Genomic DNA, 71,317 nt, shown 5'->3' with positions numbered 1-71,317 from the left:
GAGACCTGAAGGAATTTCTTGCCTTCGTGGAGGAGGTGCAAGAACTCAGCCGGCTTGAACTCAAGCTGCTGGAAGAAAAAGAAAGTTTGGAAGAGGAGCTCAATACTGCAGAAGAGATTCTGGAGAGGGATGAGCTAAAGGACAGGCTCAACAACATCCAGCATGTACTGGAGCGTCTGGAGAAAAATAGGTCAGAGCAGCGCCAGGAGTGCAGAAGAATGAGGAGGGATCCTCCATTCTAGATTTTATGATGTAAATAAATATGATGTAAACATAGAAATATGATGAATAAAAAAGGCTTTTGCAAACATATGTGACACAAATATATATATAGATATGCATATAGAATCACAAACGAATAAAATAGAATAAGTAAATAAAAAGAAACAGAGTTTAAATAAAACAACGTTAGATAAAAAGAAAGAAAAATGAAGAGATCCTAAAACTAAGGTTTGTCAGATCGTCGCAGAAGTTCCATCATCATTTGCTTCATCTCAATCAACATGGATTCATGAATATCAAGACGCTGTTCCATGATGTCGAGTCTGGATGAGCTTGTCTGAGTAGAACTGGAAGGAACGTTCTGAGCAGCTTGAGGATCTGGAATGGAAGCAGAAGCAGCAGGAGTAAACACAACTGGTGCAAGTGCTTGGCATCTAAGAGCTTCAGCCTCAGCTTCAAGTCGCTCTGCCTCAAGTCTGGCTTGTTCAGCTTGAGCTGCTGCTAGACGTGCAGCTTCTTCTGCTTGAGCCTTCTTTCTCTTGGCTTCTTCAATGGCTTCAAGAAGCTTATTTCTCTGTTCCTGTTCATGAAGAGCCACCCTTCGAGCAAACCTTTGCTTTGCAGCCTCAATGCTCTGACTTCCCTCTGCATGCAGGAGCTGCATCATAGTTGGAACTTGAGCCACTAGCCAAGTGCCCAGATTGTTCCACTCATCAGCCACACATTCAGCATTCTCACTGAGGTCAGTCTGACCGTGCACATTGCGGAGCCTCAAAGAGGCTTCATGATAGAAAATATTTATGCACTCAGAGAGAGATGTCGGTTGGAGGTGAGTATAGGGAATTATGGAGAGGTTGGGTTCAGGAGAGGCTGGGTGATTGCTGCTATGAGCTTCAGAGGCACCTTGTGGAGAACCAATGTTAATCAGTTGAGCATTGGGTTCAGAGGTTCCAAGGTGAGGGTCTGAAGTTTCAACCAGAGGATGGGGTGATCTAACCGAGGATTGGTTAGACACTGAATGTTCGGGTTCAGGTTCTGGTTGAATAGGCTCTTGTTGGTCAGGGACAGGGTGAGCTTGTTGAGCCAAAGGGTCTGCCTCTTGTAAAGGATTAGCCAAGATAGGTTCATCTGGGTCAACTAGACGTTCAGGTCTAGGGCCAGGATATCTCCTAGGGCTTGGACAAGTAAGGTAATATTCCTCTAAGGTAGACACCTTTTCTTTTCTAACCTCCATGAATTTTCTAATGGATTCAGAGTTATTGGAGGGAGAGGAGTCAGCAACATTGGTTGGGAAGGATACAGGTGTAAAGGCTGTTGAAGAGTCTGTATCCGTGGTTCTGGCAGCAGGACGTTCTGATGCTCTGGGAACAGAGTGATCAGACGTTCTGGGTTGTGGTTCTGTTTGGTTTGGCTCTGGTTGTTCATGGATGATTGGTTCAGAAAGTAATAGGTCGTACGGAATGGTGAGGAGAGAGGTTGGTTCATCTGACCTAGAGGGTTGATTCTGAAGCAAATTCCAGAGAGGTGCTTCAGTAGGGGAAGGTTGAAAGAAGGAAGATCTTGGGGAATGTGGTGGAGTGGTGGTTTGTGCGGCTGGTTGGGATTCAGGAATAGGAGTGAGGGGATTTGAGGAGTGTTGGAGCAAGACAGAAATAGGGAGTGCATCAAATAAATTCAAATCATCATCAGAAGCAAGTGCAGGCTTACTTGAATGTGCTGATGATCGAGTCACTCTGGCAGGAGGTTCAGTCCTTCTGACCTCTTCAGCAGCTGGTTCCACCCGAGTAGGCTTCACCACGATTCTGACCTTCTTCTTCTTCTTCTTTGGAGGACCATCCTCATTGTCACTATCATCACCATCATCAGGCTTTCTCTTTGTCTTCTTGACCAGAGGGACATCGGATTCCTCAGAAGATTCGTCCAGTATCATCTTCCTCTGAGCTTTCTTCTTGGGAGGAGAAGGAAACTCTGGAGCTGGCGGTAGTCTGCTGACGAAATCATCAAGGTCAATTTCGAATCCTTGAGCCCTGAGGTCTTCAACATAGCATCTGATGGCGTCAGGATTGTCTGCCTGGGTCCACAGAGGGTAGTCATTCAGAGGCATCCTTCTACCTCTGATCTCAGAAGATGTGTCTTCATGAGCAGGAGCAATCTTCTTCTGGACCAAACCCATCTTCTTCAGAGAGTTTGCAGTGAAGACATCACTGACAATTGTGCTCAGATCCTCTACACATCCAGCATTAACCAGATCTTGCACCAGATTGCTTTCCATGAGAAAGTCTGAGAGCAGCCTCCCAAAAGGGATATATTTGATTGCAGACTTGATGGAGGCGGTGGTGCGAGACTTCCGAATGCATTCCTTCAAGTAGGAGAACAGGAAGTAGGGAAGGCAGATCTTCTTCTGATCTTGGATGAAGAACAACATCACCTTCTGGTTGAAGTTGATGTAGTCTGGAGAACTGCCCTTCGGTCTCTGGTTTATGCAGTGGAGCGGGATCTTGTGCCAGATCCTGAGTTTGGGGTGAAGATCCATCACCTTGTAACTCGTCTTGCCCGGTTTGAAGGTGGTGTACAGGGCCTGGTTGATTTTGTCCTTGGTGCTGGGTTTCAGCTTCGATTCCGTCAGTTGGAAACGATACCCATAAGCAGTATCTGCACCCAGCAAGTTCACGAAGGACTTCTCCGTGATGATGATCTTTCTGCCAAGAATATGAGATACCACTTGAGTATCATCGCAGTCGGCGTGCTTCCAGAATTCCTTGACCAATTTATCATATACCGGTCCTTGAAGTCTGTTGAAGTAATTTCCCCAACCTTGAGCTTGGACTTCAGGACGAAGATCATACCCATTTGTAGCCAAGTTGTCGAGGTTGAATCTCCATTCTGCCAGGACTTGGAGTTCCTCAGGAGGATATACACAGTGAACGGCACAGCCCCGTTCTGCAATTGGAACACTCTGTTCTTGAACTTGAACTTGATCTTGAGTTGGATTCTCAGGGCCCCTTTGACCCGTTGCCATACCAACTACCATGTGAGGGAACTGAGGTGCATCTGCAGTAGATCTTCTGGTTTGTCTCACCATTTTTGAAGAGGTTGAAGGTTTGAGGTAGAAGATGAAGGTTGGAAGATGAAGAAAGATCGAGAGAGAAATCGAGAAGAGCGGTTTTGAAAAGCAGAGAGAGCGAGAGCAAAAACCGGAAGTGAAAGAGAACGTGTGTGTATAGTGGGTTTTATCAAATAACCGTTGTTGATTCAAAAAGCACTTTAAGATCAACGGTTGAAAATTAAAGATAGATAGTAACAGTAAAATACACAATCACACACAGGAGAGAAGCACATCTACACGCAATCATAACAGACTGTCACACGGGCACAAGGAACTATGCATCAGAAAAACTGACACACGCGTTGTTGTCTCAGCTTCAGAGTCAGTACCAGTGGGCACACACACTCTGATTGAGTTACCTTCTGGACTAGACATCTTCTGATCAAGAAGTATCATAGTCAGAGGTTCTGATCCATCTTCACTCTGGACAAAAGTCCATGTTTAGATTTTTCAGAATAAAATTAAATCTATCCTCTGCTAAGGGCTTTGTAAAGATATCTGCCCATTGATGGTCAGAATCAACAAACTTCAGAAGAAGTACGCCCTTCTGTACATAATCTCTAATAAAGTGATACTTTACCTCAATGTGCTTTGCCCTTGAATGCAAGATAGGATTCTTACTCAATGAGATTGCAGCAGTGTTATCACAATAGATTGGGATATTGCTCTCAAGGATCTGATAATCCTCCAGCTGATGTTTCATCCAGAGCATCTGAGTGCTGCATATTGCTGCTGAGATATATTCTGCTTCTGCAGTTGATAGTGCAATGGTTGATTGCCTCTTGCTTGCCCATGAGACTAGATTGCTTCCCAGAAATTGACAATTTCCAGAAGTACTTTTTCTCTCTGTTCTATCTCCAGCATAATCAGCATCACAATAACCTGAAAGCTTATACTCTGATGTTTTCTTATACATCAAGCCAAGGTTAGTGGTGCCTTTCAGATACCTTAGGATCCTCTTAACAGCAGTTAAGTGGGTTTCCCTTGGATCTGATTGGAAACGAGCACATAAGTGAACACTAAATAATATGTCTGGCCTAGATGCAGTTAAGTATAGAAGTGAACCTATCATGCCACGATAGAGCTTCTGACATACTTTACCACTTTTATCTTCTTTCTCCAAAATGCATGTAGGATGCATTGGAGTCTTGGCCACTGTAGATTCCAGCATATTGAACTTCTTCAGAAGTTCTTTAGTGTACTTGCTCTGATGGATATATGTTCCTTCTGGTGTTTGATCAACTTGTATTCCCAGAAAGTACTTTAATTCTCCCATCATACTCATCTCAAATTCAGCCTGCATCATCTCAGAAAATTCTTTGCATAGAGATTGATTAGCAGAACCAAATATAATATCATCAACATAGATTTGCACAATTAAGTTATCATCTTTATAAGTCTTGCAAAAAAGAGTTGTATCTACTTTACCCCTTACAAACTCATTCTCCAGAAGGAATGAGCTAAGTCTCTCATACCATGCTCTGGGAGCTTGCTTCAGACCGTAGAGTGATTTCTTCAATTTGAACACATGGTCTGGTTTCTTCTCATCTTCAAAACCTGGGGGTTGATGAACATAGACTTCCTCTGAGATATAACCATTTAGGAAGGCACTCTTTACGTCCATCTGATGTAGGACTATGTTGTGATTTACTGAGAAAGAGATCAACAGTCTGATTGCCTCCAGTCTTGCTACTGGAGCAAATGTTTCAGTGTAGTCTATTCCTTCCTGCTGGCTGTAGCCTTGAGCAACTAGCCTTGCCTTATTTTTGACTACATCTCCTTTCTCATTCAGCTTGTTTCTGAATACCCATTTCGTTCCAATAACATGGACATTCTCAGGCTTCTTCACTAAGCTCCAAACATCGTTCTTGGAAAATTGATTCAGTTCTTCTTCCATGGCCAGAATCCAATCCTTGTCCTGAAGAGCTTCATCTATGGACTTGGGTTCAATTAAGGACACCAATCCTTTCAGACTGAGCAAGGTCTCTTCAGAAGGTCTGAAGGCAGATCTGGTTCTGACTGGTTCGTCTTTGTTGCCAAAAATCAATTCCTTAGGGTGAGCTGCAGTGATTCTGCTCTTCTTCAGAGTTTGTGAGTTAGAGGGACCAGCTTCTTCCTCTGGTTCATCTTCCTCTGGCTCATCTTCCTCTGGAGCTTTGCCTTTGTCAGAAACATTAATGCTTAAATCTGCAAACTTTTCAACTAGCTTTGACTGGTCAGAGTCAAGCTTATCGTCAAATCTAACATGAATAGATTCTTCAATAGTCTTAGCATCAGTATTATAAAATCTAAAACCTTTAGATCTCTCAGAGTAACCGAGTAATAGACACTTAGAAGACTTAGCATCAAATTTATGCAATCTATCCTTCGTATTGAGAACATAACAAACACAGCCAAAAGGATGAAAATAAGAAATGTTGGGTTTTATGTTCTTCCACAATTCATAAGGAGTCTTATTCAGAATTGGTCTCACAGAGATTCTGTTCTGAATGTAACATGCTGTATTTACTGCCTCTGCCCAAAAGTGCTTAGCCATGCCAGTTTCTTGGAGCATGGTTCTAGCCATCTCCTGAAGAGTTCTGTTCTTCCTCTCAACAACACCATTTTGTTGAGGAGTTCTGGGACAAGAGAAATCATGAGCAATTCCATAGGAATCAAACAGACTCTCAAACTTATCATTCTCAAACTCTCCACCATGGTCACTTCTGACACGCACAATCCTGCAAGCCTTCTCGTTTTGCACTTGAGCAATAAAGGTAGAGAACACAGCATGAGACTCATCCTTGCGGGTTAGAAACTTTACCCATGTCCAGCGGCTATAGTCATCAACGATAACCATCCCATATCTCTTGCCACCTATAGACTCAGTTTTCACTGGTCCAAAAAGGTCGATATGCAGAAGTTCCAACGGCCTTGAGGTTGAGACAACATTCTTTGCCTTGAAAGGGACTTTTGTGAATTTGCCTTTCTGACATGCTTCACAAAGAGCGTCTGAAGCGAACTTCAGATTGGGTAAGCCCCTGACAAGGTTTAGCTTGCTCAGCTGAGAAATCTTTCTCATACTGGCATGCCCTAACCGTCTATGCCATACCCACTGCTCTTCATTAACAGACAGAAGGCACTTCACATTCTGAGCCTCCAACTCAGATAATCTGATCTTATAAATGTTGTTCTTCCTCTTGCTGTTAAACAGAACAGAGCCATCGATCTGACTTACAGCCCGGCAGGACTTTTGATTGAATATAACATCATAACCCTTGTCAGCTAATTGACTTATAGACAATAAGTTATGTGTTAAGCCGTCTACCAATAACACATTATCAATGCATGGACTACTATCTACACAAATAGTACCAGTACCAACAATTTTACCCTTTTCATTTCCTCCAAAGCCAACTTCGCCTCCAGGCTTAAGTTTCAGCTCTCGGAACATACGCCTTTCTCCCGTCATGTGACGCGAGCATCCACTGTCCAGATACCATGATTGGTGTTTCAGTGGAGCTATCAAGGATATCTGCAACATAGATAATCTTGTCCTTAGGTACCCACTTTCTGGGTCCTCTCTTGTTAGTTACCCCAGAGGTTCTGATCACCTTGGGTGTCTCAACATGATATTTTAAAGGAATATTTGCATGATATTTAGTCATAGAGAAAGATCCCTTTTTAAGAGGGTTTTTATCAACTTTAGCAGGTACAGGATCAGGCAATATGGTACCAGAGGGAACAAAGCATTCATACAAGGATTTAGCTTTAGACACAGAGGGCTCATTTCTAATTGGTTTAGAATAGCCAATGCCATGCATTCCATTTCTGCTTACGCCATAGATCATTGAAGCCATTAAGCTTCTATCCACGCTTTTAGCTAGGAATCTTTGAAAAGATTTTTCATACTTAGATTCATTTCTACAATCAGAGGTATCACAGGCAACAATTTCTTCTAACTTAGCAATCTGGTTCTTAAGCACAGAGTTAGAATTGATCAAAGCATGATTATCATTTTTCAGATCAGAAATAATTTTCTCATGTTCAGAAGGAGTCTTGGAAACAGCAGATAAGTTCTTTTTCAGCTTCTTATGCTTAAACAATAAGGAGTTATACTTATCCATAATATCAGACAATGCATGTTTCAGTTCAGAGGTAGAGAAAGAAGCGAATACCTCGTTTTCATCGTCTGAGTTAGGATCTCCTTCTGATTCTGAGTCAGAGTCAACAGCTTCCTTTGACTCTGCTTCCTTGTCTTTGACAATTGCCATGAGTCCTTGGACTTCACCATCAGAGTCAACATCCTCTGACTCTGATTCATCAAATGTCACCATCAGACTCTTCTTCGTCTTGAAGTGCTTCTTTGGCTTCTTGTCTTTCTTCAACTTTGGACAATCACTTTTGTAGTGCCCAGATTCTTTGCACTCAAAACATGTGACTTCCTTGATTGAAGACTTCTTCTGGCCTGAGGACTCATACTTTCCTTTTGCCTTTCCAGAGCCTTTGAACTTGCTCTGCCTGTGCTTCCAGATGCGGTTGAGTCTCTTGGAGATCAGAGTCAGCTCATCTTCATCAGAATCTTCTGATGCTTCTTCAAATTCCTCTTCTTCAGCTTGAAGAGCTTTTGACTTCTCAACCTTAGCCTTTTCAGATTTGGATTTCAAGGCTATGGACTTTTTCCTCAAATCTTGCATCTCTGAGCGCTTCAGCTCATGGCATTTCAAAATGCTGATGAGTTCTTCTAAACTCATATTCTCAACGTCTCTCGTGAGCTCTATTGAAGTCACCAAAGGCATCCAACTTTCAGGAAGACACCTGATGACCCTTATGACATGATCTTTTGTTGTGTAGCTCTTGTTGAGAGGTCGTATGCCAGCTACAAGCAACTGAAATCTGGAGAACATTTCTTCAATGGACTCATTTGGCTCCATGATGAAGGATTCATACTTTTGGATCAAAGACAATGCCTTTGATTCTTTGACTTTCTTGTTTCCTTCATGAGACATCTTCAGAGATTCGAAAATGCCTTTTGCAAACTCACGATCTGTAATCTTCTGGTACTCTTCATAGGAAATAACACTTAGAAGAATTGCTCTTGCTTTGTGATGTTGTGAGTACAGCTTCTTTTGATCTGCAGTCATCTCTGACCTTGGGATCTTCTTGCCATCTGCATCAACTGGACGCTCGTAGCCATCCACAATAATATCCCAGAGATCTACATCGAAACCCAGAAAGAAACTTTCCAGTCTATCTTTCCAATATTCGAACCTTTGACCGTCGAACATAGGAGGCTTTGCATTGTAACCATCTCTTTGAGTTTCACTGGTGGTGGCAGCCATTGTTTTTCACACCGGCCCGGATCACTGAACACTGTTAGGTGTGGTAATCAGAACTTGCGCTCTGATACCAATTGAAGGTATGAAAAACGGTAGAAAGGGGGGGTTTGAATAACGTTTTCAGTATAAAACTTCCACCTTAAAGATTTTGACAAATCTTTCGAGAACTTAAGTGCAAAAGATAAGAGATAGAAAAGCACACAAGGATTTTATCCTGGTTCACTTGATAAATCACTCAAGCTACTCCAGTCCACCCGTTAAGGTGATTTCTTCCTTCTTAGAATGAAGGCAATCCACTAATCAGGTAAGAGTTACAACTGCACTTGAAACCTACAAGTGACTAACAATTACACTGACTTAGCTCACACTAAGATTCACTCTCTTAGTCTTCTCTAGGATCCGATCAACCTTGATCTCCTAAAGGAACTAAACAAACTGTTTATCAAAGAATCGTTTACAAGAGATTTGCTTCTAAAAAGCTAATAGTAAACTCAATGAATTTCAGATGAAAGAAAACTTAGAAGATTTTCGAATATGTCTTGTGTATATAAATGCTTCTTGCTTCTAGCTTCTTGTCGTTTCTTTCAGTCTTCAGCCTCTTTATATACTCCAAGGATTAGGGTTGAGCGATGCATGGGAAATGCTACCGTTGGAGGGCAGTTCTGGAAAATCCAGCTTCTGCTGTGGCTGAGAACGTTAGGTAGGTCGTCAGGAAGGTACAGTTGCTTTTGTACTTGGATAGCGACGCGACCTTTAAACCTAGGAGACTTCTGATCAGGGGAATGCTTCATGTTGGAACTTGTGAAGCCGGTTGATCAGAGTCAGAGGGAAAGCACAGATCCTCTGACCATTGTATCTTCTGATTCTGAACTCAGAGGGAAGAACATGGCCTTCAGAGTTTCTTGCTTCTGGACTTCAGAGTTTCCACTATTCAGCTTCTGGATCTTCAGAGTCTTCTACACCATCAGAACATCTGAACCTTCAGTGTTTCTTGGTTATCAGAACTTCTGGATCTTCAGAGCTTCTAGCGACTGAGTCCACATCAGAGTTTGTATAGCTTCAGAACTTCTGAAGCTTTTCCATTGTTCATGCTGAACATGGTGAATGCGAAAGCGTTGCTTGGGTCACTCTTTATACACAGTGCTTCTGATTTGTGTGAGATTGAGTTGAGGACAGAACCTGCAAATAGCACACTCAGAAAAACACGTTAGAGTACCACAATTGTTCATATCAAAAGGTTAACTTGTAATCATCAAAACATAGAGTTGTACTACTAGATCAAAACTTGATCTTACATACTGTACCTGAAGGTATAAACTGTACCCGAAGGTAAATGTCGATTCTGCGACCAAAGACAGATAACTATAAAAAAAATGTATTATCTCATGATGACTTCTCGAATCATCCGACTGATCTCCATCCGACGGTCAAAAACTGCTCAGCGAGCAAAGAGTATCGACATACTCGGAAACTATCCGTTTCCCGGCTTATCTTTTAGATAGCCAAACAACAAAACTGCTCCTCGAGCAAAAGAGTATTAACATACTCAGAAACTTATTAATTTCCCTAAAACATGGATTCGACGACACTTCTCTTTTTCCAAAACTAATATTCAACCCTAAGCTTTCATCCGAGATTGTTATCATTATTTAAAGGTTCAGAGGTTGTTTAGTGTCTTAGAATTTTCCTTGCAAAATAGTTTCCATTTAGTTTTGTCTCTAATCTTATGAGTTTAAAAGATCCCATAATCTCAAGTAACTCCTAGAGAAGGTCTCGATCCATTAAAACAATAACAAGGCCCAAATCTCTGTTCGTCCCGTCAAACTTTCCCAAAATCTCATGATAAATTTGGCATAACTGCCCGTTATCCTCACTCTGGCGTACAACAGATATATGTGTAATTGCCTAGTCAAGTTAGCACAATCCAACAGTCATGGCACATATATCAGCCCATCCTAGATTAACCATTTAGCACATAGCATGTAGATCAATATCAACACATCCTAGATTAACCACTTAGCACATAGCATGTGAATCAATCTCAGAAACAATCCAGCGATGGATAATCATCATTGTCAGCCGAAGCCTCAGAAAACATTTCCCAGTCAATCACAATCAAGTGCATAAACAATAAATCAAGTCGAATTCGTCGACACCTAAAGCATTAGCTAGTATTCAGTGAGTAGCCCTCACCTGTAGCTCCTCCAGTGTTATCCTACAACGTTCCTTCACAATCTCCTCCTTCCTCTCCTTGGAATTCCTCAAACGAACCTTAGAGCAAAAACCACAGAATTCCATCACAATCAGTCAGAAACTCGGCAACCAATACTTACTAAGGTTACACGAAGCAGCATATACTCCGAAGTACGATAATCTAACGCGATAGGACAAGTTTTTGAAAAGAGAATTTTCCTCCCCCCCCCTTGGAGGTGCTCTCGGCCACACACACTAATTGTGTGCACCGATTTTTCTTCGATCAAACTTGGTTCCTAGGTTATCATTAGTCGTAACTAAGACGGATTAAAGCTCAGAAAAATTTTCGGATCGAAAACTGTCGCAGGGGTATTTTGGTCAATATTTTTAGCTCAGAATTTCAAAATTGGAATTTCGAAAAACAAATTTGATGGGGACGTCACCAACGACGTTTATGAAACCTAACCCTCTTGGTACTAAGCTCAGTCGAGAGTTTTAAGTCTAAAGGGCGAAGCTTTGGCCAAAAATGGGTTTTTCAAGCAGAATTGAAACTCGGCGGCAGTTCGGCGAGATTCGGCGAAATGTAATCCGCTAAACATGCTCTTGGGCACGCATGGAAGAAGTTTAGATAGAGAGATCAAGTTATTTGGACAGTTTTACAAAAAGCTCAAAACTTTGAGCACAGAAAGACATAGAGAAAAACGACAGAATTGACGATCAGATGTAAGGAATAACATCTATACCTCGAGGCCTACGCATAGCAACGAACTGTACGACGATCAGACAAGAATCGGCGAAAATCACTTCTCCCCCTCTCCTCCTCCTTGCTCACGGCCGTGTGTGTGTGTTGGTGGTGATGTTTTTGTTTTTGTTTTTTTTTCATTTTTCAAGCTATTTATAGAAAATGGAAAACGCAGGAAAAAGAATATTTCGCAATTCCGATTTTTCCTGAACATTCCTCCGTGAATCTTAAGATAGGTTCGGGCGACAGAATTCCATAACTCAAAACAGGTTTCTCAGAATTAAAGCAAACGATCTAAAGTCGGTGTAAATCTATTTTACCCGAAAAACTACTTTTTGCAGCTGATGTCGGATGAGAAAACTTCTTTCTGAAGAAAGATTAGAAACATCGAAAGAAATGGGTGTTTGCGTGTGGAATCTTCGTTTGAAGCTCCGAGTAGAAAAAGTCTTCATCAACCGTTTATTCTAGGTTTCTTGAGCTATCAGGGTTTTAGTTTCGGCAAACCTCTGAGAACTAGAATCGGACGTTCGTACATTCCAGGGTTTCGTATCGAAACGCTTGTCATGGAAAGGATTAAGAGAAATTCTAACATTCCTTCGAAGATTTTTGGAATTAGTCCCTATAGTGCTTTAGGAGTAAATTAATCGTTTACTAACGCTCTTGCCCTAGGCGTAAGCGAATAAGACTCGCGCTAGAACTTATATCGACTTTAATACTATTCTTAGTCTTTTCCTGAACTTTCTCCTTCATAAATTTATTCCATTTGATGAACTCTTGTTCAGTTTTCTTCCTTCACGTTACATCGAACTTAATCGTGAGTAGGAATTTTACCAATTTATTCTAAGCTTAAAAACTTGGGTCTCACACCAAAGCGTAATTCATAAGCAAAAGCAAATATGGCGAAAACGCCATTAAGAGTACTTAGAGTAGTAAAGGGCACATGCGCCAAAAAGGACGAAAATAGAAACAACAAGCTAAACTAGAAAGGAGGGGTAGTCTTCATGGGCGCATATCGACCTTTGAGCTTCTTGAGGCGCTTGTCGAATTTTGTTTTCTTCTCCTTAAGTTCTGAGACTTCACCTTCAAGTCGAGCTTTATCCTTCGCACAGGAAATGGCCTTGGTAGCAGCATCAATCTTTTGTTTCTTGAGTTTAGATAAGTTGGCTTCGAGGGATTGCTCTTGTTGTTGAAGCTCAGCAATTTGTTTTTTGACTTCAGTGAGTTTGGCTGAATCAGTCTGTTCAAGAAATTTGATTGAGTCTACTTCGACCTTGGCTCGATCGAATGCTTCAGCCACATGAGTGCATTCCGTGGATTTAGAAGTCAGGTCTTGGTCAATAACTCGAGCATGATCATGGGTCTAGAGTAGCTCGTCGAAGAACTCTCAGAATTGCTGAATATTTTTCTCTTGTTGATCAGTGAGATCTTGGTTACCCAGATCAGAGATGAGTTGCTTAATTTCTTGAGCTAAGCCGGAATTCTATCCCAAAGAATCAAATAGATCTTGCTCAAATACCAAAGATCGAAGCTTGTTGATGATGACGGTAGAAGTATTCAAAGTGCTTGTGCCTTCGTTTTGGAAAGAAGACTTTTGGCTTCGACTAGAGCTAAGGGAGACTTGGCCGCTTAGGAGTTGATCGAGAGCTAATACGGGATCATCCTTAGCAAGAGCGTCAAAGTCTTCAATTGGGATTGGCTGAGAAGACGACTGACCAACAATAGTGCTCGAAACTTTAATAGGATTTGCTTGGGTTGGTTTGTCTTGAGACTTAGAGAGCTTGGCAATAGGCGATGGAGTAGGTTGGCGGTCTTCATCAGTCTCAGATTTTTCAGTCGAAGCACCAAGATCCTGCGTAAAGGGCTCACTGTCAGATGAAACAAAACTAACTATTCGACCAGAAGGGTATTGAATACGTAATGGTTGAGAGTTCAAAAAGTCATCAAGACTTTGACACCGAGAAGAGTTAGAATCAGATGAGTCTGAAGATGAGTGGATTACTTGAGGTGAAGGCTTGGGCTTTGAAGTAGTGCCCTAAAATGTAGAGATATGAAAGGAAAGTTAAAAATCCATTTAGTCGAACCCTAATGAAAAGAAAAGAGGACGAGCAAAGTAAAATGCATACTTGTTCTTGTTGAGCTTTAGTTGGACTAGAGGCTCCAGAACTTTCGCTCTGAGAAGAACCAGAGTCTTCTCGATCGGCATCGGTCTCGCGTTCCTCTTGGCTCAGTTCATCCTCAGTGCGTTTCTTAGCGGAAGAAAGGGGAGGATTTTCTTCTTCTTCGTTAGTTTCTGAAGCCTTGGAGCTTGTCTTGTCTTTTTCAGCATCACTTGGATTGTTGGGATTGGGAGTAACGTTCTCGTCTTCAGAAATTGTGTCTTGCTGGAAAGACCGAACATGAGAAGATAAGTATAAGATGATATAAACAGAAAAGGAAAAGGTAAATAACGAGAAAATTACCAAGGTTTTTTCTGAATCGTCTTTTTCAGACGAAATCTTTATCTTCTTCCGAGCATCGGAAGTCGAACTTTGGGAACCCCTCTTTCGAGCCTGTAAAGATGCAGCATAAGTATAGAGGTCGAATAACAGGTAAAGGTTAACAAATATACCTTTGACTTGGGGATGTGTTTCTGCTAGATAGGAATGTTAGTTGAAATATCAGACCCTTCGTCCTCCTTTGAAGGTGCTTTCGTGATGGGTTCCGCTGAAAAAGAAACATTTAAGCACAAGGGCGAATGTAGAGAATTTCGAGAAAAATAATGGTTAATCTAACCTTGGTAGATTTGTGTGAGGACTTTGATGTGACATGTGCTAACGTGGATATGCCCAGAATAGCTGTGCAAAAAATACTTAGTCGAAGTAACTCTTTTCGGAAGAGGTAAAAGATTTTGCATAAAACATTTATATGAAAAGTGGTCGAGCCATTTTGGGAAAATAACAGGTAAAGCTACGGCAAGATCACAAGTGGGTAAAGAAGGAAATTTTGGACAATAACGTCGAAAAATATAGTCATATTTATCCATAAAAGGCGGAAAAAGCTTTATTTGCAATATTTTGGCTTCGACCTTTACTTTTAAAGTTTTTGCTGCTTCCGAAATAGTTACATTTAATCGACTTGGAAGATAAACAGTTTTGAATAATCTCTGGAATGATTGGACTTCTTTGATGTGCGTACCTCGAGACTTCTTGGTCGGTTTTTTCTGCACAGATCGAAGAGCTTCAGTCATCTTCCCAATACAATCTGCTAAAGTGGTCTTGATAGAGTTGTAGTAAGTTGACCACCAAACTTCAAATTCTTGAGTACAATAGAACGATGGCTCGAAAGCCATTGGTTCGAGCCACAAGGCAGAAGTCTTTTTCTCATAAAAATTAAGGGCTTTGTAAAAAGAATTGACGTCTTTGTCACAAAATCCTTCATTACAGATAGCGTCCTTCTTCGAGAAAAGTGGAGTAGGAATCAGTTGGCTCAAGCCAAATTGCCTGGAGACAAGTTGGGGTTAGTAACCCAACACATTGACTTCGGCTTTCTTGAAACCCAAAGGAAGAACTTGGGGTCTGAGGATTTCTTTCCATAGAGTGATGCTTTCGCTTTGTGCCCCAGGTGTTTCACAAGGAAATGGTCGAACAAGCCATTCAGGGCCTGTTAGTCGAGTGTTGTAGGGAGCAAGGTTTGGAGTGAAAGAAATCATTTCCATAAACATGGCAAAGAATTCACAGAAAAAAGCTTCAGCGTCGACTTGTTCTTTTGATGGAGTCAAATGGTTGAATCGAAATGCTGCAATCTTGGTCGAAATGTTTTTAGGAGCATGAGTGGGAAGTTTAGCTTCAAAGATGGCGTTTAACCAAAGCTGAAGAAACCACAGAGGGCCGGCAAATAGAATACCCTTTTCAGCACCAGGAGGTTTGAGAAGCGATGAGACTGCTTTACTTAAGGATAGGTAGAGCTCGCCTAATAAAATCTTGCCTAGGGAGACATCAGATCCTTCATGAAGAAGTTGGGCGAGAATGACAAATTTTTAGCGAACTTGGAGAGATTTTGAACAAAGGAAGAAAGCAGAAAGCCAATAAAGCAAGAAAGCTACATATTCTGAGTCGGATACTTCGTCAGTGGTCTTGTCATGATGTCTCAAGACAAAGCTTTTGTAAGTCATATGTGAGAAATCTAGCTTTATCTCTTGTTTAACAGGCATGTCAAAGTGGAAAGGGGAACCGGTAGGTCGAAGACCAGTAATGGCAGCCACATCCATTAAGGTAGGGGTGATCATTCCACTAGGGGTGTGAAAAGTATTGGTCGAACGTTCCCAAAAGAAGAATGAGTTGTCTAGCATCGAAGGGTGGTATATGATTTTCGACCTAGATAATTGGATTATGTCGAAAATTCCAAGAGTTTTCCAGAAATCGCCTTTCACTTTCTCAACTTTGTCAAGCCATTTGACATAAGAGTTTGTTTTCACTGGAGGGGAGGATCAGAAAGCCCGATATGGATCATTTAAGAAAGAAAGGTTGTAAGAATCCCTAAATGCTAAGATCTTTTCATCAGGAATAGGTGAAGGGAAAAATGTAGATAGGTTTCTGGGACAAGTGGTTTGGTAAGGGCCTAAATAAGCATGCAATTTGTCACCAAGAGAAAATGGGATAAGTACCTGGGAATTCCATATCTTTATCTTCTCCTTCTCGTTGGGAGGTTCTGGAACTTAAGTTCTCCCTTGAACAACAATGGGTTCCAGGAGAGAAGCAACTTCAGGAACTCAGGAAGAAGATGTTGATGTCATGATGCTGGATAGAAAGACGATTGAAGAAGACGTCACGTTAGTAAAGCCGGGGGAAGTATAGGTGGTTTGAGGTCTCGGTGGCGCTCGGAAGTTTGGAAAACTTGCAGAGAACCGGAGAGGTTTTTTGAGAAGAAAAGAGCCTGAGGTTGAAGAAGAGGTAGAAGTGAGAAGGTTTCTCATCTATTTATAGACTTCAGATAATAAAGGATGGATGGCTGAGATTGCACCGGATACAAAATTTTATTAAATAGAGTTAATAAAATAATCCGTTTGAATTCCTAGTGGGGTATGGCAGTTTTATTTTTCATGATTAACCTAGGAGAACGTGTTTGACATGATTGGACATTTATGGTAGTGGAATGAGACCATCCACAATGGTTAAACAAAAAATGTTTTGTTTAACCCTTTTCTACCCCACTTTTTCTCTTCCCAACACTCCACATCATCTTCTCTCTCCAATTCAACAAACTTTCAACAATTACCCACTCCAATGGTTTTGTTTAACTCTCAACACCCTACCCCACCACTCACCACTCACCCTACCCCACCACTTTTTTATTTCACATTTTTATTTAATTTTATATTTTTGTTTTTATAATTACATAAAATTACAATTATCGATTTAAATTAAATTAAAACAATAAACACTTAACGATTTTATTTTTTTTAAATATAGACTTTTTTTTTTAAATATAGACTATAATTTTTTTTTTCTTAACTTAAAACGCAAGACAACAAACTAAGCATACAAGAATTTATTTTATTTTCTTAAAATAAAATGCAAGACAACAAACTAAGCACACAATATCTTAAAATGCAAGACAAGGAAAAACTAAGCACACAACACACAAATAACGTAAATAGTACGATACAAATCATCTTCAATCCTGAGACATTCCAAACTTTGCCCAGATGTGCTTCACTAGATCTGCTTGCAGTTCATGATGAACATTTGAATCACGCAACTCGGATCTAGCACGCACATTGTAAGGCCCGAGTTTTTAAGTTCATGCTAAGTGAATAAACTTCTTATTCACGATTAGGGTTGATGTAATGTGAAGGGAAACCTGAACGAAAGTTTATTAAATGAAATATATTTATGAAGGAGAAAGTTCAGGAAAAGTTCAAGGATTGCATTATGATCGATAAAAGTTATAGCACGAACGTTTTACGCTTAAACCTAGGTCAGAAACCCTAGTATATAGCTAATTTTCACTTTTAGGCACGATGGCAGTTAATTCCAAAAATCTTCAGAGAAATGTTAGAACTTCTCTTTTTCCATATATCACAATCGTTTCGAGGCGAAACTCTAGGATCTACGAACGTCCGATTCCAATCATCGAAAGTTTGCCGAAACCGAATCCCTGGTATTTCAAAACCCTAGAATCACCCGACTATGGGGACTTTATCTATTCAGAGCTTCAAATGAATATTCTACACGCGTACACCCATTTCTCTTGATGATTTCAATCTTTCTTCCGAAGGAAGTTTTCCATTCCGACATTCGATGCAAAAAGCAACTTATCGGGTAAAATAGTTTTATACCGACTATGCTTTAGTTGCCAAAAATACAAGGAGACCTCTTTATAGTTTTGGAATTCTTTTGCCAAAACATATCTAATAATTCATGGAGAATGACGCCGGAAAAATCAGATTCGCGAAACTTTCATTTTCCCGCGAATTTCCACCTTCTATATATAGCAAAGAAAGGAAGAAAAAAACCAAAAAAAACTACCCATTTCCCCACCCAAACCCGCGGCCACAAAGAGGAAGAAGGAGGAGAAGATTTTCTTCATCGTTTGCTTGATCGTCGATCAATCAGTTGCTACTTCAAGGCTTCGAGGTATAGTCGCTAATCCTTACCTCCGATCGCTTTTTCCATAGCTTTTCTGTAGAGTTTTCTGAGCGGATAGTTTATGGGTTTTTGCAAAACTATCCTGAATCTTTCATTTAAGATTCTAAACCTCTTCCTTATGTGCCCAAGATCACTTCTGCCGGGTTAGATTTTCCGTTATGTCGCCGGAATTCCGCCGGAATCAATTTGAACCTAAAATACCCATTTTTGGAGTTTTTGGTGTAAAGCTTCAACCTTTAGGCTGAAAACTATCGCCTTAGCTTAGTGCTAGTAGGATTAGTTGTCATAAACGTCGTTGGTGACGTCCCTGCAAAATTTTATTTTTGGGATTTCAGTTTTGAAAATCCTAAGTTAAAAATCATGACCAAAATACCCCTGCGACAGTTTTTGATCCGATAATTTTTCCGAGTTCAGAATACCCTTAGTTACGGCTTATGAAAGCATAGGAACCAAGTTTGATCGAAGAAAAACCGAACCTTACAATTACCAAAAGTGGCCGTGAGCTATTAGGGGGGAGGAGGAAATTTTCCTTTTCCGAAAACATGTCTTTCGCGCTAGATTATCGTACCTTAGAGTATAGATTACTTCGAGTAACCTTAGTAAGTATCGATAGCTTAGTTTCCGATAGATTCTGATAGTATTCTGTGATTTTATTGTAAAGGTGCTTTTGAGGATTTCCCCGAGGACCAACACTTTGAGAGCGAGGAAGCACTAGTTGATCATTCTGGAGAACTTTCAGGTGAGGGCTTCTCACTGAATCTCTAGTTAATGCTTAGGGTCGATGTTTCGACATTGTTTACTGTTTATGCACTGGATTGTGTGTGATTGGAAAATGTTTTCTGAGGCTTCGGCTGACAATGTAGATGATTCATCTACTGAATGTTTTTGAGATTGACTTACATGCTATGTGCTATGTGGGTAATCTAGGATGTGTGGTGCATGCTTTATATGCTAAGTGCTAAGTGTTAATGTTGAGATTTCTTGATATATGACATGTTGTTGATTGTGATGATTTAAATATGCTTTACACTGGAAACCTGAGATTCTGAATGGTGAGAATAGCGGGCAGGTCATGCCGATTTTATTTTGAGAGTTTTGAGAAAGTTTGATAGGACGAATGAGATTCGGGCCTTGTATAGGGTTTATGGATCGAGACATTCTCTGGAGTCATTTGGGGATTCGAAGATCCCGAGAACTTATAGGATTCGCGATAAGACTAAAGGGATAATTATTTTGTAAAGAAAACTCATAAGACATTAAACAACCTCTAAATCTTTAAGTAATGGTATAAATCTCGAAAGGAGGCTTTGGATGCAAATCATAGTTTTGGAAAACGAGAAGTGTCGTCAGATCCAAGTGTTGAGTCTGTTGTTGATGTGCTGTTGGAGCAGCGTTTGTTGTTGTGCTGTTGGAGCAGCGTTGGTTGTTGTGCTGTTGGAGCAGCGATGTTGTTGGGATATCCTGGGGATAAGTCCGGGAAACCGTTAGTTTCCGAGAGTATGATACTCTGTGCTCGCTGAGCAGTTGTGACCATCGGATTGAGATGAGTCGGATGATTTGGAGATCATCGTGGGTTATGTGTTGGCGTGAAGTGTGTCTTTTGTCGCAGAATCGACTTTACCTTAGGGTAAGCTTTTAGAAACTTTAATTTACCTAGAACACGTGGCGACGTGTCGAGTGAGATCGGAGACGTTGGTTGACTAATCATCCTGCATTCATGCAACATTAATGGGGTATTAACACAGGACGTACTCTGGACCTCGTCGGATTCCAAAATGGTCATAAGACCCGGATTTCCGTGAAAGAGCGTTTGTAAACGTCTCTTGTAGCAGACCGAAATGGCAGACCTACGGGTTACGGCTGATCTGACTACCGCTGTCGTTGGAGTAAGAGGCACGCGGGCTGAAATGGTCCCACCGTGGCTGGTGCTAGGGCTGATCCGTTGATGTCCATCCGTTCCGGATTGCATATTGGTTGACTGGGTTAACCTGCATACATATCATGCAATATGCATACTAATTTAGTTGTTGAGTGTGATTGGTAATTGTTAAACCTATTTGGAGCATGCTAATTGCTATTATTGCGTTTATGTTATTGTGGAACATGCAACCCTAGGAATGACATCTCTAGCTATAAGCCTAAGTGGCTATCTATTACTTGTACCTATTGGGTTTATTATCTACATAGTTCTTTAGAGTTGACCCTCGCGTCTTCTGTGTGTGTTTTGGCGGACAACGCCTTTTGTCAGATGAATATTGCGGATTGGTTCACCATGGTCCACCCTTCGGGGGGGGATTAGGTATGAGATGATCGATCAGGACGACCCCGGGTCGTGGGTGGTTGACCCCGCGAGCCATCGAGCGACGTATTCGGGGCGCATCATGGAGGATCACGTGGATAGCGGAGGACTTCTGAGGTCAGGAGTGTTGAGGCGATGCTCTATCAGCTTCAACTTGCCACCGGGCGTTCACTGTGGACCAGGACTTGACCACCACCACCACCATTGTCTTCAGACGAGGAGGATCCCTCAGAGGAGATTCCAGTGGGAGTGCCTTCGGCAGGGTCTAGTGCACCCACCGTTGCGATCATCGATGATCAGGGTTCGGGCCCTAAGCCCGTGAGTCCAGCATCGGAGCGCACTGCGGTTGCGAGGGGAGGACGGATAGGGTTAGTAGACTTGGTCGTTCTGGATTCTGATTCAGACGACGATCATGCTAGCACATAGTTTTGAGTGTTGGTATGAGCTCCTCGAGTTAGGATTAGTGTAGGAGTAGAGTTTTAGCTCTGACAGTCTTGCTTCATTTGTTACTTAGGGGACAGGGTAGATCCGCCTATAGCTTTTTGTGTGGTTTCCTTACGGGAATCACAGAGAGTTGGTTGGACTTAGGAAGTCTTATTTTCAGGCCATTGGGTCAGCTGATTCTCAGTTTTGAGGGATAGTGTTGCGGGCACTTCACCTTTTCATTTGGTTTGTATATATTGCCTACGGGCGTTGCACTTTTCTTTCCGTCACTGGAGGTTACTCGTGACGAGGTTGCTACTACAGCGGGGGCTGTTTATATATTGTATATTAGTTCTGATTTTTGTTATTGTTGGGTTTTATTTAATTCCGTCTTGTCTTAGTTATTATTATAAAAAAAAATATTCACGTTTTTCCGCATTAAGTTTATTTTGGTTACTAAAGTGGCGCCACCGAAATCGGGGTGTTACACACATGATTTGCAAAAGCGGGTAAAACCTCGGTCGAGTATGGTTGCTGTGTACTAGATCCACCTTCCCCAGATTGCTCAAAATCGGTCCAACGTTGAGCATATGTATCTCGTTCATCCTCGACAATCATATTATGTAATATGATGCATGACCTCATAATGATACTCAAGTCATCTATGTCCCACAAGCGAGCTGGTTCACGGATGATTTTAAAACGAGCTTGAAGAACTCCAAATGCACGTTCGATGTCCTTCCGACATCCCTCCTGAACTTTTGCAAATAACTTATCGGGTTCACTTTGAGGAAGTCTAATCGTTTTGACGAAAGTTGGATAAGAAGGATAGATACCATCGGCTAGATAGTATGCCATATTATAGGGACGTTGATTCACAACGAAATTCACAGCTGGAGTCTTTCCCTGTTCCACGTCATCAAACACTGGTGACCGATCTAGAACGTTTATGTCGTTCAACGTTCCAGGACATCCAAAAAAGGCATGCCAGATCCATAGGTCATAAGTTGCAACTGCTTCAAGAATAACTGTTGTGGTTCCCTTATCCCCTCTAGTAAATTGACCTTCCCATGCTTTAGGACAATTTTTCCACTCCCAGTGCATGCAGTCAATACTCCCGATCATGCCTGGAAACCCCCGCATGTCATTAGCATGTAATATCCTTTGCAGGTCTTCTTGGGTTGGTGCTCTCAGGTACTGTTGCTCATACAATCGTATGATTCCTTTACAGAATCTACGTAAACACTCCAATGCTGTAGTACCTCCAATTTTGATGTACTCATCGACCGCATCTGCTGCCACACCATATGCTAACATTCGCATTGCTGTGGTACATTTTGCTAAGGCTGATATACCTTGTTTATTGGCTGCATCAACGCGTTGGGTGAAGTAGTTATCACTACTTGAAAGGTCATCAACGATTCGAAGGAAAAGATGCTTTTGCATCCGGTACCGACGACGAAACATTGCATCGTCATATGTAGGCTCATTGGCAAAGTAGTCGCCAATTAGCATCTGGTTTGCCGTTGTATGATCTCTATCGAGATATTTTCTACTACGAGGTGCAGCATCTTCTCGAATTTTTCTTCGACGCTCTCTAAATCGGTTGAGTACATAAGCTTCTTCAATTTGACTATTTTGAATGTATGCTGCAAGATCAAAAGGACACTCAGATGGATCCATTTTTTGTGAAATTTGAAGTAGATTGGAAGAGATTTGGGATATTGGTACATCAATGGAGCTATGAGTCCATATAAGTAGGTACATTGAATGGTGGTTGAGTGCCGGATTTGAAATAAGTTATCAACCAGAGTTAATTATCGGAAAAGGACAAGATTCGAATTGAGTGGCACATATTCAAACACAGTTACCCGAGAATCATAAAAGCCAAACACTACTGACCTAACACCACGGGCAAATTATTAAAGCAGACACTACAGACTTGACACCACTGGTGGATTTGAAATAAGTTATCGGAAAAGGACAAGATTCGAATTGAATGGTACATATTCAAACACAGTTACCCATACATTAAAGCAAACATTACATAGCTGTCACCACTTGAAAATTATTAAAGCAAACATTAAAGCAAACATTAAAGCAAACACTACAGACTTCACACCACTGACAAGTTTGACCGATTACAGACAAAGACTCGCTTGAAATTAATTTCCAAATAGCTCTTTGGACAACTGCTCTAACAACTCTTTCTTACGGTCACTGAGATGCTCTTCCGAAGTTAGCTTTAGATACATACTAACGTTCTTAGCATTAGTCTTCTCTTTCATCGCATTAGTCTTCTCTTTCATCAATTCGTTAGTCTCTGCTTGCACCGATGCTATCTTTTCCAATTTTTCAAGCTCTTTCTCCTTGAAATGGATATAAGAATCCCACTCTTTGTCCACCACCTCGTCAGCATCTTCTCTAATTTTCTTTTTACTCTTTTTTTTAGCTGCCTCCCTACCCATTGGACGAGGAATTGATCCTATAGAGTTTGAGCCACTTGCATCACTGTCGTGTGATCTCTTAGATCCACTACTTCTCGAGCCACTATTTCCTCCTACCTGACTACAAAAACGTGGTTGATCACGGAGAACGCACCATTCTTCCATCAAAGTAAATTGACCAATCTTCCCACTTGCGTATAATTCCTGCGCTCTTGCGATAACATCATCCTCCGACCAACCGCTTCGATGCTCACGCTTAGCGCTATCATAAGCGCCAATCCATTTACCCAGTCTTGTGTTCATATAATTCCAACGGTTTCGGCAGGCAACCCAATCGCGCGGAGGATCGAATGAGCAATGCTCATTACAATACTCAGCAATATCTCTCCAAAATGTTTCTCCTTTCTGGTTTCTTCCGACAACACTGTTTGTTCCGCAATTAATCCACCCACTAATTAGCACTAGATTTTGTGCAGTGTTCCATGCGGGTAAATGGGCTTTTTTGCTCTTAGGAGTGATTTCATTGACTTCATTATCAGCTGATCCGCCACCAAGATTGACTTGTGTTGAAAATTCCGGAAATTCCGCTACATCAACACTCGGAACATTTTCAGGAACCACTGGCATATAACCACTAGACTGAGGTGTTTGAGATGAATATCTCACAGATCCATAAGATGGATGAGAGTTTGGAACAATTGATGACTGGTTAAAATTTTGTATGTTTTGAGGAGGTTGGTACGAATATTGATTCGGATCTGGATAATAGTTTGGATTTTGAGGACGTTGGTTGGAGAATTGATGGGGGACTTGATAATAGTTTGGATTTTGAGGACGTTGGTTGAACAATTGATGTGGGACTTGATAATTGGTGGGATTTTGAGGATGTTGGTAAGAAATTTGATTTGGATCTTCATAGTTGTTGTGGTTTTGGTTGTAAAATGGGTTGTTTGAAGAATTCTGGGTGTTCAAATGGGGATTGTTGGGATCCATTTCAATACAAATGCTAATAGATAGATAAATAAGATGGTGAGAGAGATAATAAGAGAGTGAAAAAACTTGGTTTTTTTTTCTGTGTCCAAATCAAACGAACCAAGTCTCTATTTATAGAGAAAAAAAAATCATGAATTTTGGTATAATTTTTTTTTTCAGAAAATATTTTTTTTGATGAAATAATTGAGTTCAAAAGATAAGGAAAAACGAAATCCGGACTGACCAACCACAGGCTGCCACGTGGCAGGGGCAGAAAAAGCCGTCTTCTCTCTCCTGCAGACATTGTCTGCGCGTGCTGTACACGCGCCTGCGGTGGCCACTGGCCTCGCGCCACGTGGCACACCGCAGGCTCCTTTTTTTTGTTGAATATCTTCAACATTTTCTCCCTCTCTCTCCTCTTTCAACTAAATCCAACAACCATTAAAACACTTCAACAAACTTCAACACACTTCAACAAACAATTAAACCATCCATTGTGGATGGTCTGAGTTGAAAGTTATTAAAGGACAAAAGAGACTTTTGCTATGTCAGAGACCAAAAGGGATAAATTGACTCTTAGTGTTTGGTCGAAAGTATTGGGCACAAAAAATATCAATTTTCTCATCGAAAATATGATATTTTGGGGGGCATATGTTAAATACAAGTTTAAAATAATTTCGACATAGAGAGTATGATTCGATTATGGTATATGGAAGTCGAATGTATGAAGATTTATGTATATAAATTTGTTAAGTGTCAGATGTGGTCGACAATCGTACTTTTGACTTAAAGTTCGTATTTCAAAATACAAGGAGACATGTTGTTTTTTTTTTTTGAGAACAAAGAGCTTATTATTAGATAACAGCGAAAGTCTATGAGAACACCCCTCTCATAGTAGGTAAAACAGGCAAGAGGGAAACAAAATAAAGTGTTTACACAAGTTCATAAACAAGCCTCATTAAAACCTCTCTTGGAAAAACCCAATGGGAAAAACCCAAGAGAGGAAAAAGAGTACTCATTTACAAACAAACACTAACCAAACATTACACAGTCCTCTGCCAAGCCCTTCACGTGAATAATATCAACCAGAACAAAAGCAAGAGGCAAGGGGGAGCAAGCTTTAAAGAGACTCTTTGAAGTACACAAGATCCTTTGTAAACTCTGCTCCCCTTTTAGCTAATCTATCCGCTTCTGAATTCGCTTCCCTGAAAATATGTTTCACTTTTAAACACCTTACGTCCCCAATCCATAAGTCAATCTGATTGAGGACATTCAACAATTTCCACGGCCTGTTATTCCTGTTATTAACCCACCCTACAGCTAGGGATGAGTCACTTTCAATGATTAAGAAGCTAATCTGCCTTGATACACACAGAAGGAGCATTTCATGAATTGCCCAGACCTCCGCCTCAAAAGCAAAACACTCCCCCTTGTTTTTGGAAAAGAATCCTAGTATCTCATTCTTGCTATTTCTTAGAATCCCCCCAATTCCACACTGTCCCGAGGATCCTCTAGCAGCCCCATCAACATTTGCTTTAATTAAACCTGCATCAGGGGGAGACCAAAAAGCAAATTTTGTTCATATCAGATTTGCTCCAAAATCGCAGGTTACAAGGAGACATGTTGTTAAAAGCCAGGTATCAGAAGTATGACGCAAGAAGAGCACGTGTAAGACAAAAGGACACGTGTAAGACGAGAAGATGCCTAGAAGACACTTGTGATTGTCTCATCAACTGACCGTTGGAAGACAGTTGTGTTTTGGGTCTATAAATAGCAGATTTTTAGATAGAATAGGGGTTCACGAATTTATCTACTCAAATGTACTCAAAACGCTTACATTTCTTCACAAGTTTTTCTCAGTTTTAATTAATTAATACTTAAGATATTTTTACCAAAGAACCCAAGAGGACTCAAATCCAGTCCCCAGATTGATCCTTGGATTCTCTTATTTGTTTACTAAAATTTGGTGTAAACAGGTGAACATAAGTTTAGTTACCGGTGTAATTTGTTTTAATCAAGTTTTGCCTACATGGGAAGGTTGTGTACTCATGAGCTATTGATTATCAATAAAGTGTGATTTTTGCTTTAAAAAATTGACATCATCAATATTTTATATATTGAATTTAATGTTTATGGTAGATGAATAAATTAAACAATGTCATTTTCTTGGGTTAAATAAGACTCCAGTCATTTGTATATTTCCGGAACCAAAAACTTCCTACTGTTGGAGAGAGGTGGTAGCTTGATGACCTTACCACATTCTCCATTGTTATTTCTTGCAATTGGAAAATGACCACACACGTTGATAACTAGTTATGCCTCAGTTATCCATCGTCGACACTCGCATAACTTTAACCTTGGATGCCCAAGATATCAATATCAATATCATCAATATATATTAGAAAAGAAGAAGGCTGATTTAGTGACGTGTCACTCTCACGTTAATTCTTAGTGACGTGTCATTCTCACGTTAATTCTCATAAAAAAAATTCCACGTGTCATTCTCAGGTTAATTCTCATAAAAAAAATATTTTTAAATTTTAGATTTGATTAGGATTTATGTTGTTTATTTCTTGATTTTATCTTAATTTATTTTTGGTTTATTTTTAGAGTATTAAATAATTTTTATGGTATTTTTATTGAATTTTCGAATTTTTAATTAATTCAGGATTTTATGATTTTTTATTGAGATTTGCTAGATTTTGATAGTTTTTATCTATATTTAGTTAGTACCTTTTAAATTTTAGATTTGATTAGGATTTAGGTTAATTTTAAATCTGAGAAACTTTTTCATAAAATATTAAAATTTTAAAAGATTTTCCCTAATTATCTAAGATTTACCTAGATTAAATAAAAAACTAAAAATTCAATAAAAATACCATAAAAATTAATTAATAAAAACTAACAAATCACAATAAAAACTCATAAAATCCTTACTTAAATAAAAATCCGAAAATTCAATAAAATTAACATAAAATTTAATTAATACTATAAAAATAATTAATAAAAACTATCAAAATCTACCGAATCACAATAAAAACTTATAAAATTCTGAATTAAATAAAAATCCGAAAATTCAATAAAAATACCATAAAATTTAATTCATACTCTAAAAAAAAACTTTTTCTTCACCTAAATTTATTTTCATAACAAATATTGAAACCGATTTTTTAAAGGTAATTTTAAATTTGAGAAACTTTTTCATAAAATTTTAAAAGATTTGCCCTAATTATCTAAGATTGCGCATTCCTCCATCGGAGATTTTTGTGCATATATTGTGATTACGTTTCTTTGATTCCAAAAATTGATTCAGTTTTTTTCCTTTAAAACTTCCTTAGGATCTGAAACGTAGCCAATATTCCTGATCCAGTTTCAGTTTTGATTCTTACGAAGAAGCAAGATTGATGATTTGTTTTATGATGCACATGTCACTCAAATTGATGAAATCATATGAAAAGCTCATATTTAATCTTCATGAGCATGTCTAGCCCATTCTTAAGGTTGGTTCATCTTTCCCTAAAACTCATCAGCTTTACCGATAATCAATCGTGTTTTAGTACGCCAATTGAGTGACATATCTTACTTTGCTCTATATATTTTCTTAAGTTCAATTTAAATTGATTTTTAGTATAAGTTCGTGAAGTAACCACAATTACTTTTGGCATTACATAACTTATGAATTAACCTGTCTTGATACTTGATAGTTGATCTTATGGATATAATTATTTTCGATGGGGGAATTATGAGTTTGGATGGGAGAATTATTTTGTACTTTTCTCACATATATGGATAATTTTTTAGGGTGTTCACATGAGGGGCATTACATCATTTTTTTTGTTTCATTTGACTCAAATGTGCCTTTGATTTTTTTAACTTATGATGTGAATTCGATTCACTCGATTTGATAAGTAGCACAATTGTACTCCAGTGTTGATTACCACACATCAGAGCAAATATCAGAAGTGTTTTATGCTGATAGGCCCCGTCAAAATTTTGTGTCAAATCAAGTCTTACTTCTTATTTCTTATCATTCTTATACATGTGCTAAGTAAAAGCTTGAGCATTTTCTTATTTTTGCGTTTCATGCTGAGTTCATATCAGAAATATCTGGATTAGAGTCTCTTCCGAGTTCCGAGAGACACTTCTTCGAACAATGTGAGAAGGAATGCTTGAGAAACTGCTCTCATACAACCCATGCAGTTGCTGATGTGAGGAGTGGTGGAAACTACGTAGATTAGACACTGTTCATGAATTGGAGACTGGGGTTTTTGTCCAACGGTGACTTTTTCTTAATTTTCTCTTTTCATTTTATTTCTTTGTTCTTTTCTGAGTAGGAGGAAGAGAATCCTAACGAGAAGAAACTAGAAGAACACAATAATTGACAAGAGAAGAAAGAAGAATCTAAGTTCGTGTGAGTGGTGAGTTTCTGATTCAGGTTCGATGTCAGAATATTTTATAAGCTTTTCCCCCTCTAGATTGTGATTACTTCATTAGTGAGATTCATGCTAGATTGTGGAGACCTCAAGTTACAGGTGCTCGGAGCTGCTTGCTGATTTTCCCTATGGCTTCAACTCAGATATTTGGTATCAAAGATCTCTTTTATGTTTAATCATTCATTATATTTCGTTTCAAGTTGGTTATGATGCATGAAGGCTAATTAATTTATGTTCCTTCTCTTTTGAGTTAATTTGCTAGCCGAGATGAAATCCAAATCTTTTCTTCACTAGATTTCAGTTTCATTGATAGGTTGAACTTACCTGTCATTGTTTAATTGACCGTCCCCTTATATGTGGCTCAATCTACGGTGGGTTCTTTTCTAACTGAAGCACCGTGGTACATTTACTGTTTCTCCTTTAAATTACAAAAATGCCCATTTTAATTTAAAAATTTCTTTCTTCCTCATTTGTCCCCACTACCCTCCCGCCACCGCTTCATCACCGCCACCGGGTAACCAGATTCGGGATCTCTACTGCAAGGATAGGAAATTGTATTATTGCTTAACGCAATTTTCCTCTATTGTTGCTATAATTAGTGTTCATAAATTATTGTAGCTTTTTTCTTTGTTGATATTTTAAAGTTGTAGATTCTGAAATTGAAGTTACCAGAGAGGGAAAGAGAAAATTGTAACGTGGTGGAGGACAGCAGATTGAGGGCGAGGGGACCACGACAAAGGCGACGACGGTGAGACTCTGGCCTGGCGGCGCGAGGGTTTAAGCAGAGGCCCTAAGGGACTAGAACACGGTGAGGTTTGCGTTGATGGTGATGCGAGTGAAGGTTGGAGCATGTGTGAACCCGGCGCGGCGAAACGGAGCGTCTGGACCTTGCACTCACGGCGGCAAGGGTCGATGGTCACGACTGTGCCTCTGACGACGGCCATGGCCAGTGGGTCTTGATGGCTGGAGAGATTTGGTGGCAGATCTCGAAGTTTTTGTGGCGTATCTGCAAGTTTTGGTGGCGGATCCGGATGGCTCTGTTGCTGTAGTTTGGTTGGGGCTTAAATCAGAGGTTGAAGGAGGCTGAGTAGAGAAGGGGCACGGTGTTGGGTCAGGGGAGGGGTGGGGGGGAAAGGGAGGGAGAGAAGGAGGATCTAAGGAGGAGGAGGTGGTGGTGGGAGAGGAGCAGTAGGCGGAGGCCCATTCGCCGGCGGTGGCTATGGTTGTCTAACAGAGCAGTTGATGGAGAGGATGATGAATCAGGGGTGTTTTGTCATTACATCATTTTCATGTTTTAAATCTGAATCATGGAATATTTTAATATTATATATAACGATTCATATTAAACTGAAGCACCATGGGTCAGTTTTGAACTGACCCTCGGTAGATGAAACCCTTATATGTTTAGGAGAATTTGAGGTTCCGTTAACCAATATTCTTATTAGTTAATCAGTCGTTTGCTTCGCATTTCAGACACTTCTATTTCATCTCTGTTTATTAGTTATTCAACCGCACGAATCTCAAACAAGTGATTCAATTTAAGACTTTTCCGCCACTTTGCTAAGCGTATCAGACTCTTCAATTTCATTTTTGTTTATTATATTTTAAATAATCAACGTATTGTCTCACGTATAAAATACGACATACATATTTCCCGTGCATCGCACGGGTAAGAAACACTAGTTTAGTTTCATTTAATATCATGTTGTTATAACAATTAATTAGACTTTGTTATTTTACTTTATTTATTTAATCCTATATTTAGATATTTTGTTTAGCCCTTATACACTAATTAATTTTTATTGTTTTGGTCTCATTATTATTTTAAGATTTGGAGATTAGGGGCATGTTTACTCCCTCCCTCACTTGTTTTTAAAGTTACGATGTGACAAAGTTAAAAGGGATAATTAAGGATCCTATTGTGGGGGACCTCGGGACCTCTCTGCAGCAATATTCCTCCCGCATAAGTTTAGACCGTTTGATTATTTTTTAAATGGTTGAGATCAATAAGCTTTCAAAGATGGTTCGTTGGAGCACTTACGTGCGATTTCTTTTACTTGTACTCCCTAAGTCTTCTTGCCTCTGTTGGTATTATTAATCCGTCCCCACATAGTATTTGAAGCTCTTCCTCCTCCTGCTTCTGAGTTGAGTTCCGGTCCCCTGATCCAACTTTGGGCGTTTTGCACACCTTGGGAAGTTGACATGCATATTTGTGTTGTCAATCAATATATGGTCCAGTTGTTTTTCAAGTTTCATGAGATCTTTCACTTTAATAAATTCACAAATCCAAACTGAAATTCTGGTTCACGCACAGGACAGATGTCGAACCAAATGTTTAGGACATCTGGCACAACATACAGCAGATAACAACAGAAGTGCAGCACAGTATTAAATCAGAAAAACAGTAAAGAAGGACACAAATAATTGGTAACCCAGATCGGTGCAATATCACCTACGTCTGGAGGGTTTTCACCCGGGAAAGATAATCCACTATTATAGAGAAATTGTACACAAAAGGTCTCACAGGAACTGCCCCAGTTCAACTACCTTTTCTACCTAACTCTACCCGTGGAATATTACTTAGGTCTCCCCCTAAGTATGAGAGTCTCTCTAACTTTCTCACACCTAATCACTGCCACACTGATTAATCTCTTACAATAAGAGTAAAGCCGATCTCAAGATCAAACAACTAACACAACAACTCTCAGCTTACAGTTAGAACATAAAGCTGCTGAGAGAACACCATGTGTGAACCAAACAAGAGTAAACCCTAATTTACTCAACAAGAAGCACCACCTAGCAACTAGGTCTAGGTCTTCTTAAGTAGCAGCCGTCCAGGCCTTGTCTTCGATGGGCTTGGGCGAGCAAAGAGTCCACACAAAACAGGAAGTTGTTAATGAAACAAATCTGCAGAGAATCTTCAAAGATGTGTTTCAGTTACAGATAAAAACTTTCATAAATATCTTAGATCAAATCCCTTAAAACTGATTTGATCACACTTGATATATTCATTGAACGGCGCACAGAAGCTTCCAACAAAACCCTAACTTGATTACCATGTAATCAAAACAAAGCTTCACAGATAACTTAGCCAACTCACAGCAGATTCACAGGGACGCATGTAATAGTCAAGATGTTATGACATCGTGTCCGACATGTTGGCATACAACATACATTAGCTAAAATATTGACAATCATAACAAAGGAACAACACAAACCTCCTTCCGTTTTTGTCTTTCTTAGGAGGAATTAAGATCTCCCAAACCCTTCCATATCATTGAAACACTTGCCACATTTCCTTCTCTGCAAAATTGTCAGTAAATTTAGAGAAGAAAATGTTGTGATGTTTCCTCCATTGTGGTGTCGAGAATGGGTCCTCCCACTATCCTTTGCCTCCTCTTCCTGCAAATTGACTTCGGACTTCCCCCTCTACTCTCTCTCTCTCTCTCTCTCTCTCTCTCTCTCTCTCTCTCTCTCTCTCACACACACACACACACACACACACACACACAACCCCATAAATAGACTCTAACATCACACCCCCAACCCGACTCATAGACCGCGTGCCGCCAAGACCTCCTCCAATGCTTTCATTACGTCATCGCACGTCATCTGCTCCATCCTATCCCATAGCTTCACCATCAGGCAAAGGAAGCGGTCAGTACTATGTTTCGTAATCTGTTCTTGTTGTCTTTGTATTGGGTGGCACCCCTTGTGCATTTTAATTGATTAATTTCTTACCCAAAATAAACTCTCTGCCTAAGAGGAAGGTGCCTGAATGTCAACAACAACAACAACAAGCTAAGGAGAGCTCGGTGAATATACGGGTGAATCTTGAGAGGGTCCGGGTGTATACACAAGAGAACTCATAGTGTACAGGCTTAGTGGAGTCTGAGTCATCCATAGTATTCATATCCTTGTCCTCGGCCACAGTAGGTTGCGCGAGAATCTCAGTGGAGGATTGGGCATCCTTAGGACGCAGTGGTAGTAAGTGTGCTCCTCGATTCATCCTTGGCGATCACGTCTCGTCTCCTTGATACGACTAGTGTACACATAACGACCTTGGGAGTGGTCAATCTCCCAGGTCGTGTCCTCCTCGATATCAAGCTGGTGAAGACTTGTGTCCTTATTGAGGTGCATGCTCGTCATCTAGGCGTTAAGCACCCCAAACAACAAACATCAAACAAGGGTCAACTTCTAGCAATCAGATGTCACAACTTAGGTAAACTACCCTAACAATCACAAGTCATTCCCTTAAGCTAGCATTCACAAGAATGAGGAACTATATCAAGTTATAAGATTAGTTAGTCGATGCTCATGCTCATGCATGCTTCTTTCAGATATCCATAACGCTAGATCCACTAAGGATGGGCGAGAAAAAACACGACTCCACAATTGGGGTTGACCAACTGCCAACACACTGCTTCCCAACTCCATCGAGGTTAGCTAACTACTAACGCAATACCGCTTTTCATTTTGCCACTTTTCTTTTCTTAGATACTTCAACTGAATTAAGCAACCTGCATTGAAGAAGCTCTTAAAAATTAACGGAAGGACCAAGAATGTCGATTGGGGTGGAAATAGGCCAGGCAGCTCGTCAGGGGCATATGGCTCGACCCGGCCTGACTCGTTTATTAAAAAGGTCAGGCTTAGGCTTTTTAAAAGGCTTGTTTAACTAAAAAGGTTAGGCCCAAACAATTAAAAAAACCTATTTGGCCTAATAGGCCGGCCTACTTATCAATTATTTTTATTAATAATATAAATAAATATAATATAATTGTATGTAATTTAATTTTAGGTGTGTTTGTTTTAAATAATTGAGGTTTTGTTATTTGAAATGCAATGATATACATGTTTATTTATTTGAAAAGAAAATGCAATGATTTATAAAAAGGTCTATTAGCCCGCTAGCCTATTAGTCCATTGGCCTAATGACCTTCTTTTGGTGAAATTTTATGTTAAATAGACTTTTAAGTAGATTAGGCTTGGGCCACGCAAAACCTGGCTCAACCCAGCCTATTTCCACCCCTAAATGTCGACGGAGGGTAACGTTGGGGACTGAGAGTATTATTTGAAAAGTGTAAAGACGACTCCATTTAGGCAATAGGAATTTGTGGGAGTAAAAGTTCTTTTAAGCGAGATTACAAAGAAGTAGTAGAAAAACGTAAGAAATCGAATCAAATTTTTTCTTTCTATTCACGCTGTTTTCCTCTTCCTATACGCTGCTGGTACCTTCTCTAATTTTCTCCTTCCCTTTAACGTTTTTAATATATTGTTGGCTTGTTGCCACTTCTCACTTTAATCTCCTTCTATTTCCGTTTCCGTTTCTTCCAATCACGTGATTTCTTGTCTCACATAAGAAAAAAAAAACTTATCTTTATTCTGCCACGCGTCCTCAAATGATAGCTCAAGTAGTAAGAGTTAGGGATATAAGGGTTGAGTGGGATGAATGGTGAAGGGTTCATGGTTTGAACATGAGGAGGACTAACTTACTAACATTAGTACATTACTAACAACTAACATTTGCCCATAAAAATGTATTCTGCCATGTGTCGGGTCGCAAGGTTCGGACCTTATAAGGTTAAAATCCAGTGTCACGCAAGCCACGGTCTTATAGTAGACCTCTAGCTTGATTGAGTCACGCGACTGTAACATATACAACGACTGTCTGATTTCCGCATCTGCTCCTTAATTCTTGTGGACCATCAACATTGAATCAACTCCCTTTATATTTTGAAAATTAATAAAACAAAATAAAACTAACAAAATAAATCAAAATAAAATATATAAAAGATACTAATTCAAAATAAAAATTAAATAAATGAAATAACTTATATCCAGATAAAATCTAAATAAAAACATAAAAAATACTAAAAACCAGACAATATTTTGGCAAATATATATTATTTTACAATATTGAAAAAAAAATCCTTAATCAAACCTAGAAAAGAACCTATAATCAGCAACATGCCTCATATCATGCCTCAATTTTTTTTTTAATCAGGTCAAACCCTAAGCTCCCCACCTACTTTTACCCTATCTCCACCCTATTTGCATGCAACCGTTTCAAGACAACATATATTCGTTTTTTCCTCAGACAATGTGGTGCGAAACTCTCTAAAGGTACTTTTGCAGTTCATTTTCCCTTATCTTATAGTTTGGGTTGTAATTTTCCATACAAAGTACTGTTAATTTCAATGTTAACTTGAAGAATGCATCAATTATTTTCTTAAATTGAATGATAGGAAGTAAAAGAAACCCTTTTTGTGGTGTTTACATGCGCGCTCCTCAGTCTTTATTTTTATATATATGTTTCCGTTTTGCATATCATGTTCTGATTTTCGCTTTTCATGATTGCTTCTCAGTGTCGCCATGAAAAGAAGAAGCGGTTTAATTGGCTCTGTTAGGGCTACCAGAAGAGTCAAATGGGTAGCAGTAGCAGAGAAAGTTGATGATGAGCCAGAAAGTCAACAACTTGGGCTTTCTTGGGCTGATCTACTTCCACTTGACATCATTGCTCACATTCTTATGAGACTTCCCATTAAGTATGTTTTCATCTGCAAATGTGTATGCAGAAGTTGGAAAGCTATGATCTCAGACCCATATTTTGCAAAATTACACTTTCAGCATGCCCCATTTGGTTTCATGATTCGGATATTTAGTGGGGACCGAATGTCAAGAATCCTGCACCTTGCTGAGTATGAGCCTGAAAAGTTTGAAAATGTTGATGATGATCAATTATGTGGCTGTGGGGACTTCTTCATGAAACCTGAATGCAACAATCACTTGAAGCTTGAGCATAAATTCATGCTTCCTCTTAGCAGTGCTAATAGAGATGAGACCAAGAAAAGAGGTAGACCAAGGCGTTGCAATCCAAAAGATGATACGTTACGTATGGTGAATTCTTGTAATGGATTTCTTTGCTTGTGTGATTTGACGGGAGTCTATTTTGTGGTTTGCAACCCAGTCACAGGTGAGTTCATAAGACTTCCGAAAGCTACTAGAATTGATTTAACTAATAAACCCTTAGAACAAAAATTATATTTTGGTTTTGGTTTCCAACCCAAAACTAATGAATATAAGGTGGTAAGAATACATAGACGCTGGGGTGGGCGGGATCGTGAAAATATTATGGAATTTGAAATGCACACGCTAGGAGCATCAACATGGAGGAATCTTGGAGTTGTTTATACGTATTTTGATCAGCTTAGGTTTCCTACTTGTGTGAGTGGGGCACTTCATTGGATCGGTTCTTATCAAACAAAATTAACAATATTGTGTTTTGACTTTGAAAGTGATGAGGGGATCAAATCCTTCCCTTCTCCTCCTCATTTATCTAAAAATAATATAGCGAATATCACCATGGGAGAATTAAGAGGCTCTCTTTACATATGTGATTCATCTTCTATGGATACTCCTATTAGAATTTGGATTATGGAGAAATATGGTGTTGAAGAATCATGGAGTCCGGTTTTCAGTGTTGATACTATGAGCAGACATCGTTGGCCTTATAGCGGTTTATATTGGTTTGTAAAACAATTTAACAACGGTGCTGCTATATTGCTTTTTCATTCCTCCAATTGCTTTATCTACTATGAACCCAAAAGTTATGGATTCAAAGTATTTAAGCTTCGTGGGGGTGAATCAGCATTCGAGGTTATTTCTCATATTCCCAGTCTCACCTCGCTGAAGGGTGCTGTGAAAGGAGACAATATTGAGGTTCTGAATGTCCACTCAAGGTAGGATATTGGTTCTATTACTTTGTTTTTTCACTAATTGAATCTAATATAATGCTACCTTAAAAATACTAATTACTATGATATTATGCATCATAAGACAGGTATTCATGGGAGCATGTGTGAGTTTCCTGTGTTGCTGCATTTGTTTTAATTTCCTTTTTTGGCATTCTGTTTGGGACTTGGGAGGTGGGGAAGATAAACCCATTACCTCAGCAATCAACTGTAATACAATTAAAATATGTGTGGAACTTTTACACATATGTCATGATTTTAGTTTTTCTTCATTATCAACAATATTTTCTTTATGAACCAAAAGAAAACGAAAAGAGAAAAGTTCCCTGTGGATACAAACTTGCATTGTTAATAACATCTTTTGAACTCTCAATATACCTTCCTTACCAATGGGGAGAATATGTACATACATAGTTGCTGTAATGTGATCTCTGAGGTATTGTTTTGTTGTAAATTAGTAAAAGCAGATGTTGGAGACTATTTTGAGATGTTGGGTAACTATTTTGATCCGCTATATACTACCTCCAGTTTATTAATTGATCACTAAAGCACTGACTAATATTGGTATCTTTCTATATAGGTGCGCAAAGTTTAATTTGGAAGAAGAAAATGAAGTTCTTTTCATGGCTAAAGTGAAAGAAGTGACAAATATGCACTGTATATCGTCTGATGATGAAGAATAGATTGAAGAGTACACCTCCGAACATGTAATTGTCATATAACAAGATTATGCTTTTTCTTTAGTTTTGGATTTTAGTGGTGGTAATTTTTGGAACATATATCATCATAGACTAAAAATGCTATTTCATTAATCTATGGTTTCGTGGGAATGATTATTGCTCAACCATCTCATTCTGTTGTATGCCCTTTGCATGCTTTACTACTATGTTTCTTTAGTGAATGAATCAATATGGAAAATTTGCAGCAAGTAGTGTTTACTAGTTCATCAGGTTTTGTTTGTTATATAAGTTCGGGTAGAAGTGTTTGATGCAGTGAAACATGTCAGTGAGAGGCGAGGATTAATTACAATGTCAATGGCAATGCATACTGTGTGAAGTGGGTTAAGAGATATAATGGATTATTCTCTAATTTGTGATATTTATAAGATAGATGGCCATAGTAATTAACAATTGATATCTGAAACAAGGAAAAAGGAAGAACTACAAATTGTGAATTACAGTTTTTTAAATATGTTTATTTCAAAAATGTTTTCGAAAACGGTTATCAATTCAGTTTTTAAAATTAAAATATCAGAACAACTAATAGATGTTTTCTGTTTCACTTTTTAGGTTTTAAATTACTACAATTTTTTAATGTTGGAAAATATATAATTCAAACAATTTTTTCTTGAAAAACAATTTCTAAATGCAGTTTTCAAAAACTGCAATTAAACAGACTCGTAATCTCATCTCTTACTAGTTCTTATAACCTTGATAATTGAAACAAAGCAAAGTTCACAATCAAGGCTTCGTTTGGAAGAATTTATTTGGGTTTATCTTCTCGGCTTATAGTATAAGCTCTTATGCAAGTGTTCAAGAGAGCTTATGTAAATAGTTTATGGTCTATCTATAAGTTGTTTTGAACTTATTTTCATAAGTTGTTCGGATTAGCTTATGAATAAAAACTTATGCTTATTTATAATATATTTTTAACTTATTTTAATAAGTTTCTCTATTATGAACAAGCGTTTAATTAAGTTCTTTACTCAAACACACCGTTAATTCAGAACAAAGAAAGCATTGTCCAAAGTCATATTCTAAATGAGACTTGTGAAGTTCCATATAAATAAGCACATTGGAGTGTGACATGATTTTTCTACAAGGATAAATGCATGTGACATTTAATGTACAAGAGTATCCTTTATGAAGATGAATGGAATGATTCACAGAATATGAAGAAATAACTGAGAAATTTGCTCATAGTATTGATTTTGGTTTTTCTTATAGGTCTTTTGGATCCTTGTAACTTCCTGTAAATAAGTTTACACGTCAGTGTCACCAATGACAATTTTTTGTTACGAGGGATCCATTGTTATCTTCTCTGATTCTTTATGGACGATGGTGAACGTCAAAGAGAGTAGAAATGCTCTCTATCTGATAATATGTTTGTCTCACAACCATAAACTGCGTAATGGCAAAACAATTTATATATTATCATATGAGACCAGTGTCCTCTCATTAGGTAAAGGTAACTTACCTAACCTGTTATAGGATAGTTAATAACAAAAACTTAATCTATCATTCATCTTAATACATGTATGAGAATTAAATTAATAATTCACACAATTGATATTAATGACTAAGCTATAATATATCCTAATTAATTGATTAATGATAATCCCCACAACTAGAATACAGAATTAGAATAAATAGTCCAACATTTCTATCTTCTTTCTTGAAACTTTGATGTGTTAGGTTTGTGCAATGTGAACGAACTGAGCAAGATTGCATTATTTCAGAAGCTTGTCAAAGGGCCTTTCGTGTGCATCTCAAATCTTACTTCATGGTGATTTCGCAATCACAGAGAACGACGTGGTGATTCCCAACCAGCAGGTGGTGTTCTAATTGGGTGAGAAAATTCGAGGTGGATTTCGAGATTCAGAATCCTTGAATACTAAGAATTCAAAGGCGATTTGATGGATTGAAGCAACTGAGTGTTCTGTTTTCTTCTCTAGAACACTTGGGAGGAACCAGAGAACGACGAGGTTGTGGTGATATTCTTGCTTGAGTAGGTTCATCAGCGCCAATTTCCTTTGGCATGTGTTCCATACAACTCTTTTTTGTGTTTGGTGTTGAATTAAGTGTATCAATTGAAAGTGGTTGGTGTTTGCATGCTCTTTGGGGGTGAAAGTGGAACTATTTTTTTTTGGTCAAATGTATGGAAGTAACTTAAAACAACCTTACTTAACAGGTTGTAGGTTGATTTTTTTGTACAAAGGGGGTACTTCACCCATTAAAGACCCATTATTAGACGACAATTTTAGTAAAACAAACTGTAATTTTCTTTGTGCATTACCAAATTCAACTAAAAAATTATTTTATACCATTAACATTCTTCAAAGACGATCCTCCCTAAAAAATGCCATGAAAATATAAACCCTAAGATGACTTGTGTTTATATTTGAGTTCAAGTTGGCCAAAAACATGTTCACTCCAATGACATGGGACATGGATTAGCCAAAAGGACATTCAAATTGCTTTTGAATGTGGGCTGATAGAAATACAAACACCATATATCATCAAATATCTAGCAATGCACGTTCATACTTTTCCCATTTAAACTACTCCATACGTCGCATATGGCTCTATCTTTCATTTCCAATGGTAAATTTGACTTGATCTCAACATTCAACATATCAGAATAGTACAGCACTAGTGTCAACTTTCAAATATAAAATAATCAGTTCCATGCTATCGATTCAAAATAAGCAGCAAAGGAAAGGAAAGGAAACTAGAGAAGATATCCATGAGTACTCCATAAAGCTCAAGCTGCCTCAACCATTTCTTGTTCCACGGTGCTTGGAACAACTGGGTTGTAATGGTAATGAAGCTCCCCAACATCATCACCAGACAATTTCTTCCATCCGTTTGGTCCCACGTGGTAAACTGAAATCATATAAATTAATCTCCAAGTTAGCGAGACATTAATTTTGAGTCATACAAATTTATAGCTAATTAGCTATGAAATATGCATATAATGAATAGCTGCTGAAAAATGCTCATCTAGTCAGTGATAACGACAACAGAGCTATAGTATTTCTTCCTACATAGTTAGAAACTATAGACTATTTTCAATTATTTATACAAGTGGACATAGTAAAATACACATCATGTTGGGGTTGAGCATGAACTATTTGGCTACAACACCCATGCAACTTTAACTCATGAGACATGTCAATTAAGCCATGCATGACTATGTGTACATACTAGTTTATTACTGGAAATGAGGTCAATGACAAAATGTAACAGATATATGTAGATGCAGGTGGGTCAATATAGGGACAAAAGATAGAATACCGCTAGCAACTCCACCACTAGCTCCATCACGAAATGTAGCATGATAAATTGCTCGTCGAGCCAGCTCAGCAGCTTCCTCAACTGACATGTCATATTTGTACCTAAAATAACAAGGTAATTGTTGACAAAATTTGATAGAAGAGATCTAAGGGATAGTTAAATAGAATGTTTAGCTAACCCGCTGTCTAATACACCATAAGCATATGGTGAACCAGATCCAACAGAGAATCTAGTGCCTTTAAGTCTTCCTCCTTCACTATCAACGTAATATAGACCAGGACCCTAAAAAGAGATTAACCGAAGTAAGTCACAATAGGAACATCTGAGCAAAATCCATCAACTAAATTGACATATGAATTACCGTCTCGTCCCATCCAGCGATCATGGTACCAACAGATAACCCCATTCCACGATAAGAGTATAAAATGTTTGCAAGCATCTTAGAGGCCCCTGTTACTGAAATTCTCCTTTTATTTGCCAACTCATGTAGCCGACACTACAAATAACATGAAACAGATCAGAGAAACCATTTGTAACCTAGAAAGTATAAAAGGACAGAAATCATATCTTGAAACAACAAAAGATAGAAAATTCTATCAATTCACATGAAGTTGTTTAATTCTTCTATTACCACCCGCATAATTTTAAAATTCAAGGATCTACAAACCATATAGAACAAGACACATTGAAAAGTCTACTAAGTCAGCCGATTGATCAAGAAAATCTATAAAATTAAATATGTACCAAAAAGAGAAATATAAAGCAAGATTGACAAGACCAAAAGATCATGTATCTAAGGCTAAGCCATCCAACCTGTGTCTCTCTAACTCTCTGCATCACCCAGCCCTCAACTTTGTTCTTACTTCTTAGGAATTAATCTCCAAAATGAAAGCAATCCGAATAGAAGTGTTTTATTCTTGCATTGCTGCACTATCAAAATTAATCTTTCTACATTTGACACGTGGGAAAAATTACCGAGAAAAATAGAGTTCAGGATATCTCTAAACAAATTTATTTAAAATTAAAGGCTACATCTGTATTTTAATCATCAGAATTTCCTTCCTAATTCCTATCCCTTTTTATTGTTCCCAAGCAATATAGAATTATTTTTCTTATCAATTTTATTCCTACCATTTACTCGGCATTCCAACAAAAGAGCAGATAACTACTTTCTATCCCATACCATTCCATCCGCTTACTTTCACTCCTTACTTGCTTCCTGAACACATGCTATGCCACAGGCAAAGGACAAATAATTCAAATAATTTCCAGGCAATGAGCATGACATAAATGTGCTCCAGGAGGCAAATTTCTTAGACTTGCAACTATATAATACTAATAAGCGCAATGAAATAACCAATGAATGACAAGCTCTGAGAAACTAGTGTGCAGCCGGCACTTGTCTGAGCTACAACATAACAGGACAGACAAAAGTAATCATGCAAAATAGAAGAATGTTTATATCACCTTGATCCCAAGATTTCTGTGCCAAAACTGACAATCAGCAGCACCTCCAGCCATTGTCCCAAGCATATACGGATTGATTTCAATAATTTTCTTAACAGACTGCGAAGCTGGAGACACCCATAACTCAATAGTCAACAACAAAGGCACCATAATATAAAAAATAAACCACTAACTAACATAAAACCACAGTTTTCGCCAAAGGAGCAAAACGGTACAAAAAAAAACACAAAAATTAGAATTGATAAACACTCACATATATACCCTCCCATGCTAGCACGAGAATCAGCAGCTACCATGACACCATCCTTAAATATAAAAGCAAGAGTCGTCGTACCCTTCGCGGGCTTCACCATCTGAATAGCTTCTTTAACGAAGCCATCAAACTAACAACAACAAATACACAAAACCCTTCAGATAAAACCATCAAGTTTCAACCTTTCTCTACAAACTATAAACTATACCTAATATTTCATCATTCCCCCACAATTTCAGCAACAAATTTCAACCCCAATTTTTTGCCCTAATTTTTGCACATGAACACTTTCAGAATCGTGAAATTGAGGCAAACAAAGAATTACTCACATCATTGGAATTGGGAAGCTCGAATGATGGGGGTGCGGTGAACTCCCCAACGACGTCGTTTCCAGGTGCAACCAGTTTAGGAAACGATTCGAGACCAGTGGTATCGAGCTTCATGGTTGCAGATTAGTGACCTAACTGAGAGCAAAAAAAAAAATAAAAACGATATTAGAATTCGTTTGAATCCAAAAGTAATTGAATACAGAAATAAATAAAAATGTGAGCAGAGATTGAAAGGGGGAAAAATTCAAGGTTTGAGATGAAGATGGCGCACCGGTTCTGAAGAATGAGGAGTTGAAGTGAGAGAGATCGGAATTGTTGTGTTTGAAGCAGTGAGAGAAAAGGTTGAAAAGAAAAGTGATTTTAGTCTGTGTTGTTGGCTTGGGGGAAAAGGCAGATTTTGGGCCGGCTCGGCCCACAACTTATATGGCCCACATGTTTTTCTTTCAAAAACGATAGAGGCGTTTGTTCAAGTTATAAAATAATTGTTTGTCCAAAAATAAAAGTTATAAAATAATTGTGACCAAAAAGAAAAAGTTATAAAATAATTATTTGTTTAAAAAAAAAAGTTATAAAATATTTACGTCAAAAAAAAAGTTATAAAAATAATTGCTCATGATAGTGAAGGGGAAATATTGCAACCAAAAGTGAAGTGGAAATATTAGGATATGAATGTCATTCCGAATCTCATTGAAATTTATGTAGGATCCATTAGAAATATAGCACTTATATTATTGGAAACAATTAAAACATGTATTTGATTTGATAATGTGAATTCCTAGAAATAAATATTTAAATTTATAAAATACCTTATTGTAAATATTTTATTTAAATAAGTGTTAATGTATGATTTGAAAATAAATGAAATTAATTATAGAGTGAATTTATATCAATATTAAAAAATGGTAAATTTTATACAAACTATCTGTGTTTTCTCATATAAATTTAAAGGAAACTTATGAATTTACATAACAACATTATCATAGTTCTTCAAGTTGTGATTCATTCACAATTTTTTTTCCATCTCATTTCTAATAATTTTATCTTTCTATCTCACTCTTATTTTCTATCACATCACATCATGTTTTTTTTTTTAGAGCAAAAAGAGATTATTCATTAATAATCAAAAGAAGGTACAATCCAAATGGAAAGGAAAAAAACAAAACCACAAAGCCACTCAAAGAACAAAAACACCCAAGAGATAAGCGCAAAAAACCTAGCAGATAGAAGGAAAATTTTCTTTAAGCTCTGCAGCCAACCCGTGAATGGCATCTTCATCACTACCCGGAAAAGACATGCTTGCGAACTTTGCCAGAAACCAAGCCTTTGTAGCACGCGTGAAATACGGGTCGGAAGGAGTATGAATAAAACTTATTCTTACTCTCTCTTTCTCTCTCTCACACAATCACCTTTGACCCTAGTAAATCTCATCTTTTATATGTTCGATCTTCCACTTCACTCCATCAGCAGCCTCCCTCCATGGTTGTCGTTGCGACCCTCAAACATCTCTTACCACTTCACCTCCTTCTCCCTGCAGAGATTTCACCAAAAAAAGGTACCACTGTCCATTTTCGCTTATGATTTTAGTGCCCCTACCCTAACCTCAAAAGAAGTAAAAGAAGCCTCATGCGGCCTCCCTCATTGTTTGGTCAGGGTTTGAGACAAACGAAGGATGGCTGAGAAGGGTTGTCTGCACTCGGGGTTTGGTGCTAGGGAGATCTGACGTTGGATGGTTCCTTGATAAGTATGAAATTTACCTATTTCCCCATAATGATTTTGGCACTTAATTGTTCTAAATACGTATAATATTTCTCAATTAACCCCTCAATAGATTCAAATGGTTAAAATAGTAGGTAGTTAGTTTTTACGTAGATATTATATGTTAAAGATGTTAGTTATAAATATTAAATCATTTGTTTTGGTTTGTAGGAGAAAACTCAAAAGGACCAAAGCAAAGGATCACAAGGCAAACAATTAAATCTGTTGAAGCCGAGAATTTTGGGTTTAAGCTAAAGAGAGGTAGTGAAGTTGGCAATTTAAAGAATTTTCGCTTAAGCAAAAGCATGGATGGCTTAAGCCCAAAAACTGGCACATGTGATGATTAGAATTTTGGCTTAAGCCAGATATGTTTGTGCGTAAGCCAAACATTTACCTAGCCTTGAAGAAATCTTTTGGTTTAAGTCGGAAATGGTCAAGCCTAAGGTTGCATTTGGATGAGGGATTGCAGAAATTCAAGAGATTTTAAATTCTAGAGAATTCAATTGATTCAATTAAATTTCCTTGATTTTAAAATTTCATTGTTTGGATAAAGTGACGAAATTCCCTCAATTGTAAAACTCTTTGTTTGGATAATATAATTTAATTTCCTTTTTTTTTTATCTTAATAAAATAATAATAATGATATTTTTTTAATCTTGAGTAATAAACCTAAAATCGGCCATAAACCATAAAAATCGATAGAAAAATCTAAAATGGGCTACAAACCATAAAAATAGGTCGAAAACTCTAAAATCGGATGTAAACCATAAAAATCGGCCGAAAAACCTAAAATCAGCAATAAACCCTAAAAATCGGCCGAGAACCCTAAAATTGACCTTAAACCGGAAAGTCGGCCGAAAAACCTGAAATCCGCTGAGAACCCTAAAATCGAACTTAAACCCAAAAGTCGGGCGAAAAACCGAAAGTCCGCTGAAAACCCTAAAATTGGTCGAAAAACTTAAAATCGGCCATAAACCGAAAAATCGGCCGAAAAGCACTAAAATCGACGCTAAATCCTACACGAACCCTAAAATCAGCTAAAACCCTAAAATAGGCCCTAAATTTATTAAGGGTCAATTTTAGGGTCTACGACTGATTTTTGGGTTTAGGTTAGCTTTAGGGTCGATTTTAGGGTTTTTAGCCGAATATAGGTTTTCGGCTGATTTTTGGGTCATGTCGGGTTTAGGGTCGATTTTAGGGTTTTCAACCGACTTTAGGTTTTCGACTGATTTTAAGGGTTTTCAGCCGACTTCAGGTTTTTGGCTGATTTTCGGGTCGATTTTAGGTTTTTGGATGATTTTAGGTTCCAGGTCGGGTTTTTGGTTGATTTTAGGGTTATCGATCGAATTTAGGTATTCAGCCGATTCTAAGGGTTCGTGTTGGGTTTATGGCGATTTTAAGTTTTACGGTTGATTTTAGGGTTTTCGGGCGACTTTCTGGTTTTCGGGCGATTTTTAGGCTTTAGTGCCGATTTTAGGTGTTTCTGTCGATTTAAGTGTTTATGGCCGATTTTAAGTTTTTCGATCGATTTTAGGTTTTTCGGCCGACTTTCGGGTTTTTCGGCCGATTTTAGAGTTTTCTGACGATTTTTACGATTTAGGGCCGATTTTAGGTGTTTCGGCCGATTTTAGTGTTTAAGGTTGATTTTAGGTGTTTTGGCTGATTTTAAGGTTCAAGTCGACTTTTGTGTCGATTTTATGTTTTTCGACTGATTTTGGTGTTTTAAGCCGATATTAGTGTTTTGGACTTATTTTAGAGAGAGATGAGGAATTTGAAATTCCTTCAATTTTGGGGTCATTTCAATTCCCTTGAATCTAGTAAGTTAAAAACCTAGATAAATTCCCTTGAATTTAGAATTCCTTATAAAAATATATCCAAACAAGACATTTCATAGCAAAGTATTTTAAATACCCTCTAAAATCAATTCCCTCAAAAAATTACTCCATCCAAACACAACCTAAGAGTTGCAGAATTTTCAATTTATGCCACATATTAGATTTTTGAATAAGATTAATTTATTGCCATGTTGATGTAATGCCACATAATGAGATATGTAAGATTTCACTTAGCCAACTCATGCCTTAACAAGGAAAGACTAACAAAGGGACTAAAATCACATATTTTATCAACATCAAGGACTAAAATCTATGAATTTTTTTAAGGAACCAATTTCATTTTTTCCTATTTTCCGATATTTATAATAGAAAAAATTTAAATTTAAATATTTATGTCAAATTTAAATTTAAATTCTGAATTTAATTGTTTTAAAAAAACCAGCACATATAAATTATATTCTAAATTTGATCATACATAGATAAATATTTAAATTAATATGAACTCAATGAGAGCAACAAAATCAATGACATTTGACTTCTTACCAAAAAAAGGTCTTAGCCTTAGGATTTAGTTAAAAACTTAAAATAAAGTGACACGTTTTGGTGTAACTAAAAATTTGACATCACTACAATTAATTATGACAAATATTAGACAAATAAATAAAGAAAAGGGAGACTTTTCTTTTATGTTCTCTATCCCTACAGCCCTAAAAAAAACTATGGACCTAAATATCATTAGGCCATGTTCCAAGAATCATGCAACTGATGGATTATCTTCTTGGTCACCATGCTCAAACATGCCATCAATTTTATTGTAGAAATTTGTCCTACATATTTCTTATCCTGTCCACCGTATTGTAATCACTTGGTTGCCGGTGTTTCCTCATTGGACATTGCCCTTTCCATGTCCTCACGATACTGCCAACTTTTATTGCCATCTGTATTCTTGATCTCCTGCTTAAAAAATTAAATTAGTTATTTGTTGCAACAATAGCTATCTCATAATTCTACTTCATTATCACCATGTTCATTGCATAAAGCAATACTTCACTACTTATTATCATTATCATTATAGTACAGGAGGGAGGTTTCAAGTGGGAAAGGGAGGGAAGAACATAATTTTCTTTTTTGAAAAAAATAGAATAAAAGATATAAAATGATAGATCAGCTAGCATAAACTTGATGTCCTAAAACATTATCTAATTCTCTTAATTTAAAAATACTAAATTTTCCCTTCCCTCTAAAACCCTCTCCCCCATAAGGTCAGTTAGGTATGATGCTGAAAATTTAATGGATTAGTTTTCAATACAATTTTATGCACAAAACCATCCATGACTTTTCATCCCATTTTTACCTTATACCAAACTGACTTTAACCATAAAAAAACCAAGAATTAAGGATGATTAGTTTAAGTAAAGCTTAACTAACATCAAGTTGCTTAAAGGAAGTAACAAACCTCATATTTCAGTACCAAAGATGTCCACAGAGATTTGCACTGTCCAGGACTTCTGCTGATCCCATCAGCCAACAAATTTTGCGATATCTCTTCCCAGAGAGCCATCCTTCCCTTCACAACTTGAAATCTGTCGCGTAGTTTCCCTCGCATACTAATTAGCCGTTTAACTTCCTCAACTTTCCATTTATTTTTCTTAACTAATTTTGGAGGATTTGGTTCAGAATTAGAAGTTTCTTCAGACTTGGCTTCATTCGTGTCTTCAGAATCATCTTTCTTAATATTAAACTTATGCTCATTTCGTGAAACATAACCATTGTTAGCATTGACTGACTTCTCCTTAAATGATGCAATGAATGGTTTCAAAAAGTCATCTGAGTCCTCTGAATTAGATAAATCACCCTCAGCCCCACTTGTAGTGGTTTCTTCCTCAGGTAGCAGTCCTTCAACATCAATGCCATCATCTGCCCTAGTTAACAGAAAATGGGTGAGAATATACATGAAGGACATAGGCTTACAAAAAATACTCCAGAAGAAATACTACATCCAGTCCTAGTTTGAAAGACCAAATTAAAGGTATTGCTTGGTCCGTTTTAGTTTTTATAAGAATCAGTTTAAATTATGTGCTGCACTATTTTTTTTTTTGACAAAAATACCTTAATTATCAACATTTTTACTCTCAAGAAGTAGTAAATGTAGCACATTATTTTAACTATCTCTCCACTATACAGTTATCGAGGACTGCTAAAATAACATTATTTTAAATAAAATAACTACATTCATAAATGTCTCCATAGCAACTATAGACATACACACATCAAATATGGTTGTTATAATCCATGCATTTTCACTGCATTTGGACGTCAATTTACTAGTAAACCACAAGGACAGATACCTAGTTTGTAAAGAAATTTGCAGTCTTCAATATATAAACAAGCACGATCCAAGACATATATATTTTCAGCTTCTCAAGACAAAGTAATTGTTAGAAGTCCCACGTTGGCTAGAGATATGATATAGATAGCCTTTATAAAGGGTAGAGTAACCTTCAACTCTTGAGCTAGCTTTTTGGTTGAGTTAGGCCTCCCAAATTCTAATAGTAATCATGTAAAATTTACATTTAAATGGATCTGAAACCATATGAATCCATCATCTTAAGATTAACAACAAAAGCAAGCCAACATCAGGCAACCAAACTGATTGGGGGTTTTAATTTGACCTCCAACAGAAGATTTGTTTGACAAGGAAACTGCTAAAGTGAAACAATAGTTAGCTTGGTTTACAAGTAAGAATCATTCTTTTACATTTCCCAGACAATAGACTAGTTATATGAACCGGGTGTCACATTACAATAATGAAGAAAGAAGATATGACCCACAATAACACTTTAATTTTAGTCAGAGATGCCACCATGCTCTCCTAGTCATGCAAGCCAACAGTCATCTCGACGGAGATCAAGGCAAACCTCTCAACTCAGCCTTTGTTTGGTTTGAAGAGAAAATGAGTATATTTTGGTATTCTTTGGCATGTGAGAAATATGGAAGAAAGCAAAGAGAAATGGATATGATGCTCTCTCTCCGCTTGTTTAGTTGGAGAGAAAAACAGGAAGAAAGAAAACTGTTTGTTAAATAACGAAAATGCCCGACAGAAAGTAGAAAAGTAGAAGAGGATGGTGGGGCACAAAATTTGATCACGGGTATTGGTGGGAAAGGTAGAAAAAAGAGTTTTTTCTCTCCCTTTCCTTCTCAAATTGGAGGACATTTTATGTAGGTTCCCCTTTTTATTTCTCTCTTCCCCCATTTTCTCCTCTCCATCCAACATATACACACTTCCTCAGAAATCTACCCAAAATCCCTCATCCCAAATTCTTTCTCCACAAACTCTCGTCTACCAAACAATGCATTAAGGAAGTGGATTCAATAGAATCATGCAAGCATACAATTAACATAACATATTTAATAAAATGCAAATAAGAGCACAAAAGTGAACCAAACATATCTCCACAGTTCTATAAGTATTCGTCAAATGCACATTGATATTACCTCTTGTTTTCAGGGTGGTATACTGATTTTCCTTTCCATGTCCAGCGATTGCTTTTCTTAATGTCGATGTTCCAGGAGCCACGTGGGATTTGCCAGACAATTTTGTATTTATCTCATCAGCAAGAACAGCTGCAGGATTTTCTATGGCAATGGCAATAACTTCAGGCCGTTTACCACTGTACTTCCTTACCATCTTCCTCAACACCTCAGCCACAGTTCTCTCCAAGTGAGAGAGTGGACTGTTAACAGGACAGCTTGAAAGAGCTGCACGAGCAGCTTTATAGATGGCGTCTATCAGCTTCCCTTTATCAAGCCATAAGCATCTTGTGGTGATTCTTATCTTCCCTTTTAAGGTGTTTTCAGCGAAATTGTCTAAATTTTTAGGGCGAAATATTTCCATGCTGTGAAAGACAAAAATTGGAATGTTACTAAATATGTCATGCTTCTCCTTGACTTACTTTATAACTTGAAAGATCTACCTAATCACAATGATGCCATCTAATGCAATTCTTAATCTTTCATCAAGGAAGAGTTCGCTTGATGTACCAAATGCTTTGTCACCATCACTATATTTCAACTGCATGAAAAAGGAAACCAAAAAATGTTATCAGGGTATTACATAAATTCTAAAAGAGGCCAATAGAGTACTGAGGACCACCAACCTGTAAATTCTCTTTTCCAAGTGAAATGAAACCATTAGAAAGGACTCTTCTATTCCTCAAATGTGAAACACCAAGCATCTCTCCATTCTTAATAACCTGGTGAATAAAGCTCATCAGTTCCTTCAATATTTTGTGACAATTGGTATGATATATTAATTAATAAAAGCCTCAGTGTCTTCTACATAGTATCACAACATCTGATAAGGAGGCAGTGACTCACAGCCGTGTGCCGAATGCCAGTTGATTTTCCAAGCAATTCATGCTCCTTCAAGAACAAGAGTTCTCCATGGATGGGAAGAAAATGTTGTGGCTTCACTATTCTAAGTACTTCCTCCTGCAAAACGTATTCATTACTTTTCAATAACATGTAATATCAGACAAAAGGCATTGTTGAAATCATATTAAATTATATATGACATGAATCAGTAAAAACTGAAAAGGCATCAAAACAAAATAATTAGTTTGGCAACGCATGATTACCCATGATTTGTGAAATCTCACTATCGAGATATCTAACCAGGAGAAAAATCACGTGATTTTCCCAAATACTAACAAAAACATTGAATACTTTGGAAGGTGAAATTAAGATAACGATATCCAGTTCTTTCAAAATATTTTTAAAACTCTCCTTGTCAGGTGTAGAATAGCAATGCTGATTTGGTAAAATACTACATACTGTCTTGAAAAAACATTGAATAGACAAGGATGAGAAAAATAATGACAAAATGAATAAAAAGAAAAGGAATGATGTCATGCAATGGCAAACTTACCAATTCTCCACGATATGCATGGCCAGATGTGTGCAAACCTTCATTTTTCCCCATAACTATTGTTGATCCAATCTCTGATATGCGATTTAGCATTTCCATCACACGAGACTCATTACCAGGGATAACCTAACAGTTCAGATTACACACAAACTGGTTTATTGATTAAAAAATAGATATGATTTTTACTCAGATTTTTTTTCGTTTAAATTAACACGAGAGGAAGGTCACGTGGACAAATCCTAAGATAGCATTAGAATGGATTGAAAGACAAAATAGTATACTAAATGTTCATACACTGCTATCAATTCATCAGCAACAGGCTCATTTTACTATACCACACACACTAGGCCTTTAGATGAAGTAAATCACAAATAACTAATTAAATTTTATAACATACCTTAGCTGAATATAAAACAACATCCTCCTTGGATAGTTTGAAAGCATGACTACTTCCGTAAGATGCAAGATTCAAGGCAGCACGTGGTTCTGCCTGACACAATATGCACATATTTGGTCACAGGCCTTAAACTTTCCCAATGTTCGTATTTCATGAAATTAGTTAGTATTTTAAGGGTCTTCAGAGTTCAAAGTAACTTACTTGAGAGCCTGTTGTAACAATTAGCAAATCTTTTGGAGCATAAGCATCGATATCCTCTACTTTCACCTATGAAAAGTTATAAACATGAAATTCTGGGCAACGAACATGAGACTCACAAAAGCTGTTATAAATACAAGAATAAAGATGAACATGTTCCGTAATAAATTTAGAAACACGGTTAGATAGTCCGAATAAAACATAAATTTATAAATTAAGCAAGTGATTTTTTAGATAAATAGCATGAAGGAGAATCAGGTTCATCCGGTTAGAAAATAATTACAAGTTGCTAAAGCGGTGAGTAAATATTGCCAGAAAATTATAGTAAAACTGTAAAGACTGGAATACGACAAAGAATCAACTTGATCATAAAGTTCAAGCAGGTAAACAAGGCCCATTAAGTTGTAACACGCCACCTAACATGAATTCACTAATCTTGAAAGAAGATGCTTAACTATAGCTTGACCTAAATGTCCAACTGCATATACTGAAAGATGAGTTTTGATGCACTAATATAGTAGGAAAAGAAAGTAGTTCTAAGATAAGGCAAAGGTACTGTATTTAAAGGACAGTATGTAACCCCTTAACCTCAGTGTAGTCAAAGCCTCAAAGGCACTGGGGGCAAGATGTCAGAAAGGGCTAGCAAGTTAAAGTAAATAGGCAAAATTCGTAAGTGGTGATTTATCTACTTGCAACTAATTTCCTCTAACAAACAAATTGATTTATCAATCTGATCAGCAGTAATCAGTCCAATCTCCCAAAAAACATAACTCGTGACGGCCTACCTGCACTGAATTTCTGATTAGAACATAGTCAATAAAACAAGCTCATCAGAATTAGACTTCTCTATGGTTTAGAAGTCTTTAGTCTAAACACTACCTTATATATATGTGGTAAATAAGAAATTAAGTCCAGCCACCAAGAACAACAAACTAAGCAGAATACTGGAGTAAGTCTAAACCATTTATTACCAGAGTGGATGGATCAAATGGAGCCTTTCCATCCTTCCAAGCTGCTTCTAAATAAGTCCTCAAAGACATGCCAACAAATACCTGATATAATAACCACACAATTACAATCTTAATTTTTTTGTCATTCTAAACAAGAAAACCACTATCAATTGCATTAAAGTATATAGCTAGGCGGAACATTACCAACTTTCTACCGGTTAAATCAGCAGCAGCTTTCACACTTCCAATCCGATGTAGATTTGATGCAAACTGGGTAGTGATGACCCTTCCTTTGGAAGCTGAAATATGTCTCAACAGTGCATCTGCCACAGAAGATTCACTGGTTGTCCTTCCAGGAGAGAGTATATTCGTTGAATCACTCATCATCTAAAAAGCAATGTACAGAACGTGAGTTTCTTTATTTTGTCAACATTTATTTAAGACAAAAGAAGAAAAGGATACGTATTACTGTATTAGATTTTCTTAGGAAAAAAACATGGTCATGTTAAATTATAATCAAGCATGCATCTGGATCTAAGACTAACTTTTATAGCGCATATAGCAAATTCAACAGAGCAGAACAAAAACAATGGGCAAAAAAATCTTTCTAACAGTACACAGAAGAGGAAAACATGTTAAAAAACATATCCACTATCCATAATAAAGATTGTAAATTTAAAAGGTATATCACCAAAGAAAAAATAAAACAGCTTGAAATTTATAAAAGTGGAAACATGGTATCTGATGGATTCAAGACGAAAGTAGAAGAATTGTATTCACAACCACAACTGGTTCAGAACTCTCAGAACAGAGAATCGAGAACCCTACGAATTACAGAGGAATCTGGAAGTTCGAGAGTCCAATCTCATCAATCAACTACCCAATATTTTCCTAACTAACTAACCACCCCTTCCCTCTATTTATATGATGGAAGCCTAACTGCCCTTAATTGACAGCCTAGACACTAAGGGTAGACTCTTATTCCGTATTTGTACAAGTAGCAGAATAAGCAATAGCTTATTTTTACAAGTAACAGAACTAAGCAGTAGCCTTCTTATTTCTTCTTTCATAGAACTTCCTTATAGACGGGCGATTCTCATCAATACCCCCCCACCCCCCCGCGCCTAAAAGCTCACCTTGTCCTCAAGGGGAAAATTAAGCAAGACTTCATGAATCCTTGCAGCTGACTCCCAGCTATTCTCACAAGGAAGAGACTGCCACTGTATCAACACTTCAATGTCCCCCCAACCGATCCTCTCTAATGTCCACCACAGCTTCTAGCAAAGCAACCAACTCATGATCTTCAATTAAGATTTCAGGTAAAGGTTGGGATTGAAAGTCAGAACCAATTTCCTGCTTGAGCAGGGTAAACATGAAAAACTGGATGTATTTTGCTTTCAGCAGGAAGATCCAGTTTGTAAGCCACTGACCCTATCTTAGCAAAAACTTGATAAGGGGCATAGAGGGCTGGATTTTGCATTGACCTTCGTGGCTAAGACCTCCTCCTATATGGTTGAATCTTAAGGAAGACCCAATCTCCTATATGATAATCCACATCCGTCCTATGCTTATTAGCATATTTCCTCATCATATCGTGGGATTTCAGCAAGTTTTCTCTCAAATCAGCCAGCATCCCATCTCTACCACTAGTGAGGTCATTTACCTCAGCAATCTAAGAAGAAATGGTAGTCTCCTTAATCAACAAGGAAGGGTCATGTCCGTAGAGAGCCTTGAAGGGTGACATTTTGCTGGACCTGTCCAAGAATTCTGCCCAACGCAAGCAGAGTACTCAATTCTTTGGCCTAGACCCAGTGAGACACCTTAGATAAGCCTCTATGCAGAATCGAGAACCCTAGGAATTACAGAGGTATTTGGAAGTTCGAGAGTTTAATCTCTCCAATCAACTACCCAATATTTTTTCCTAACTAACTAACCACCCCTTCCCTCTATTTATATGAGGGAACTCTAACTACCCATAATTGACAGCCTAGACACTAAGTCTAGACTCTTATTCCGTATTTGTACAAGTAACAGAATAAGCAGTAGCTTATATTTACAAGTAACCGAACTAAGCAGTCCCCTTCTTATTTCTTCTTTCATAGAACTTCCTTATAGGAGGGCGATACTCATCAGTATCTCTCAAGCAGTTCTACCAGTACTAGTCATGAAAGCCATGTTCAGCTTAATAGGGACTATTAAGGTACCACTCGGAGGAAACCAGCATATTTGAAAATATACAACTCAAGAAAACTAATAGTTATTAGCTTATGAAATCCTCATGGTCTTCAAATTTCATCAAGTTTATCTCTTCCCTAATGTTAAATCCAATGAATAAGGTCATGAAAATTTCTAAAATGTGGAATAAGATTACTTACCAATGTTACTCCTTCTTTAGAAAGTTCCTCTAAAGCCTCACGATCAAAAACATTCCCATCTAGTGGTGTCTCATCAATCTATTGAACAAACTTCTTCAGCAACAGGAGATTCAAGGTAAATGAAAGAGACAATGCACTGAGAAATAAAAGTAAATTGCTGACCTTCCAATCCCCAGTGTGAAGAATAGTGCCATCAGAACAGCGAAGAACTAATCCACAGCAATCAGGAATAGAATGGGTCACTCTGATAGGTTCTACCTCAAATGGCCCAGCAACAAACTTTGTCCTAGTGCTAAAAACTCTGAGTCTAGATGAAAGAAATATACCATGCTCCTTCAAACGTTTTTTTATAAGCTGTCAAAAAAGAAAAGGTTTCATCTTCTCTGGACAGCAATAAACAAAATAAACAATGCAAATAACAGATATGTGATGACAAATTGTGAAAGAAAACATTCAGTGACTAAAAATGAAGAACTGAAATAGTCAACTTCAAGATATGTTGGCACTAACATCTATCAACTATCACTTCCTACAGAACAATATCACAGATGTACATAGATATTGAACAGATTAAAAAGTAGCTTTTATATAAACAAAATTTCTTGCCAAATACCTCCATCGTAAAAGAAGATGCAAAAATTGGAGTATTGGAATCCAAAGCTGGGATGACCTGGTGAACGAAGCTGAGTTATATTAAGAATAGACATAAAAAGGACAATATACATGGTTATGAATAATCAATCAACAAAAAAACTAAGGAAAAAAAAGCATATTAGAAGGTAATATGAACTAATAATCCCAAAAGCGTAAACAGTTAAAGAAAAACACACAAAAGGTTTTGTAATTAACAAACCCCCCATACAAGAGCCTTTTGTGGGCTTGAAGCGTGGCACAGACCCACCCGATCTTGTACTGAAATTTTAGCTATAATATTTCGAAGAATGGGGTTACAAGAATCAGACTCTAGACCACTTGGTCATATTGACTCTAATTGTCATAAATCAATTGTACCAAAAACTTGAGTTGTAAGGTAAAAGCATATAAATGGTTTTGTATCAAACAGAAGGCTAAAGAAAAGGCAGAATATGTAAATGAATAATAATTCATTAAATTCAGGGGGAAAAACATCGACATGAAGGACAGTATCAAACCAATTCCACAGGATTTAATATACATAACTGATAGACTCAACCACTACAGATAAGCAAGAGCACTATACAACATTATGCACAAAGCACTTTCTTTTCCCAGACCAAGCCTAATTTCAACTCCAATGGCAGCATGCTCACTTTAGTTTCCTTTGTAAGTGTCAACAAAATTTTACACTCAATAAATTTTTTTACTCTCATAATTTGAAGTTAGACCTCGGCCAGAACCTAGGTATATCTTTTGACATCAACTTTTATTGCCACGAGAATAACCAAGTGTATCTTGACAAAGCAGCCACTTTAAAATCTAGAGAGATATAGTGTATGTTTTGAAATCTTTCTGCAATTGATTCTCGAGCCATAATTGATTCAAGCTCAATAACCAGTTGCAGATTTGCAGAAGGATTTCCAAATATGCGCATAGGGAGCTACATGGTAGGAAATACCCCTAAAAACACACAAGAAACAAAACAAAGTCCAACCCCTTTGTGTATAGTCCAATAGAGAATGAAACATTACCCAAGGCAACGCACCAATATGATCTTCATGACCGTGTGTTATAACAAGTGCTTCAATTTTGTGGCTCCATTTTCTTATAAACGTCGTATCAGGTATGACCTTTTGAACTCCAAGTTCATCGACGCTGAGGAAATAAGTGTAACCACACAATTACTAAACCAACTAAAAAAACATTACAATTACATCAAAAATGAGTTGTAAATGCATTCTTGGTGCAACTATTAGGCACTCACTCGGGGAACATGACACCGGCATCGATGAGTATATAACGGTCATGGTTCCCCACAAGCATACAATTCATCCCAATTTCACCCAAACCACCAATAGGAAGAACACGTAAGGGTGGCCCGTCGGCCCCTTCATAAAATTGCTCCATCTTGCGCTGAACAGAGTCTTCCATGCTTTTTCGAGGACCTTCTACTCTTCTGGTTCTTTTGCGCGGTGCTTTTCCATCAGTACCTAGAGCCATAAAAATGATTTATCAACAAAATTCACATCACAATAACAGTAACAATATACAAGGAGTGAAGGAATGCAATGAAATTGGTTGTTGAAATGTGCGAAATGGCACGGTTGGTTGTTAGTTGAACTTACCAGGGAGAGCGGAGACTGAAACGGAAGCGGAAACGGAGCGTGGCGGTGGTTTGGGGCGGAGATAGAGGGTGTGAGGAGAGAGGGAGAGTGAAGTGAAAGCTGCCATTCCGTTTTGGTGGTTCAAGATGAGAAGTGCAAAACCCTACACTATGAATGTGATGTACTGCTACTACTGCTGCTGCTAGTGATAATTTGAGATAGCGGGAAATGGAGACGCTTGATTGAATGAGGTTCAGAAAATATCTTTCTTTCTTATCGATTTCTGCTGCTTAAGGATACTCAGATGGAACGTGCAACCCACACGTGTGGGAAATCCCTTCTTTGCATTGCACAGTTGCGTGTAAAAGAATAATAGTTAGGTTTTTGGTATTAGATGGCTTTCATTATGTTTTGGCTTTCCTAATTCCACAACCATGAATTTTCTTTTTTATATATCGGAAAGATACACACCATGAATCACACATTAGTAAATATATAAAACAAAAAAGAGTACAAATAAAATAATTGAATTAAAAAAATTAACCCTATTATACCTTAATCCCAATTCTGTAACACCATAAATCAATCCAAAGTTAGAAGCTCCATTGTTTTCACCATGTGCGATGCAAATTCTTGAAGAATGACCTCACTGAAGCGATCTCGCGAATATGCCTCGATCACAAATATTATCGGGGATGAAGTGGGCAATTTTTGTTTGCAGGTATTTGTAAGACCCAAGATTTTAAGCTTAGGATCAGTGGAAGAGATTTTCATTTACGATTAGGGTTGATGTATTGTGAAGGGAAACCTGAACTAGAGTTTACCAAATGAAATATATTTATGAAGGAGAAAGTTCAGGAAAAGTTCAAGGATTGCATTATGATCGATAAAAGTTATAGCACGATCGTTACACGCTTAAACCTAGGTCAGAAACCCTAGTATATAGCTAATTTTCACTTTTAGGCACGATGGAAGTTAATTCCAAAAATCTTCAGAGAAATGTTAGAACTCCTCTTTTTCCATATATCAAAATCGTTTCGAGGCGAAACTCTAGGATCTACGAACGTCCGATTCCAATCATCGGAAGTTTGCCGAAACCGAATCCCTGGTATTTCAAAACCCTAGAATCACCCGACTATGGGGACTTTTTCTATTCAGAGCTTCAAATGAAGATTCTACACGCGTACACCCATTTATCTTGATGATTTCAATCTTTCTTCCGAAGGAAGTTTTCCATTCCGACATTCGATGCAAAAAGCAACTTATCGGGTAAAATACTTTTATACCGACTACGCATTAGTTGCCAAAAATACAAGGAGACCTCTTTATAGTTTTGGAATTCTTTTGCCAAAACATATCTATTAATTCACGGAGAATGACGCCGGAAAAATCAGATTCGCGAAACTTTCATTTTCCCGCGAATTTCCAACCTTTATATATAGCAAAGAAAGGAAGAAAAACTCAAATTTTCCTCCATTTTCTTCATCAAGGCCGCGAGTTCTACAAGGGAGGGAGAAGAGAAGATTTTCTTCATCGTTTGCTTGATCGTCGATCAATCAGTTGCTACTTCAAGGTTTCGAGGTATAGTCGCTAATCCTTACCTCTGATCGCTTTTTCCATAGCTTTTCTGTAGAGTTTTCTGAGCGGATAGTTTATGGGTTTTTGCAAAACTATCCTGAATCTTTCATTTCTGATTCTAAACCTCTTCCTTATGCGCCCAAGATCACTTCTGCCGGGTTAGATTTTCCGTTATGTCGCCGGAATTCCGCCGGAATCAATTTGAGCCTAAAATACCCATTTTTGGAGTTTTTGGTGTAAAGCTTCAACCTTTAGGCTGAAAACTACCGCCTTAGCTTAGTGCTAGTAGGATTAGTTGTCATAAACGTCGTTGGTGACGTCCCTGCAAAATTTTATTTTTGGGATTTCAGTTTTGAAAAATCCTAAGTTAAAAATCATGACCAAAATACCCCTACGACAGTTTTTGATCCGATAATTTTTCCGAGTTCGGAATACCCTTAGTTACGGCTAATGATAGTATAGGAACCAAGTTTGATCGAAGAAAAATCGAGTCTCCTAATTACCTAAAGTGGCCGAGCCCTATTAGGGGGGAAGAGGAAAATTTCCTTTTCCGAAAACTTGTCTTTCGCGCTAGATTATCGTACCTTAGAGTATAGATTACTTCGAGTAACCTTAGTAAGTATCGATAGCTTAGTTTTCGATAGATTCTGATAGTATTTCTGTGGTTTTGCTCTAAAGGTGATTTTGAGGAATTCCCAGAGGAGCAAGCCTTTGATTGTGAACAAGTGTTAGGAGATCGTCCTGGAGAATCTACAGGTGAGGGCTTCTCACTGAATCTCTAGTTAATGCTTAGGGTCGATGTTTTCGACATTGTTTATTGTTTATGCACTGGATTGTGTGTGATTGGAAAATGTTTTCTGAGGCTTCGGCTGACAATGTAGATGATTCATCTACTGAATGTTTTTGAGATTGACTTACATGCTATGTGCTATGTGGGTAATCTAGGATGTGTGGTGCATGCTTTATATGCTAAGTGCTAAGTGTTTATGATGCGATTTATTGATATATGACATGTTGTTGATTGTGATGATTTAAATATGCTCTGTACTGGAATCTGAGGTTCTGAATGGTGAGAATAGCGGGCAGGTCGTGCCGATTTTATTTTGAGAGTTTTGAGAAAGTTTGATAGGACGAACGAGGTTCGGGCCTTAATTTTGTTTAGTGGATCGAGACCTCCTCTGGAAGCGACTTGGGATTGGGAGATCCTGAAAATGTATAAGACTTGCGATAAGACAAAATGGAATCTATTTTATAAAGAAAATTCATAAGACCTTAAATAACCTCAAAATCTTTAAGTAATGATAACAACCTCAAAGGAAGGCATTGGAAGTCAAATCATAGTTTTGGAAATACGAGGAGTGTCGTCGGATCCAAGTGTTGAGTTTGTTGTTGTGCTGTTGGAGCAGCGTTTGTTGTTGTGCTGTTGGAGCAGCGTTTATTGTTGTGCTGTTGGAGCAGCGTTTGTTATTGTGCTGTTGGAGCAGCGTTTGTTGTGGTGCTGTTGGAGCAGCTATGTGTCGTTATGAAGTGTGTCTTTTGGTCGCAGAATCGACTTTACCTTAGGGTAAGCTTTTAGAGACTTTAACTTCCCTAGAACACGTGGCGACGTGTCGAGTGAGGACGGAGACGTTGTTTGACTAATCATTTTGCATACATGCAACATTAATGGGGTATTAACACAGGACGTACTCTGGACCTCGTCGGTTTCCAAAATGGTCATAAGACCCGGAATGCCGTGAAAGAGCGTTTATAGACGTCTCTTGTAGCAGACCGAAATGGCAGACCTACGGGTTTACTGCTGATCTGGCTACCTTTGTGTGGTGTAAGAGGCACGCGGGCCGAAATGGTTCCACCGTGGCTGGTGTTAGGGCTGATCCGTTTGATGTCCATCCCTTTCCGGAATGCATGTGGTTAACTGGGTTAACCTGCATATCATTTCATGCAACATGCATACTGACTTAGTGATGAGTGTGTTTGATACTTGTTAATTCTATTTGAGGCATGTTAACTGTGATTTATCGTCGTTTATATTCATCATGAGATATGCAACCCTAGGATGTTATCCCTAGCTAAAAGCCTAAGTGGCTATCCTATTACCTGTATCTATCCTTGCTATTATTTACATAATTCTTTGGAGTTGACCCTCGCGTCTTCTGTGTGTGCTTTGGCGAACAAACGCCCTTTGTCAGATGTCTTTGGCGGACTAGTTCACGACGGTTCACCCTTCGGGGGAAACTAGAGTTGGGATGCTGGAACAGGAGCGCATCGCGATAGCGAGCGGAGGACGGAGGATGTACCTAGACTTAGTCGTTCTGGATTCAGATTCGGACGACGATCACGCTAGCATGTAGGATTGAGTGTTAGTGTGAGCTCCTCGAGATGGGATTAGTATAGGAGTAGAGTCTTAGCTCTGAACATCATTTGTTTCATTCGGGACAGGGTAGTTTCCCACCTATAGCTTTTTGTGTGGTTTCGTTACGGGAATCACAGAGAGTTGGTTGGACTTAGGAAGTCTTGTTTCAGGCCGATGGGCCAGCTTATTCTCATTCTGAGGGATAGTGTTGCGGACACTTAACCTTTTCTTTTGGTTTGTACTTTTGCCTACGGGCGCTACTCTTCTATTAACCGTCACTGGAGGTTCACTCGTGACGAGGTTGCTACTTACAGCGGGGGCTGTTTATATATTGTATATTAGTTTTATTACTTTTCGCACTTGGGTTTTATTTAATTCAGTCTTGTCTTAGTTATTATCGAAAAAAAAAATATTCACGTTTTTCCGCATTAAGTTTATTTTGGTTACTAAAGTGACGCCACCGAAATCGGGGTGTTACAGTATTGCACGGTATAGTTTCACCAGTTATTGTTAATCATACTCATTTGGAGCTAATCCTTAAGATTAAGACCATCCAATTCGGCCATATAGACTTATGAGATATATACAAGTATGCAATACAATCAATTCATCTCTGTTTGTAAAGGATAGAGCTAATAGACAATGGATTTGCTCTCAATCCTCTTTTGGAATAGACTTGATCACCTTGTTTAGTAGACGTTGGACGATCTTGATCAAGATCAGTCTTTCTTCTAGCATAGGCTTGAATGTCTTCGTTGAATAACTCAGGCTTGCTTTTCTTCATCATGTTGTTGCTCCGTATTTGAGTTCATATGGAAGTGGGAGTGTAGAACTGGACCATCAACATCAGAGAGCTTTTTCTTCTTGCTACCCACATGGCTCTTTGAGTGAATGAATTCAGCATATGAGAACTCATGTACAAGATGTAATTCTCAATAGATTGGGAATGCTCCCCCTCAATCAGTGTATTCGATATCTTCTTCTTCTTCTTCAACTTCATCTTGTCAACAAGACGCATATGACTTTGAAGCTTAATATCTCAAAAGCATGTCTGAATATGACATTGAAGTTCATGCTTTTCTCTTCTTTAATTTCATCTCTTCTTTTCTCTCAGTGTTTGATACTTAAGCTCATATTCTCATCTGAGATTTGTTTAATTGCTCATCAACAATTCACCTTTCTCTCTAGGTGGTTTGATTTGCATCGACAACCTTTAGTCTTTCAACTACAATAACTATTTATACTAAGTCTTCGAAATATGACCATTGTAGGGTAAGACATACTCACTGTATGCAGTGAACATTGAAGAGTAGAAAATAGTCATTCAAATCACAAATACATGTTGTCAGCTTCTTTGCTCTGTGTTAGAAGGATGAAGATTTTCGGCGTTGATGAAGTACGCTTATGCTCGGGTCTTCATCTTATATGATGGTTGTGGGATATTCTTGGTTGTCTCAACACATAATACTTATGCTAATTTTGAATCTATGTAGCCATTTGGTCATGGAAGCTTGTGCTTTATAAGACCTTTCTACTTTCGGCTCATAGATGCTCCGCTTCTGCGGAAGTGACAGCTATGTGCCTAGATTGATACTTTTGCAATAGGTTCAACTAGTCACACGTATAGCCAGCAGGCTTAAGAAGAAAAAGCAGGAAGAGCAGGTGAAGACCTCTCAAAGCACTCCTAAGACATACACGAGTTCTCAGGTTGAGGTTCCTGAGAAGAACAAACAAGAGAAAAAGAAAGGAAAAGGGAAGGACTCTGCTAGTAAGAGTAAGAAGAGGAAGCATGTCTCTGAAAGTGATTGAGAACCTGATGCTGAGTCAGATGTGCCAGACATTTCTACTACTATCAGGAAGAGGGTAAATGGAAAAATAGTTCCCTTAAATGTTGCTGATGTCCCTCTAGACAATGTATCTTTCCACTCTGCAGAAAATGCTCAGAGATGGAAATTTGTCTCTCATGGGAGGATTGCTAGGGAGAGAGAACTAAGTGAAAAAGCTTTGGGATTCCAGGAGATCATGAATCTTTCCTGAGAAGAACAAACAAGAGAAAAAGAAAGGAAAAGGGAAGGGCTCTGCTAGTAAGAGTAAGAAGAGGAAGCATGTCTCTGAAAGTGATTGAGAACCTGATGCTGAGCCAGATGTGCCAGACATTTCTACTACTGTCAGGAAGAGGGTAAATGGAAAAAGAGTTCCCTTAAATGTTGCTGATGTCCCTCTAGACAATGTATCTTTCCACTCTGCAGAAAATGCTCAAAGATGGAAATTTGTCTCTCATAGGAGGATTGCTAGGGAGAGAGAACTAAGTGAAAAAGCTTTAGGAATCCAGGAGATCTTGAATCTTCCGAGTGAAGCTGGTCTAATGAAGACTGTCAGGGATCTTGGCAGATGTTATGAGAAACTGGTTAGGGAGTTCATTGTAAACATTCCCTCTGATTGTGAGGATGAAAGTTCTGAAGAATTCAACAAAGTTTTTGTGAGAGGAAAGTGTGTGAATTTATCTCCTGCTGTGATCAATGAGTATTTGGGAAGAAACTCTGAAGCTGTGGTTGAGGGGGAGTCTGACCTTAATGAAGTGGCTAGTGTCATCACTGGAAAACTGGTCAAGAAGTGGCCCAAGAAAGGATTGCTGCCCTCTGGAAAGTTGACTGCCAAGTATGTTGTTGTGAATAAGATTGATGCTGCAAACTAGCTTGCTACTAATCATACATCTGGAGGTACTCCACAACTTGCTAGGTTGATCTTCTTGATAGGTACAGGAGCCAAGGTGGATTTTGGCCAACATGTGTTTGAGCAGATTATCAAGCATGTTGGATCCTTTGTTGTGAAGCTGCCTATCATGTTTCCCTATCTCCTGATTGAACTGATCTTGCAGCAAAATCCAGGCATTTTGAAGGATGATGAGCTTCAAGGTAAGAAAGTTTTACCCCTGAATTTTGACTATTTTATGTTTGCTGGGACACATGTTCCAGACATTGTGTTGTATGCTGCCAAGGGTGGTGCTAGTGCAAGTGGAGCCAAGAGGGTTACTGATTCAAGTAAGGAGGACATTCTTGGTGAACTGAGAGAGATCTTCAAATCTCTTCAAGATACCATTCAAGCCAGCAAGGTTAGAAAGCATAATGTTGATCAGCTCATCAGAAAGATGATTGAAGCATATGTTGAAGATGAAGCGGACCATGCTGAGGAAGAAGAAGAAGAAACTGTTGTGCATGAAGAGGAGGAAGATTCTGATGAAGACAATGAGGTAGAGGAAGAAGAGGATGCTGATGATGAAGAGTCTATCTCTGAGAGCTCTTTTGAGTAGGCTGTTCTTTGTTTTCTGTTTTTCTTTTCTTATGGGTGTATTTGGTCAGCCACTGGGCTGCTTTACTCTGGCTCATGGGTTGTAATAATTTTGTGACAATGGTTTGTGTGCACTCTGACTAGCTACACTGGTATGCTTTTATGGGACTTGGTTGTGCTTCCTTCACTTGGTGTTTCTACTGTCCTTTGCCAAATTCTGTTAATAAGGGGGAGTAGTAGTATGTAACTATATCTAGTCTACTTGATGATAACTTTGCAGGTTTGATGATGTGGATGTGGTAGTTAGTTTGTTGGTAGCTACTTCTGTGGATGTTTGGAAGGTGTGTTTTGTGAAGCAATGCACTGCATGTTAGTTCCAGTAGTTTCAGTATTTGTGTTAGCTTCAGTGTGATACTGCTATGGTAAGAGAATGTGTAGTATGAATGTTTGTGATTTGCATATAGCCGCTGATAATAACTATGATGCTCGAAGGTTCTATATGTGCTGCCGTGATATATTTTTTTTACTCTAATATGTTGATCCAAGCTGCTCTGCACGTTTTAGGATCTTATGTGGTAGTATGGTGGTATTAGCTAAAATTTGACAAAGAGGGAGATTGTTGTTCCTTTGTTCATGATTGTCTACATTTTAGCTAAGTGTGGATTGTGTGGAAAGATGTGAGAAACGATGTTTTAGCATATGGGATGCAACATTTGTACATGTGGGCCTGTTTTGTGTGATTAAGTGATTTATTCCATAACCGTTGGATTGATTACGTGGTCAACAAGCTAGGGTTGTTGAGGAAGCTTTTGTGCGCCGTTCAGAGAATATATCTAGTGTGATCAAATCGGTTCCAACAGATTTGATTTCAAGGTTTAATTGTGGAAGGTTCTATCTTTTGTTCAAATCTTATGTGATAAGATTTGTTGCAGTTTTTAAAGATTGACTTCCTGTTTTTTCATGGACTCTTTGTTCGTTCAAGCCCATCGAAGACAAGGTCTGAAGAACTGCTATATGAGAAGACCAATACCTAGTTACTAGGTGTACCTTTTTACAGAGATTATTAGAGTTTATCTCTATGAGTTCATACTGTTGCTATTGTAACTCTCTCAGCAGCTATACCTGTTCTTGTTAAGCTGAGAGTGGTTTGTGTTAGGTGTTTGATCGTGTGATCTATCTTTACTCTTGTTGTAAGGGTTCAATCACTTTGACAGTGATTGTGAGAGAAAGTGAGAAAGGCTCTAATACTTAGGGGAAGGATTAAGTATTAAGCCACTGATAGGAATAGGTAAGAGGGGCTATGAACAGGGGTTGTTTATCTAAGATCTTGTGTACTTGATTCTCTATAATAGTGGATTATCTTGCTCGGGTGAAAACCCTCTAGACATAGGTGATTTTGCACCGAACTTGGTTAACAATCTCTTGTGTTATTTTTATTGGTTTTGTTAGCTTAAAGTATCAATCTTAATTCATTGTGACAAATATGTTGTACTAGGCGTCTTAGACATCGAGTAGAAAATCTGTCCTACGTGTGCCAGAATTTCAGGTGGTAACGCTGCCACGAAAATGAGAAAGGTGTTGCCAGAGACTCTCATGTTGTGCTAGCACCGGCGATGCATATATAGCACTGCACACCCAGGACAGGTTGTCCCTCCAAATTTCAAATGAAATCTCCTGATTATGGAGGTCCAACAAATGCATCGTATAATTGTTTCATACATTAGACTGTACGAGTTGATGAGATTGGATTAGATTGGATGGGTTCATCGGATCACTATCAAAATAATAAAGAACTTCAAAAATATGTTATAAAAAAACCCACAAAAAATTGATAAATCTATTATATGTCACAAATAAAATGAAAATTATAATATTAAATAACAGAATAGTATCATTTAGTGTATTTTACAGCTGGGAAAAATAAAAAAAAATTATGAATAAAAGATCATTCTATATTCGAGCATCAGGTTGGTTCGAATGGATGCATTTGTGAATCTGATACCTGAATCGGACTTAGTCGGTTTGCTTGAAAATTCCACCCTACTTGAAGATGGTGAGACCCAACAGAAGTGAAATTGCAGATGCAACCAGATTTCCGGTTATGGCAGTAGGTCAAGCTACAGGTCAATCGGGTTCTGAAACTCAAGGTCAAGCTCAAGCTCAAGAGAAGATGATCCCTATTGCAGAACGGGGTTGTGCCGTTCACTGTGTCTTTGCTCCTGAAGAACTCCAGGTTATTGCTGAATGGAGATTCGACCTGGACAATATAGCTGCTAATGGGTATGATCTTCGTCCTAAAGTTCGTGTTCAAGGCTGGGAAGAATACTTCAACAAGCTTCGAGGTCCAATTTATGTGAAATTGGTCAAGGAATTCTGGAAACACGCCGATTGTGATGACACACAGGTGGTCTCTTACATTACTGGCAGAAGGATCATCATCACAGAGAAGTCGATTGTTGATCTTCTGGGTGCACATACTGGAACAGGGTACAGATTCCAACTGACGGAATCAAAGTTGAAACCCAGAGCAAAGGAAGAAACCAACAAGGCTCTCTACACAACATATAAGCCTGGCAAGAGCGACTACAAGGTAGTGGATCTTCATCCCAAGCTGAGGATATGGCACAAGATTCTGCTTCACTGCATTAATCAGCGGCCAAAGGGAAGCTCACCAGACTACATCAACTTTTGTCAAAAAGTGATGTTGTTCTTCATTCAAGACCACAAGAAGATCTGCCTTCCCTTCTTCCTGTTCTCTTACCTGAAAGAGTGCATCAAGAAATCCAGAACCACTGCTTCTATCAAGTCTTCCATCAAGTACATTCCCTTTGGAAGACTGCTTTCAGATCTATTCATTGAGAGCAAATTTGTAGAAGATCTGATGACGACAGGATGCACAGAGGATCTGTCGACCATTGCTAGTGATGTCTTCACCTCTACATCTTTGAAGAAGATGGGACTAATCAAGACAAAGGTTCCTCCTGCTCATGAAGACACTTCTGATGAAGTCAGACGCAGAAGAGTCCCTCTGGTTGATTTCCCCCCTTTGGTCCCAAGCAGATGATCCAACTGCAATCTTGAGCTACATTGATGACTTGAAGAAACAAGGGTACGAGATAGATGTGGACGAGTTCTTCAGACAACTGCCACCAGCACCAGAGTATGATTCTCCTCCCAAGAGGAAAACTCAGAGAAAGATCATCTTGGAGGAATCCCCTGAAGAGTCTGATCCCTCTGATGCTCCTCAGAAGAAGAAGAAGAAATCTGACAAGCCTAAGAGGAAGCACGAGGAAACCACCAAGCCAGATGCTCCATCTGATGGTGATAATGACGATGCTCCTTCTCCTCCAAAGAAGAAAAAGAAGCAAGTGAGGATAGTGGAGAAGCCAACCCGTGTGGAATCAGCTGCTACAATTATCAGAATGGAGACTTCTGCCAGAGTTACTCGGTATGCCGTGCGATCATCAAGTAAGTCTGCTGTTATTGATTCTGATGATGATTTAAATTCGCTTGATGCACTCCCCATCTCTTCACTCCTTAACCACACCGACACCCAACTCACTCCCATTCCAGAGTCTCAACCAGCTGACCAAACCACTTCTCCACCCACTTCACCTAGATCTTCATTTTTCCAACCTTCTCAACAAGAAGCACCTCTTTGGAACATGCTTCAGACTCCACGTCCCTCTGAACCAACCTCACCCATCACCATTCAATACAACCCATTAACCTCTGAACCCATTATTCTCGAACAATCTGGACCTGAACCCAGAACTTCTGATCACTCTGTCCCCAGAGCATCAGAACGTCCTGTTCGCAGAACCACTGATACAGAATCCACAACTCCCTGTCCCTCTGTATCTTTTCCTACCAATGTTGCTGACTCCTCACCCTCAAATAACTCTGAGTCTACTCGCAAATTTATTCAAATTGTGAAAGAGAAAGAGTCTGCCATTCCAGAGTACTACCTCACAGTACCTAGCCCTAGGAGATACCCTGGACCTAGACCAGAACGGCTAGTTGACCCAGATCATCCTATCCAGGCTGACCCTTTGCATGAAGCAGACCCTTTAGCTCAACCTGTTCAACCAGAACCAGAAAACATGGTATCTGACCCTTCTTCAGTTAGATCACCAATTCCTCAGGTTGAAACCTCTGAACCAAACCTTGAGACCCACACCTCAAATGCCCAAACCTTAGATGTTGGTTCTCCTCAAGGTGCCTCTGAGGCAAATAGCAGCAATCACCCCACCTCTCCTGAAACCAATCTCTCCATTGTTCCCTATACCTACCTCAAGCCAAACTCTCTTCTTGAGTGCATCAGTGTCTTTAATCATGAAGCATCACTGATGATTCGCAATGTGCAAGGTCACACTGACCTTAGTGAGAACTTTGACTCTGTTGCTGAAGAATGGAATCGTCTGAGTAATTGGTTAGTTACTCAAGTTCCTATTATGATGAGTCTTCTCACTGCGGAAAGGGATCAGAGGATTGAGGCTGCTAGTTAGCGGTTTAACAGAAGAGTTGCTCTGCATGAACAACAGCAAAGAACTAAGTTACTTGAAGTTGTTGAGGAAGCAAGAAGAAAGAAAGAACAAGCAGAAGAAGCTGCACGTCAGGTGGCTGCACAAGTTGAAAATGCAAGGTTAGAAGCTGAGAGACTACAAGCTGAAGCTGAAGCTCTTAGATGTCAAGCTCTTGCACCAGTGCCTTTCACACATGCTGATTCTGATTCCACTCAAGCTCCTCACTCTGCTGAGGATGTTCTCTCTACCTCTACACAGCCAAGTTCTTCCAGACTTGACATCATGGAACAACGTCTCAACTCTCATGAGACTCTGCTGCTGGAAATGAATCGAGCTATTCAAGAACTCCTGCAACGCTCTAACAAGCCCTAGTTTTAGGATTTCTTTCGTTTTTCTTTCTTAATTTTTCTTAATTTACTTTACTTTTATCTAAGATATTTGCATTATTTGCTATACTTTTGCTTACTCGTCGTTTCTCATTGCATATATATATATATATATAACATTGTGTTGGCCAAATTTTTTTTTCTTTATTAATATCAATCATGTTTATTACATCATACATTATTCCCTATATCTAGAATGGAGGATCCTTCCTCATTCTTCTGCATTCTTGGCGCTGCTCCACTCTCTCCTTCTCCAGACGATCCAGTGAATACTCTATGTCGCCGAGTTTGATGCTCAGCTCATCTCTCTCCAGACTATCTTCTGTCGTCTTGAGTCTCTTTTCCACAGTCTCCTTCTCTTCCAGCAGATTCAGCTCCAGCTGGCACAACTCCTGAATCTCCTCCACGAAGCAGAGGAATTACTTCAGATCTTTCTCCATCTCTGGACCCAGATCTTCTTCCAGCAGTGTCTTCGTCAGCTCTTGTATGGTCTTTGTACCATCAGGATGCCTTATATTGAGAAACATATCTTCCTCAAAAGCCTTCCTTCTGAGCTCCTCTAATGCCATTCTGTATGATGCCATTTTCTCTTAATTGGTATTGATCGAGTTGTGAAGCTTACCCTCTTCTTACTCGCTTTATATAAGCTTCATCCTTTCCTTGGAAGTTATTGCTCATACAGTTTCTCGAGGTTAAGTCCTTGGTAACTGAAGCTTCTCTTTACTCCCGTGGCCGGTGGTAAACGTTCTTCTTTTGCATTAACTCCCTTCTTTAATTCGCTTAATTCTCTTTCATGCATCGTTTATTTCTCCATCCTTTTGAAACTTAGACCTTCTCTAAGGGGGAGTACCTTGTACTTCAAGCTAAGTTTTTCACACCCCATGCTTTTTGCATATGACAAAAAGGGGGAGTACACCCAGTTTTTTATGTGTAAGCTGTGTTAGTGTGATTTATTTTTCTTTTGGAGAATTCAAGAGTTCCACCTTTATGACCGTAGATGTGTCACTGGGCAAATACAAGGAATACATTTCACTTCTTCTGAAGTGATTCTATTTGACTCTGATACCACTTATTGTTGACTCTGAATACTTATGCGCTCTGATTATTTCAATTCATCTATGTCATATATTTTCACTCTGAACTTTTATATTATTTAGCTCAGAATCTAGACATTTCTAACGTTTTCATTAAGTCTTAGATTCAGGGGGAGCTATGGTCAGAATCAAGCTGTGACTTTGATTCAGAATGAGCAAAATAAACTATTCACATCAGGATAAGTCTAATTTTATCTCTCTAAACTCTGAGTGAATTCAGTTTATTGTTTAAGAATTGTTCATCAAAATACTTGGTTTTGTCATCATCAAAAAGGGGGAGATTGTAAGATCAAGTTTTGATCGAGTAGTACAACTCTATGTTTTGATGATTACAAGTTAACTTTTTAGTATGAACAATTATGGTACTCTAACGTGTTTTTCTGAGTGTGCTATTTACAGGCTCTGACCTCAATTTTATCTCACACAAATCAGAAGCACTATGCTTAAAGAGTGACCCAAGCAACGCTTTCGCAACATCTATGTTCACTCTGAACAGTAGAAAAGCTTCAGAAGATCTGAAGCCATACAAGCTCCGATATGGACTCAGTCACTTGAAGTTCTGAAGATCCAGACGTTCTGACAACCCAGACACTCTGAAGGTTCAGATGTTCTGATAGTGTAGAAGACTCTGAAGATCCAGAAGCTGAAAAGTGGAGACTCTGAAGTCCAGAAGCAAGATGACTTTAAAGACCAAGTACTTCCCTCTGAGTTCAGAATCAGAAGGTACAACGGTCAAAGGATCTCTGCTTCCCTCTGACTCGGATCAACTAGCTTCACAAGTTCCAACATGAAGCATTCCTCTGATTAGAAGTCTACTA

General features: G+C 38.5%; 4 protein-coding genes across 6 annotated transcripts; 2 read left to right on the top strand and 2 right to left on the bottom strand.

Moving 5' to 3' along the window:
• The first annotated feature begins 35,058 nt into the window (after positions 1-35,058).
• On the top strand, positions 35,059-37,300 carry LOC130731926 (F-box protein At3g07870-like). The gene is made up of 2 exons (XM_057584087.1): positions 35,059-36,520; positions 37,113-37,300. Exons 1-2 carry the CDS (start codon positions 35,154-35,156, stop codon positions 37,213-37,215), a joined length of 1,470 nt encoding a protein of 489 aa, XP_057440070.1. The 5' UTR covers positions 35,059-35,153; the 3' UTR covers positions 37,216-37,300.
• Positions 37,301-39,798: 2,498 nt separating this feature from the next.
• On the bottom strand, positions 39,799-42,993 carry LOC130730789 (proteasome subunit beta type-5-like). Of its 2 annotated transcripts, none has more exons than XM_057582894.1 (8): positions 42,869-42,993; positions 42,598-42,732; positions 42,269-42,398; positions 42,016-42,122; positions 40,910-41,044; positions 40,727-40,830; positions 40,549-40,649; positions 39,799-40,137 (listed from the first exon to the last, which is right to left on the bottom strand). In XM_057582894.1, the coding sequence occupies exons 2-8, from the start codon at positions 42,709-42,711 to the stop codon at positions 40,016-40,018; spliced, it is 813 nt and encodes a 270-aa protein (XP_057438877.1). In that variant the 5' UTR covers positions 42,712-42,732; positions 42,869-42,993; the 3' UTR covers positions 39,799-40,015. The 2 variants fall into 2 exon arrangements, with proteins under 2 accessions (XP_057438877.1, XP_057438885.1); XM_057582902.1 differs by having other exon boundaries at positions 42,598-42,728; positions 42,869-42,936.
• A 3,708-nt stretch (positions 42,994-46,701) lies between these two features.
• Positions 46,702-57,562, bottom strand: LOC130730773 (ribonuclease J). 2 transcript variants are annotated; one of them, XM_057582875.1, is made up of 17 exons: positions 57,296-57,562; positions 56,935-57,160; positions 56,702-56,825; positions 55,648-55,704; positions 55,197-55,388; positions 55,035-55,112; positions 52,864-53,046; positions 52,681-52,761; positions 51,713-51,778; positions 51,512-51,604; positions 51,115-51,240; positions 50,565-50,678; positions 50,345-50,440; positions 50,162-50,259; positions 49,683-50,083; positions 47,644-48,104; positions 46,702-47,141 (listed from the first exon to the last, which is right to left on the bottom strand). In XM_057582875.1, the coding sequence occupies exons 1-17, from the start codon at positions 57,399-57,401 to the stop codon at positions 47,049-47,051; spliced, it is 2,595 nt and encodes an 864-aa protein (XP_057438858.1). In that variant the 5' UTR covers positions 57,402-57,562; the 3' UTR covers positions 46,702-47,048. The 2 variants fall into 2 exon arrangements, with proteins under 2 accessions (XP_057438858.1, XP_057438865.1); XM_057582882.1 differs by lacking the exon at positions 57,296-57,562 and having other exon boundaries at positions 56,716-56,825; positions 56,935-57,076.
• Positions 57,563-62,544: 4,982 nt separating this feature from the next.
• LOC130739555 (uncharacterized) lies at positions 62,545-65,527 on the top strand. Its single transcript, XM_057591880.1, has 8 exons — positions 62,545-62,601; positions 62,811-63,006; positions 63,350-63,863; positions 63,945-64,120; positions 64,181-64,413; positions 64,638-64,645; positions 64,774-64,834; positions 65,426-65,527. The coding sequence occupies exons 1-8, from the start codon at positions 62,545-62,547 to the stop codon at positions 65,525-65,527; spliced, it is 1,347 nt and encodes a 448-aa protein (XP_057447863.1).
• Positions 65,528-71,317: the final 5,790 nt, after the last annotated feature.

Source organism: Lotus japonicus, chromosome 1 (genome assembly GCF_012489685.1).
Source record: "Lotus japonicus ecotype B-129 chromosome 1, LjGifu_v1.2".
Taxonomy (NCBI): Eukaryota; Viridiplantae; Streptophyta; class Magnoliopsida; order Fabales; family Fabaceae; genus Lotus; species Lotus japonicus.
The sequence above is the reverse complement of the archived record's forward strand: the minus strand, read 5'-3'. Positions and strand labels throughout refer to the sequence as shown.

Excerpts from the sequence above, each read along its gene's own strand:
- LOC130730773 (XM_057582875.1), bottom strand. The coding sequence starts at position 57,401 with ATGGCAGCTTTCACTTCACTCTCCCTCTCTCCTCACACCCTCTATCTC. Across the intron at positions 52,762-52,863 it reads ATTTAACCGGTAGAAAGTTG|GTATTTGTTGGCATGTCTTT; the intron begins GTAATGTTCCGC and ends TTATTATATCAG. Across the intron at positions 51,605-51,712 it reads TTGTTACAACAGGCTCTCAA|GCAGAACCACGTGCTGCCTT; the intron begins GTAAGTTACTTT and ends ATATTGTGTCAG.
- LOC130739555 (XM_057591880.1), top strand. The coding sequence starts at position 62,545 with ATGTTGTCAGCTTCTTTGCTCTGTGTTAGAAGGATGAAGATTTTCGGC. Across the intron at positions 63,864-63,944 it reads TCTGGAAAGTTGACTGCCAA|GTTGATCTTCTTGATAGGTA; the intron begins GTATGTTGTTGT and ends ACAACTTGCTAG. Across the intron at positions 64,835-65,425 it reads CTTCTGTGGATGTTTGGAAG|TTTTTAAAGATTGACTTCCT; the intron begins GTGTGTTTTGTG and ends GATTTGTTGCAG.
- LOC130731926 (XM_057584087.1), top strand. The coding sequence starts at position 35,154 with ATGAAAAGAAGAAGCGGTTTAATTGGCTCTGTTAGGGCTACCAGAAGA. Across the intron at positions 36,521-37,112 it reads GTTCTGAATGTCCACTCAAG|GTGCGCAAAGTTTAATTTGG; the intron begins GTAGGATATTGG and ends CTTTCTATATAG.
- LOC130730789 (XM_057582894.1), bottom strand. The coding sequence starts at position 42,711 with ATGAAGCTCGATACCACTGGTCTCGAATCGTTTCCTAAACTGGTTGCA. Across the intron at positions 42,399-42,597 it reads AGCTTCCCAATTCCAATGAT|TTTGATGGCTTCGTTAAAGA; the intron begins GTGAGTAATTCT and ends TGTTGTTGTTAG. Across the intron at positions 42,123-42,268 it reads TAGCATGGGAGGGTATATAT|CTTCGCAGTCTGTTAAGAAA; the intron begins GTGAGTGTTTAT and ends GGGTGTCTCCAG.